The sequence below is a fragment of the Aquarana catesbeiana genome, unplaced genomic scaffold, assembly GCF_042186555.1.
Source record: "Aquarana catesbeiana isolate 2022-GZ unplaced genomic scaffold, ASM4218655v1 unanchor237, whole genome shotgun sequence".
Taxonomy (NCBI): Eukaryota; Metazoa; Chordata; class Amphibia; order Anura; family Ranidae; genus Aquarana; species Aquarana catesbeiana.
The window spans coordinates 1,705,998-1,778,086 of NW_027362665.1; the positions used below are offsets into that span (position 1 = coordinate 1,705,998).

At 48.0% G+C, this 72,089-nt stretch overlaps 2 protein-coding genes and 1 pseudogene across 3 annotated transcripts in view; 2 read left to right on the plus strand and 1 right to left on the minus strand.

The window, feature by feature from the left end:
* Window positions 1-4,937: 4,937 nt before the first annotated feature.
* On the minus strand, window positions 4,938-35,165 carry LOC141122016 (uncharacterized). 2 transcript variants are annotated; one of them, XM_073611811.1, is made up of 8 exons: window positions 34,987-35,155; window positions 20,657-20,713; window positions 20,447-20,570; window positions 20,233-20,330; window positions 19,920-20,141; window positions 19,634-19,840; window positions 19,134-19,275; window positions 4,938-11,490 (listed from the first exon to the last, which is right to left on the minus strand). In XM_073611811.1, the coding sequence occupies exons 3-8, from the start codon at window positions 20,529-20,531 to the stop codon at window positions 10,328-10,330; spliced, it is 1,917 nt and encodes a 638-aa protein (XP_073467912.1). In that variant the 5' UTR covers window positions 20,532-20,570; window positions 20,657-20,713; window positions 34,987-35,155; the 3' UTR covers window positions 4,938-10,327. The 2 variants fall into 2 exon arrangements, with proteins under 2 accessions (XP_073467912.1, XP_073467913.1); XM_073611812.1 differs by lacking the exon at window positions 19,920-20,141 and having other exon boundaries at window positions 34,987-35,165.
* A 13,551-nt stretch (window positions 35,166-48,716) lies between these two features.
* The window catches only part of LOC141122063 (uncharacterized), a 309,667-nt pseudogene continuing 286,294 nt past the window's right edge, over window positions 48,717-72,089 (plus strand).
* LOC141122054 (uncharacterized) overlaps window positions 52,203-72,089 on the plus strand; it is a 61,344-nt gene continuing 41,457 nt past the window's right edge. Inside the window, 2 exon segments of the mRNA XM_073611849.1 lie at window positions 52,203-53,115; window positions 53,117-53,685. Of these exon segments, the coding sequence (XP_073467950.1) occupies window positions 52,246-53,115; window positions 53,117-53,685 (1,439 nt within the window). The 5' untranslated portion in view covers window positions 52,203-52,245.

A 72,089-nucleotide genomic window follows, 5' to 3' on the forward strand; every position in this document is an offset into this window, starting at 1 on the left:
ACCTTAGTTTAGGAATATTATTTTTTATGTATTACTTATATGGTTTTTTGGATGTGTGCCCTTCACATACTTACACATACACACAACAGTAGTAATCCCACATTAGGCACTGGGTTGAGGTCTTCAGGCTGTGATATAGGAGCTGAGGCTTGGTGGTGATTGTATACCCAGGGTATAGTCCCTCTTATACCCTTGGTACAGCCCCCCGCCCCTTCCTATACATTAAGTGCCCTTAGTCAACAGGTAGCGCCACCTAACCCCTATCATTTGTTGGTTTTGGTATCTCTAGACCAATATGATCGCAGCTCATTCTTTTTAGTAATGCCCATGTTGTGTTTTAGGCCCAAAAAAGTTTTTGAACCTTGATAGGTCTCCAAAAATCTAGGGGAGTTGTTAAATTTGCTGTTTCCACCAGGTTGGGCAGTGAATGGGGGAAGTATGAGCACTGCAGAATCTGTGGGCTGCTAATCAGGACTTGCACAAGCACATCTGGAAGAACACTATGGGCTCTATGGTCGAATTCATGGTGGCTGTGGGATGCCACTAGTGCTAGCCACCTCACCAGCTTGGGCTGCATTTTTGGGACCCACCAGGTCACCACAAAATACTTCTGTCCTGGTATATAAAAGACTAGGATGTACTAGGCCGCTGTTACCAAAAAGGTAGTGCGGCACTAGTACTGGCATCCTGCTGCATATAAGACAAATCAAGTGTTCCTAGCACTTCAGATACCCGGGATTGGGTGGGCCTGACCTTAGCAGGGACCTCTCCTCCATCCTCTGAGCTCCCTGTCGGGGTGCCGCTGCTCTGTACAGGTTCGTATTCAGAGCCTGATTCTGTCAGTGAGGACTCCTCCTTCGCTCTCAGCTGTCATACTCAGAATCCTGTAGGCCTCTTCACTAGGGATGAGCTTCGTGTTCGAGTCGAACCCATGTTCGACTCAAACATCGGCTGTTCGGTCGTTCGCCGAATTGCGAACGATATGGACCGTTCACGCCAAATTCGTGTGGCGCGTCACGGACCATAATTCACTGCGGCATCCCAGTGCATTGCTTGCTGATGATTGGCCAAGCATGCACTATGACCCGCATGCTTGGCCAATCACAGCGCCGCCTGAACAGAGAGCCGTAATTGGCCAAAGCCAAGGAGGCTTTGGCCAATTATGGCTCAGGGGATTTAGTACACGCCCCACACTATATAAGGCCGCCTGCACAGCGGCCCTGTGTAGTGTGTGTTCCGGCGTTGAAAGAGATAGACAGAGAGAGAGACAGTGTCATTTGGTTTGAGTTAGATAGATTAGGCAGAACAGTCAGTCAGTTAGCTGCACTTACAGTGTATTGTGTATATATATGCATCCCAGGTGTTGCATATATATATATATACACTGTATTCTGTTTAGCTAGATCCGTTCCTGTTATCTTCTAGACTATTTACATTTAGTGCAGTGCGTCCTGCTCACAGTGTTCAGCTAGATCCGTTCCTGTTATCTTCTAGACTATTTACATTTAGTGCAGTGCGTCCTGCTCACAGTGTTCAGCTAGATCCGTTCCTGTTATCTTCTAGACTACATTTAGTGCAGTGCGTCCTGCTCACAGTGTTCAGCTAGATCCGTTCCTGTTATCTTCCTACTGACAGGCAGGCTTGTCTTGTTACAGTATTTACAGCTACCTAAAGAAAATTACTGGTGTTCTTTTGATCCTATTAGTACCACGGTCAGGCAGCTAGACTATTTACATTTAGTACAGTGCGTCCTGCTCACAGTGTTCAGCTAGATCAGTTCCTGTTATCTTCTAGACTATTTACATTTAGTGCAGTGCGTCCTGCTCACAGTGTTCAGCTAGATCCGTTCCTGTTATCTTCCTACTGACAGGCAGGCTTGTCTTGTTACAGTATATAAAGCTACCTGAAGAAAATTACTGGTGTTCTTTTGATCCTATTAGTACCACGGTCAGGCAGCTAGTCTATTTACATTTAGTGCAGTGCGTCCTGCTCACAGTGTTCAGCTAGATCCGTTCCTGTTACCTTCCTACTGACAGGCAGGCTTGTCTTGTTACAGTATATAAAGCTACCTGAAGAAAATTACTGGTGTTCTTCTGATCCTATTAGTACCACAGTCAGGCAGCTAGACTATTTACATTTAGTACAGTGCGTCCTGCTCACAGTGTTCAGCTAGCTCCGTTCCTGTTATCTTCCTACTGACAGGCAGGCTTGTCTTGTTACAGTATATAAAGCTACCTGAAGAAAATTACTGGTGTTCTTTTGATCCTATTAGTACCACGGTCTGGCAGCTAGACTATTTACATTTAGTGCAGGGCGTCCTGCTCACAGTGTTCAGCTAGATCCGTTCCTGTTATCTTCCTACTGACAGGCAGGCTTGTCTTGTTAAAGTATTTACAGCTACCTAAAGAAAATTACTGGTGTTCTTTTGATCCTATTAGTACCACGGTCAGGCAGCTAGACTATTTACAGTTAGTGCAGTGCGTCCTGCTCACAGTGTTCAGCTAAACCTACAAGTTAGTGGGGTGCGTCCACCTCACAGTGTTCAGCTAAAGCTACCTGTAGAAGGTTGGTTGTGTTCTCATACTACAGGCAGGCAGTTGATTTTGATATATATATCCCAGCTTAGTGCAGCTACAGGCCATTAGTATGTCTGGAAGGCCAAGAAGGAGAGGCAGACAGTCACAAGCCAATAAGAGAGGGCAAGCAGGCTCTGTGTCTAGTGCTGGTCGTGGAGACGGTGCATCCTCATCAGCACGTGGCCATGGGACACGCTTGGCCTTTTTTTCGGCAGCTGGCCGTGTTGAGCCGCAACATGCGGAAGACTTGGTCGAGTGGATGACCAAGCCGTCCTCATCCTCCTCATCCTCTCTCACCCATGCCTAGGGTGCTTTGTCTGGCAAAGCAGCGGCCTCTTCTCTCGGCTCAATGTCATCAGTGACTCCTTCCCTAGCTCCACCATGTCCTCCTGAGGAGTCCCTCGAACTGTTTGACCACAGTGTTGGGTACATGCTCCAGGAGGATGCCCAGCGTTTGGAAGGCTCTGATGATGATACTGAGCTCGATGAAGGCAGTAACATGAGCACGGACAGAGGGGGTGCCCAAGAAGGACAGCAATCTGGCAGTCATGCTCCCCCTGCTGCAGCATACTGCCAGGTTTGCTCCAGTGATGAGGAGGGAGGGGATGATGAGGTCACTGACTCAACGTGGGTGCCTGACAGGAGAGAGGAGGAGGAGGGGGCGGCACATCACCAACGAGGCAGGATGCCCTCCAGGGGCCAGCCTAAGGGCAGCACATTGACTGCATCACATGTGCAGGGCGCTGCAGTCTCTGCGCGTTATTCAAAAAGTTCTTTGGTGTGGGCCTTTTTTGAGACGAGTGCATCAGATCGCACCGCTGCTATTTGCAACATATGTCTCAAGCGTATCTCACGTGGCCAAAACATCTCCCGCTTGGGTACCACATGCTTGACCAGACATATGTTGACCTGCCATGCAGTTCGTTGGCAAGCGCATCTAAAAGACCCACACCAAAGAACAAAGAGGACCTCTCCTTGCTCCTCATCAGCTGAGATTTCCAACCCCACTAGACCTTCAGTCCTCTCTGAGACCTGCACTGAGAGGAATGAAGGTGTAGAATTAGGTGTGTCACAGCCAAGTACTTGTGGGCAATCTGCTTTTGGTACACCGACGTCAGATTGTACCAGGCAAATTTCCCTGCCCCAGCTGCTGCACCGCCGAAAGAAGTTTGCTCCCAGCCATCCACATGCCCAGCGGTTGAATGCTAGCTTGGCAAAATTGCTAGCACTTCAACTGCTGCCTTTTCAGTTGGTAGACTCTGCCCCCTTCCGTGAGTTTGTGGAATGTGCGGTTCCTCAGTGGCAGGTACCCAAACGCCACTTTTTCTTACGGAAGGCGATTCCGGCTCTCTACCGGCATGTGGAAGGCAATGTCCATGCCTCGCTGGACAGGGCGGTCAGCGGTAAGGTGCATATTACCGCTGACTCATGGTCCAGCAGGCATGGACAGGGACGTTACCTAAGTTTCACGGCGCATTGGGTGACTCTGCTGGCAGCTGGGAAGGATGCAGGACAAGGTGCAGTAGTGTTGGAGGTTGTTCCGCCACCACGCCTCCAAAATGCTAATGATTGTGACACACCTCTCTCCTCCACCCCCTCCTCTTCTTCTTCCTCCATGGCCTCTTCCTCGGAACCAGCGGTGCTCCGTAGTCGTTCAAGGGGCTACGCAAGTACACAGGCCAAAAGATGCCATGCGGTGCTTGAGCTGGTGTGCTTGGGGGACAGGAGCCACACTGGGGCAGAGGTTCTGTCAGCTCTGCAGGGGCAGGTTCAGAGGTGGTTGACGCCACGCCAACTTAAGGCAGGAATGGTGGTTTGCGACAATGGCACCAACCTCCTCTCTGCCCTCCGACAGGGACAAATGACCCATGTGCCCTGTTTGGCTCACGTCCTTAACTTGGTGGTGCAGCGGTTCTTGGGCAGGTACCCGGGCTTACAGGATGTCCTGAGGCAGGCCAGGAAAGTCTGTGTGCATTTCCGCTGGTCATATAATGCCAGTGCTCGGCTGACGGACCTCCAAAAGGAGTTTAACCTGCCCAAGAACCGCCTAATCTGTGACATGCCCACCAGGTGGAACTCAACGTTGGCCATGCTGCAGCGGCTGCACACGCAGCAGAGGGCCATCAATGAGTACCTGTGCGACAATGGCACCAGGACAGGGTCAGGGGAGCTTGTTTTTTTTTCCCCACGCCAGTGGGCCATGATCAGGGATGCATGCACTGTCCTGTCACCATTTGAGGAGGCCACGAGGATGGTGAGCAGTGACAGTGCATGCATCAGTGACACTGTCCCCCTTGTCCACCTGTTGGAGCACACGCTGCGTGGAATAATGGACAGGGCACTTGAGGCAGAACAGAGGCAGGAAGAGGAGGACTTCCTTAGCTCTCAAGGCCCCCTTTATCCAGACAGTGTTCCTGCGTGCCTGCCGATCACACAGGAAGAGGACGAGGAAGATTGTGTCAGTATGGAGGTGGAGCCTGGCACTCAGCATCAGCAGCAGTCTTTAAGGGATCAGTCCCAAGAAACACATGGACTTGTATGTGGCTGGGAGGAGGTGGCTGCGGACCATGTCATCCTTAGTGACCCAGAGGACTCCGGACCGAATGCCTCAGCAAACCTACGCTGCATGGCCTCCCTGATCCTGCAAAGCCTGCGTAAGGATCCTCGTATTCGTGGTATCAAGGAGAAGGACCAATACTGGCTGGCAACCCTCCTTGATCCACGTTACAAGGGTAAGGTTGCGGACCTTATCTTGCCATCGCAGAGGATGAAACATCTTCGGGAGGCCTTGCAGAAAGGTCTGTGCAACGCGTTCCCAGAGACTGGGAGGTTACAAACTCCTGTTTCTGGACAACGTGTTGCTGAGGCTTCGGTCAGTCAAAGAAGGAGTGGTGGAGAAGGTGGCCGTCTGACCGATGCGTTCAGACAATTTTTTGGTCCGCAGCCCCAAGGTATGATCGATTCCAGCAACCATCGCCAGCGTCTGTTTTACATGGTGCAGGAATACCTAGGGGCAAGATCAGACTTGGACACCTTTCCCACCGAAAATCCTCTGGGTTACTGGGTCTTGAGGATGGATCACTGGCCAGAGCTTGCACAGTATGCAATTGAGCTACTGGCCTGTCCTGCATCCAGCGTTCTTTCGGAACGCACATTCAGTGCTGCTGGAGGCGTGGTAACCGATCACAGGGTGCATCTGTCCACCGACTCGGTCGATCGACTGACCTTCATAAAAATGAATCAGTCTTGGATCACCACCAGCTACCAAGCACCTGATGCTGATGTAACCGAATAATTTTTTTTGAAATCTCAGATCCCTTCAAAGACTGCCTATGCTGATGCTGAGTGACTATCCCTGAGTAATTATCCTCTTCCTCCTCAATCATCACGCTAATAGCTTGTAAGAACATTTTTGGTTCTGGGCGCCACCACCAGTGCCTAAGGCACAATTTTTCAGCCCCTGTTTAACAGGGGCATGTAATTACAATTTTTGATGTAATACTTTGCAGCAGGGCTCGTTCCTGCATTCCAACTAGAGTGTCTGTGAGGGGTTGCAGTGTTGTGGCACCAGCACCAGTGCCCAAGGCCCAATTTTTCTGCTCCTGTCTAACAGGGGCGTGTAATTACAATTTTTGATGCAATACTTTGCAGCAGGGCTCATTCCTGCGTTCCAACTAGAGTGTCTGTGAGGGGTTGCAGTGTTGTGGCACCAGCACCAGTGCCTAAGGCCCAATTTTTCTGTCCCTGTCTAACAGGGGCGTGTAATTACAATTTTTGATGCAATACTTTGCAGCAGGGCTCGTTCCTGCGTTCCAACTAGAGTGTCTGTAAGGGGTTGCAGTGTTGTGGCACCAGCACCAGTGCCTAAGGCCTAATTTTTCAGCTCCTGTTCAACAGGGGCATGTAATTACAATTCTTGATCTAATATTTCACAGCAGGGTCCTGTGAGGGCTTACAGTGTTGTGGCCACAGCAACACCTAAGGCCCAAATTTCTGCTGAGTATATAGGGCAGGACCCTACTTTCAAACATCTAACTTACAAACAACTCCTACTTGCAAACGGAAGGAGACAACAGGAAGTGAGATGAAATCTACCCCTAGGAAGGGAAATTCTCTCCTGTAAGAGTTAATATGGGAAAAAAAATTCTCCTTTCCACTGATGCTTTCCAATCCTTGTTCCACAAAAAAATCCAAATTTTCAAAAAACATTTTTCATTGGGACAAAAAGTGAGGTGAAATCTTCTGAAGAGGAGGACAGACAGCAAAACAAATGTCACAGGGGTGATAACCCTTCCCTATGTTTTCCAAAAAGCTTAAAAAAGATTTTTTGGCTGGAGCTAAACACGTTAAAAATGTACCCGTTCAAAATTACAAACAGATTCTACTTAACAACAAACCTACAGTCCCTGTCTTGTTTGCACTGCCTGTATACTGCTGTTCAGAGTATATAGGGCCTGGTGGCCCCACACCTTTCCTTATTTTAATTTGGGTGCGGGGTTCCCCTTAATATCCATACAAGACCCAAAGGGCCTGGTAATGGACTGGGGGGTACCCATGTCGTTTGTCTCACTGATTTTCATCCATATTGCCAGGACCCGACATTACATTAAACCCGCAAGCAGTTTTAAATGAGATTTTTTCCTTTAAAAATGACATTTGGTGCAGGGACTGTTCTAAACATGGGAAACACGTGTCACTTTACAGGCATACTATAGACACCTTAAAGCAATATTTCACTTTTTTTTTCTACTTTAAGCATCATTAAAATCACTGCTCCCGAAAAAACGGCCGTTTTTAAAAGTTTTTTTTGCATTGATACATGTCCCCTGGGGTAGGACCCGGGTCCCCAAACCCTTTTTAGGACAATACCATGCAAATTAGCCTTTAAAATGAGCACTTTTGATTTCGAACGTTCGAGTCCCATAGACGTCAATGGGGTTCTAACGTTCGTGCGAACTTTCGGTCCGTTCGCAGGTTCTGGTGCGAACCGAACCGGGGGGTGTTCGGCTCATCCCTACTCTTCACTAGAGTACCTTTGTTGGGACATTTTGGCCACTAATTTCACAGATACCTAGTGTGACTCACAGGAAAAAGAGCTCCTGGCTGTCAGGGACTGCTTGAACAACTACAAATGTAGCAAGGTCTCCAGCCTCCTTCAGTCTAATGAGAACCTCCAGGGCCAGAGATAGCTGACATCCTTCTGTATGTGGTTGGTTGTGAGGCATAATGGGTGCAAGGTGGATCTTATTGGGTGCCAGACACTTCTTGAATGCAAAAGAGATGTTTATTTCTCTTACAAACTTTTTGGGGGAAAGAGGGTTAGGGACAGGACACCCTTACATAGTTGCAAGTTCAGTTAGCAGACTCAGAGACTTCAATAGGACAGCTGTGCAGGGAAAGGCATCCAGCAAGACGCCACATCTGCACGTGCAGGAATGCTATCTCCTATGGCAACAGTCTTTACCAGTTCCTAACACAAAGCATAACAGTTCTTTCACCTTCACTACAACTTCTCCTTGTAGTTCTGCAGCCCACTGAGCTCCCGGTCTCTCACTAGACCCTCTGATTCACTGACACTGAATCCCTTGAGCTTCTCCAATCTTCACGGTGGTATCTTCCTCAAGTGTCACCCCCGCATCTTTGCTGGGTCCCTAGCACTCCAGATACTTCTCAAGCTTCACCCTACTGGCCTTCTCGGTCCCTGGCTTGACACACAAGGCTGCTCTACAAGTGTCACCTCCGCTGGTTGGGTCCCTGACTTGATCACTGCCTGAAGTTTCCTGATTCTCCCCCATGCCCATTCAGTGAGAATACTGCTCTGGTTCTTGCTTCAGTTACTCACTGTGGTCCCTGGTAATAAAGTGGATGGTCCCTTAGTGGCGACAGCTTCCCCTCTTCCTCCGACCATGACAGGTTCTCAGGCCAGCAGAACCGTCACTTTTGGTAGGACTGCAAGCCACATTCCCAACCCTGCTCTGCTCTCTTGCTTCTGGATAGGCCCTCAGACAGCAGCCAGATGTGCCCGGGATAAGCCCAATCTCTGGCCTAGCAGCCCGGGACATACGACACATGTCCACCTAGACAGCCATCCAGGTGGCACAGAACATCAATCACCTCACTCCACAAGAATAAATAGGCTCTCCCAGCAGGCCAAGGGATTCAAGAAAACCCCTGCCCATTGGCTGAGATACCCCATATACCCATAACCTGACCTTGGATTTCCCTTCTCATATCTAGTACCACCAAGTAGCCTGCCACCTAGTGGTAGAAGAGAAAAGTGCAACAAGGCCAAACTTAGGGAGAAATCAATAGATCTCTATCAACCAGGATAACTACTCCTGGCAAGTAAATTTGGGAGGAGCTCCCTGCCTAAACTCGAGGGTGCTACACAAATAACTTACCTGCTAGTGCTAGAAGAAATCAGGCCTGATTCTGCTAACACTGCGGTTATGTGTGCAATGTATCAGAGGTGCCGGTGATCTACTGACACTGCACTTGTTGGGGGTCAGAAGGGCTGATCCTGCTAATGCTGCGTTATTAGGGACACTATACTAAGGGGGGGGCACTAATATAGTTCTGTTCATGATCAGGATATTGATCATACAGACACTATACTAAGGGGGGACACTAATATAGTTCTGTTCATGATCAGGATATTGATCCATACAGACACTATACTAAGGGGGGACACTAATATAGTTCTGTTCATGATCAGGATATTGATCATACAGACACTATACTACCAATGGCGGTGATCAGGATATTGATCCATACAGACACTATACTAAGGGGGGACATTTATATAATTCTGTTCATGATCAGGTTATTGATTAATACAGACACTATACTAGCAATGGTGGTGATCAGGATATTGATCCATAAAGACACTATACTAAGGGGGGACATTTATATAATTCTGTTCATGATCAGGTTATTGATTAATACACACACTATACTAGTAATGGTGGTGATCAGGATTCTATAGTGTGAGTGTGATAGTGTGTGGACAATCTAATGCTAGCTGACCCTGGTGCTATCTGATGTAACAAGTGACTCTAATACAGCGATTGGTGAAAAATACTGTACACTGACGGTGTACTAATGGCACTGGTTGGGTGACAGGGGTGATCAAAGGGTGAATGAGGGCAATCAATGGGGTTAAATATGCCAATCTAAGGTGTGTGGGTGTAAAGTGTGGTGATTATACTCACAGTGTGGTGTTCTCTTCTCTTCCTGAACCGAAAAGGACTCGGGAAGAGAAGAAATCACAAGATAGCCCCCCGTGTTTACAAAATAAAACACAGGAGTGATTTGTCATTGGCTGCAGGTGATCAGCAGGGTACGGGGCAAAATCATTGGCTGGAACCTGCTGACAAACTTATCCTACAGCCAATGACAGTGGAGGTTTCTGGGTGTGCACGTGCATGGGTGCGGACCTGGAAGAAAGCCATGACATAAAAGTACATTACCAGACCTGTATGAGCTGCCCATCCATTGTATTTTACAACACTTCATCCATGTCTTTGGTGATCTCTGATCTCCTTATCAACTGTTTCTTACATGATGAAGATCAGCCATGGAGTATATCTGAGGTGTATATCAGGGTGTGCTTCTTCCCCACATGAGAGCTGTGATGTCCAGCAACATTCATATAGAAGACATTTCCCGCACTCAAGGCACTAATACACCTCAAGAGTTGTGTGGGATCCCTGATGTACAGGAAGACAGGACTTCAGTGAGGAACAATTCCCTCACTCGGGACAGGAATACGGCTTCTCCCCCGTGTGAGATCTCTGATGTGTATAAAGACTGGACTTCTGTGAAAAACATTTCCCGCACTCAGGACAGGAATACGGCTTCTCCCCCTTGTGAGATCTCTGATGTGTGTAAAAATGAGAATTCCGTGAAAAACATTTCCCACACTCAGGACAGGAATACGGCTTCTCCCCCATGTGAGATTTCTGATGTGTGTAAAGATTGGACTTCATTGAAAAACATTTCCCGCACTCAGGACAGGAATATGGCTTCTCCCCCATGTGAGATTTCTGATGTGTGTAAAGATTGGACTTCTCTGAAAAACATTTCCCGCACTCAGGACAGGAAAACGGTTTCTCCCCCGTGTGAGATCTCTGATGTCTGTAAAGATCGGACTTCTGTGAAAAACATTTCCCGCACTCAGGACAGGAAAACGGCTTCTCCCCGATGTGAGATCTCTGATGTGTGTTAAGATGGGACTTCCGTGAAAAACATTTCCCGCACTCAGGACAGGAATACGGCTTCTCCCCTGTGTGAGATCTCTGATGTGTGTCAAGATGAGACTTCCGTGAAAAACATTTCCCACACTCAGGACAGGAATACGGCTTCTCCCCCGTGTGAGATCTCTGATGTTTGGAAAGGATGGACTTGTGTGAAAAACATTTCCCACACTCAGGACAGGAATACGGCTTCTCTCCTGTGTGAGATCTTATATGCACATAAAGACCAGATTTAAAATGGAAACACTTCCCACACTCAGGACAGGAATACGGCTTCTCCCCCGTGTGAGATCTCTGATGTTTGGAAAGAATGGACTTCTGTGAAAAACATTTTCCGCACTCAGGACAGGAATATGGCTTCTCCCCTGTGTGAGATCTTATATGCCTATTAAGTTTGGATTTAAACTGGAAACACTTCTCGCACTCAGTACAGGAAAAGCTCTTCTCTGTTGGAAGGACGGCACCGTCCCTCACAGTCTGAGGTTCCTCAGGATAAGAGGAATACGATGGTCCATCTACACTGTGTGGTGCCGGATGGACATTTGAGGTAGTCGGGTTTTCTCCTGGACTATACTGTGTGATGTCCTCATCTTCTACTTTACAGTCTGGAGACAAAGTGAGACAATCCTCTGAGGTTTTCCTCATCTCCCGTCCATCTACTAAAATAGAAATAAAAAGATTATTACTAGACATGAGCTGATTGGTTCCTGCTGTGCTCCAATCAGATCATCAGATATAAAATGTCATGTGACAGAATCCACTGAGCCCTGGGAGGGGGCTCTGGGTTGGCCTCCTACACACAGACTATGGCCCAGCAGAGAACGGGAGATTTGGGAGGCTATTTGCCGTCTCCCACCACCTGGGGAAGATGCCACCTCCAGACATTTGTGTCCGTGGTCGCCGGTTCATTAGAACCACTTTTATTCCACAAACAATGTACTTTTAGCTGATAAAGACATATACAAGATGGCGGCATTCCCAAAGCATGGGGCTACGAGACTTGGGGACAAAATGACAATGGGATAATGTAATGAAGGTCCCTATATCAGCTGCATCCCATCCCCCCCTCTTGTTATTGGTGTAATTATGTTGGGTCATGGCCTGTAGACAAAGGTCTGGAGACACATCTCAGGAGGGGATGTGTAAGGAGGGGCTGCCTGCTTATCAGAATCTCTTTATGTGTTTCAACTCTAGTTTCTGTTTCAATGTACAAGTGTTGAGTTCCCATTGGTTCTTCCTTGTCCCCTCCCCCTCTATGACAAGGCTAAAGGGAGTGTCCCCAACTGTGTATAAAGGTGGATGTTTTGTATTTAATAAACAGTTTTATGCTTTGCATGTTTAACCCTCAACACCTGTGTGGTTTGTCTCGTGATTGGGGGGTTAAGGGCTGGTTATGGTGAGTCTGCAGGCTGCGGGTGTGTTTGGAGGACAGGGGGCACAGGTCTGGTGGAGGTTCCCATATGGGGTATCCGAGATCCGTCACAGACCAGCTGGTAGAAAATGGGTGCAAAAGAAGTCAGGACTATGTAAAGTACAACATATTGTATAAGATACAACAGATAGGACTGTATAGTATCAGAATGATGTAATGTACAATATAGAGTATATAGTGCAGGGGTCAGGAGTATGTAATGTACAACATAGAGTATATAGTGCAGGGGTCAGGAGTATGTAATGTACAACATAGAGTATATAGTGCAGGGGTCAGGAGTATGTAACGTACAACATAGAGTATATAGTGTGCACAGTCTCTGACTTCCCATGTCCGCAGACTCTGACCTCCCATGTCCACAGTCTCTGACCTCCCATGTCCGCAGACTCTGACCTCCCATGTACCATGTCCACAGTCTCTGACCCCCCATGTCTGTAGTCTCTTACCTCCCATGTCTGCAGTCTGACCTCCCATGCCCGCAGTCTCTGACCTCCCATGTCCGCAGACTCCGACCTCCCATGTGCCATGTCCACAGTCCCTAACCTCCCGTGTCTGCAGTCTCTGACCTCCCATGTTCGCAGTCTCTGATCTCCCGTGTCCACAGACTCCGACCTCCCATGTGCCATGTCCACAGTCTCTAACCTCCCGTGTCTGCAGTCTCTAACCTCCCATGTTCGCAGTCTCTGACCTCCCATGTTCTCAGTCTCTGACCTCCCATGTTCTCAGTCTCTGACCTCCCATGTCCACAGTCTCTGACCTCCCATGTCCACAGACTCTGACCTCCCATGTGCCATGTCCACAGTCTCTAACCTCCCATGTCCACAGTCTCTGACCTCCCATGCCCACAGTCTCTGACCTCCCATGCCCACAGTCTCTGACCTCCCATGCCCACAGTCTCTGACCTCCCATGCCCACAGTCTCTGACCTCCCATGCCCACAGTCTCTGACCTCCCATGCCCACAGTCTCTGACCTCCCATGTCCACAGTCTCTGACCTCCCATTGACCATGTCCACAGTCTCTGACCTCCCAAGCTCACAGACCCTGACCTCCCATGTCCACAGACTCTGACCTCCCGTGTCCACAGTCTCTGACCTCCCATGTCTGCAGACTCTGACCTCCCATGTGCCATGTCCACAGTCTCTGACCTCCCATTGACAATGTCCACAGTCTCTGACCTCCCACTGACCATGTCCACAGTCTCTGACCTCCCATGTCCACAGACTCTGACCTCCCATGTGCCATGTCCACAGTCTCTAACCTCCCATGTCCGCAGTCTCTGATCTCCCATGTCCACAGACTCTGACCTCCCATGTGCCATGTCTACAGTCTCTGACCTCCCATGTCCGCAGACTCTGACCTCCCATGTCCACAGTCTCTGACCTCCCATGCTCACCGACTCTGACCTCCCATGTCCACAGTCTCTGACCTCCCATGCTCACCGACTCTGACCTCCCATGTCCACAGTCTCTGACCTCCCATGTCCGCAGTCTCTGACCTCCCATGTGCCATGTCCACAGTCTCTGACCTCCCGTGTCCACAGTCTCTGACCTCCCATGTCCACAGACTCTGACCTCCCATGTCCACAGACTCTGACCTCCCATGTCCACAGACTCTGACCTCCCATGTCCGCAGACTCTGACCTCCCATGTCCGCAGTCTCTGACCTCCCATGTCCGCAGTCTCTGACCCCCCATGCCCGCAGTCTCTGACCCCCCATGGCCGCAGTCTCTGACCTCCCATGGCCGCAGTCTCTGACCTCCCATGTCCGCAGTCTCTGACCTCCCATGTCCGCAGTCTCTGACCTCCCATGTGCCATGTCCACAGTCTCTGACCTCCCATGTCCACAGTCTCTGACCTCCCATGTCCACAGTCTCTGACCTCCCATGTCCACAGTCTCTGTCCTCCCATGTCCACAGTTTCTGTCCTCCCATGTCCACAGTCTCTGGCCTCCCATGTCCGCAGACTCCGACCTCCCATGTGCCATGTCCACAGTCTCTAACCTCCCATGTCTGCAGTCTCTGACCTCCCATGTTCACAGTCTCTGACCTCCCATTGACCATGTCCACAGTCTCTGACCTCCCATGCTCACAGACTCTGACCTCCCATGTGCTATGTCCACAGTCTCTGACCCCCAATGTCCACAGTCTCTGACCTCCCGTGTCCACAGTCTCTGACCTCCCGTGTCCACAGTCTCTGACCTCCCGTGTCCACAGTCTCTGACCTCCCGTGTCCACAGTCTCTGACCTCCCGTGTCCACAGTCTCTGACCTCCCGTGTCCACAGTCTCTGACCTCCCATGTGCCATGTCCACAGTCTCTAACCTCCCGTGTCTACAGTCTCTGACCTCCCATTGGCCATGTCCGCAGACTCTGACCTCCCATGTCCACAGTCTCTGCCCTCCCATGTCCACAGTCTCTGCCCTCCCATGCCCGCAGTCTCTGACCTCCCATGCCCGCAGTCTCTGACCTCCCATGCCCGCAGTCTCTGACCTCCCATGTCCACAGTCTCTGCCCTCCCATGCCCGCAGTCTCTGACCTCCCATGCCCGCAGTCTCTGACCTCCCATGCCCGCAGTCTCTGACCTCCCGTGTGCCATGTCCACAGTCTCTGACCTCCCATGTCCGCAGACTCTGACCTCCCATGTCCGCAGACTCTGACCTCCCATGTCCGCAGACTCTGACCTCCCATGTCCGCAGACTCTGACCTCCCATGTCCGCAGACTCTGACCTCCCATGTCCGCAGTCTCTGACATCCCATGTCCGCAGTCTCTGACCTCCCATGTCCGCAGACTCTGACCTCCCATGTCCGCAGTCTCTGACATCCCATGTCCGCAGTCTCTGACATCCCATGTCCGCAGTCTCTGACCTCCCATGTCCGCAGTTTCTGTCCTCCCATGTCCGCAGTTTCTGTCCTCCCATGTCCGCAGTTTCTGTCCTCCCATGTCCACAGTCTCTGGCCTCCCATGTCCACAGTCTCTGACCTCCCATGTCCGCAGTCTCTGACCTCCCATGTCCGCAGTCTCTGACCTCCCATGTCCGCAGTCTCTGACCTCCCATGTCCGCAGTTTCTGTCCTCCCATGTCCACAGTCTCTGGCCTCCCATGTCCGCAGACTCCGACCTCCCATGTGCCATGTCCACAGTCTCTAACCTCCCATGTCTGCAGTCTCTGACCTCCCATGTTCACAGTCTCTGACCTCCCATGTCCACAGTCTCTGACCTCCCATGTCCACAGTCTCTGACCTCCCATGTCCACAGTCTCTGACCTCCCATGCTCACAGACTCTGACCTCCCATGTCCACAGACTCTGACCTCCCATGTGCCATGTCCACAGTCTCTGACCTCCCATGTCTGCAGACTCTGACCTCCCATGTGCCATGTCCGCAGACTCTGACCTCCCATGTGCCATGTCCGCAGACTCTGACCTCCCATGTGCCATGTCCGCAGACTCTGACCTCCCATGCTCACAGACTCTGACCTCCCATTGACCATGTCCACAGTCTCTAACCTCCCGTGTCTGCAGTCTCTGACCTCCCATTGACCATGTCCAAAGACTCTGACCTCCCATTGACCATGTCCACAGTCTCTGACCTCCCATGCTCACAGACTCTGACCTCCCATGTGCTATGTCCACAGTCTCTGACCCCCCGTGTCCACAGTCTCTGACCTCCCGTGTCCACAGTCTCTGACCTCCCGTGTCCACAGTCTCTGACCTCCCGTGTCCACAGTCTCTGACCTCCCGTGTCCACAGTCTCTGACCTCCCGTGTCCACAGTCTCTGACCTCCCGTGTCCACAGTCTCTGACCTCCCGTGTCCACAGTCTCTGACCCCCCGTGTCCACAGTCTCTGACCCCCCGTGTCCACAGTCTCTGACCTCCCGTGTCCACAGACTCTGACCTCCCGTGTCCACAGACTCTGACCTCCCATGTCCACAGTCTCTGACCTCCCATTGGCCATGTCCGCAGACTCTGACCTCCCACTGGCCATGCCCGCAGTCTCTGACCTCCCATGTCCGCAGTCTCTGACCTCCCATGCCCGCAGTCTCTGACCTCCCATGCCCGCAGTCTCTGACCTCCCATGTCCGCAGTCTCTGGACTGTGATGTAAGGGGGAGTTCTCTGGACTCTTGTGTAAGGAGGGGGCTGTGGTGACCAGAGACTCCCTTTATATCACCGTTTCCCTTTACACCAGAGTCAGCCATCAGACTTTACATCAGCCTTTACATCAGATTCCACAGAGTTCTCCTTTACATCAGATTCCACAGAGTTCTCCTTTACATCAGATTCCACAGAGTTCTCCTTTACATCAGATTCCACAGAGTTCTCCTTTACATCAGATTCCACAGAGTTCTCCTTTACATCAGATTCCACAGAGTTCTCCTTTACATCAGATTCCACAGAGTTCTCCTTTACATCAGATTCCACAGAGTTCTCCTTTACATCAGATTCCACAGTGTTCTCCTTTACATCAGATTCCACAGAGTTCTCCTTTACATCAGATTCCACAGAGTTCCCCCTTTACATCAGATTCCACAGAGTTCTCCTTTCCATCAGATTCCACAGAGTTCTCCTTTACATCAGATTCCACAGAGTTCTCCTTTACATAAGATTCCACAGTGTTCTCCTTTACATCAGATTCCACAGAGTTCCCCCTTTACATCAGATTCCACAGAGTTCCCCCTTTACATCAGATTCCACAGAGTTCTCCTTTACATCAGATTCCACAGAGTTCCCCCTTTACATCAGATTCCACAGAGTTCTCCTTTCCATCAGATTCCACAGAGTTCTCCTTTCCATCAGATTTCACAGAGTTCTCCTTTCCATCACATTCCACAGAGTTCTCCTTTCCATCACATTCCACAGAGTTCTCCTTTACATCACATTCCACAGAGTTCTCCTTTACATCACATTCCACAGAGTTCTCCTTTACATCAGATTCCACAGAGATCTCCTTTACATCAGCTTCCACAGAGTTCTCCTTTACATCAGATTCCACAGAGTTCTCCTTTACATCAGATTCCACAGAGTTCTCCTTTACATCAGATTCCACAGAGTTCTCCTTTACATCAGATTCCACAGAGTTCTCCTTTACATCAGATTCCAGAGTTCTCCTTTACATCAGATTCCACAGAGCTCTCCTTTACATCAGATTCCACAGAGTTCTCCTTTACATCAGGGTCCACAGAGTCCACCCTCACACTGTAAAGGAGAACCCTGTGTTGGGTTATATTAACCTGACCTTCATGTAAATGGAGAAATATGTTTTTTGCTTTTTGTTATAACTTAACCACTTGCTGACTGGCTGCAGTACATACACTGCGGCCGGTTGGCTCTACTGCGTGAAACGACATACCTGTACATTATTCTGTGCAATATCCAGCAGGGGCACTTGCGCTGAGTGGCCACAGGGGGAGCCAGTCATTGGGTCTGGCGGAAGCAATGTCCTCTGGCCACCCATGATCCTTCCCCAGAGGGACAGAATGGCGGTCTGCCAATGTAAACAAGGCAGATCGCCATTCTGTCAGGTATGAACAACGTGATCTAGTGTTCCTGCTAAGCAGAACACAGATCTGTGTTCCCCCAGTCAGTCCACCCCCCCCCCCCCCACAGTTAGCAAGTACCTCCTAGGGACACATTTAACCCTTTGATCCCCCTTGATGTTAACCTCTTCCCTGCCAATGTTATTAGTACAGTGACAGTGCATATTTTTAGCACTGATTACTGTATTGGTGTCAATGGTCCCCAAAAAAGTGTCAGTTAGGTGTCTGATTTGTCCGCTGCAATGTCGCAGTCCCACTAAAAATCACTGATAGCCCCCCTGCTATGTATCCTGGGCTCTGCTTGCCCATAGTGGGTGCTGCCGGGTAGAAGGGAGGGAGAAGAACGGACACAGGTCTGCTCTCCTCCCCTTCTTGTTTCTGACCTGGAAGGGACTTTGACAGTTTCCCCAACCATGAAGGCCGGGAAAGAATGTAATGCAATGAGATGTACACTCCATTATATTCATGAATGAATGCAAGGCAACATTGATGATGTAACGTCAGGCAAATAAAGTGTATGCCATATGGGGGTGGGGGGTTTGCATTGTGGAGGGGAGGGAGGTAGCAGGAGGATGGTTGAGGGGGCACCAAAATGCACCTTCACCTAAGTAGACAAAAATCCTTGCATCGACCCTGGTCAGGAGTATATAATGTACAATATTAATTATATAGTGTAAGGGTCAGGAGTATGTAATATACAATATAGAGTATATAGTGCAGGGGTCAGGAGTATATAATGTACAACATAGAGTATATAGTGCAGGGGTCAGGAGTATGTAATGTACAATATAAATTATACAGTGTAAGGGTCAGGACTCATAATATTGGTATTCAGTAATCAGTGGAAGATTAAATGTGTACATGAGACAAGTTGCAGAGGTCCCACACCGCTGCCTCCCATCTCCTGAGACTGCACTCAGTGACTTGGGTCTGAGACTATACAGACATATCCCTCCACCCGGCACAGCCAGCAGACAACAGAACAAGTAATCCTGGGGGGATTGTTCTGTCAGACATCTTGCCATACCCGGGTATGGGGCAGAAGACTCAAACCACATACCCCAGTTGCCTAGATCTAGTAACATCTATGGTGAAAATGAACATTTTGCTGCCAGCTGAATCCCAGAAACTCCATAAATCCAGTCTAGATACATAAATTGTGTCTGCAGCACAGAGAAGGAAGATTATCGGAGAGAAATACAGGAATACAGGACGGGGAACACAGCTCAGGAAAGTGACCAGGGGATTACAGGCTGATATCACCCAGTCCCCGCCCTACTCTGGACCAATCAGTGAGCAGTATGGGTGGAGGAATGTATTTAGTGTTAATGACCCACCTGTGCTGATCTCTGTAGGAGTGTCCTCCTCTATAAATGTCCCCGTTATTCCATCCTCCTCCATAGACTGCTGATCATCCCTCACATATCTCTCTTCTTCTTCTGATTTAACCTCAAATTCTATATCGATTGGATCTCCACTCTAAAGCCAGAAAATGAGAGAGAATATCTGTAAGATATAAGATTTATTATTGTGACATCACATAAGAAATCTACACATTGGTGTTGATTTACTAAAGACAAATCCACTGCGCACTACATCTGCACATGGACGTGCAGTCACTGTAGATCTGAAGGGGAGATCCGAAATAAGGGGAAGCTCTGCTGATTTATATCATCCAATCATATACAAGAAAAAAATGCTGTTCTTTTTATTTTCCTTCTATGTTCCCCTTTAGATCTACAGTGACTGCACCTCCAAGTGCACAGTGGATTTGGCTTTAGTAAATAAACCCTCCTGTCTCCTCAAGTCCATGTTCTAGATGCTCCATCCCACCAACCTTGTAACAGTGAGGGATGGTGTGATCTTCCTGTGTGGAATCCCGGGAATACAGAGGACGGGGACATCTCTCTGGTGGGTTCCTGGTATTAGGTGGCTCCATCATATCCTTGTGTCCTTCTGAAAACTCCTCCATCACTCCATACTCCTCATCCTCCTCTTTATATTCTTCTTTAACATCAATATTATCATCCCCGAGATTTCCACTCTGAATATATAATAAAACATTCATTGTAACAAACATGCTGTGTATAAATCAGAACTACCAATAATTGTCAATCATCTACCTGATGATGGTGAGGGATGGTGTGATCTTCCTGTGTGGAATCCCGGGAATACAGAAGACGGGGACATCTCTCTGGTGGGTTCCTGTAGCTGGATGACTCCACCATGGTGTCCTGGTACAGATCTTTGTGTTCTTTTAGAGACTCCTCCATCACCCCATCCTCATCATCCTCCTCTTTTATCTCTTCTTTAACCTCAACTTTAGAATCTCTCAGGTTTCCACTCTGAATATATATAATAAAAATGACATCAATGGTAACAATGCAGATAATGTACAGATCCTAATGATACTATCAGTGATTGTTCCTCATCTACCTGATGATGGTGAGGGATGGTGTGATCTTCCTGTGTGGAATCCCGGGAATACAGAGGACGGGGACATCTCTCTGGTGGGTTCCCATTACTGGATCCATCTGTAGGAAACACACACACTGACTGAATACATTGTTTCTATGTGTTTATCAGATGATGGGGGATCTAGGTGGACCCTCCGTACTGCTCTTTCCTTTACAATAAAGTCTCCTCTTACCCGGTGATGTGAGGGGCGGCTGATTGTCCATCATGACGTCCTTGTAGAGATCCTTGTGTCCTTCTAAATACTCCCACTCCTCCATGGAGAAATAGACAGTGACATCCTGACACCTTATAGGAACCTGACACACACAATGATACAGTCACCATCCAGACACATCCCTTGTCTGTTACTGGATAATGTCCCAGAATTCCCGGCACCGCTCACCTCTCCTCCATGATCTCTCTGGTGACTTCTAGAATCTCTAGAAGGAAATCTCTAGATCTGAACACAAATAGTAAAATCAAATGATATTCCCAGAATCCTCCTCACCTCTCCATTCAGGTTTTCAGTTTATTAAAGCCCCACTTCAGACTGAGATATAATTTACCCCCACAGGACCCCCACACTATGCAGGTTAAAGTATTGTCTTAAGCAATTCTGGTGTTGTTACATACAACATGGGACAAACAGTCCTACTTTGCTAGTGAGGATGCAAAGGGTCCGCCCACATCCTAGGAGCATCAGAAAAGAGCCAGATGGGACATTGGAAGGAGGAGCTGTGAGGTCAGTGTGATGTCATAGGACATATAGACTCTGGATGGAGGAACATTGGGAGGAGGAGCTGTGAGGTCAGTGTGATGTCATAGGACATATAGACTCTGGATGGAGAGACATTGGGAGGAGGAGCTGCGAGGTCAGTGTGATGTCATAGGACATATAGACTCTGGATGGAGGGACATTGGGAGGAGGAGCTGTGAGGTCAGTGTGATGTCATAGGACATATAGACTCTGGATGGAGAGACATTGGGAGGAGGAGCTGCGAGGTCAGTGTGATGTCATAGGACATATAGACTCTGGATGGAGGGACATTGGGAGGAGGAGCTGTGAGGTCAGTGTGATGTCATAGGACATATAGACTCTGGATGGAAAGACATTTGAAAGATGAGGGCAGGCACCAAGACTTTATAGGCACAATAAGGATACTTATATCATTAAAAGTCTAATTTTTATTTCAAAAATATATACTAAAAACGGGGAAAGACAAAAATAGGATTAAAACTGAATATAATATACATCGTTTACAGAATATGCACTCCATACACAGTAAATCGGGAGACAACGGAACTACAGGATCAGTAAGAGACACAAGCAACTTATTGATCTATATAGTTACAGTACATATCGTTGAATCGAACGCCATGTGATGGTGGTAGTCAAGATTCTGTATAAACTCATAAGCTCGACATGTTGCGCGCCTTAGCGCTTCTTCAGGAGCATGCAATACGACAACTGTAATGAATAATAAACTATTAACAGCGTTTCCAAAATATTTTTGTATGTGTATAATAAGAACATTTCCATATAGGTCAGCGGATAATGTATGGGGGCCGTTTGGGGAGAACACCAGGGGAGCATCAGTGCTGCAGACATGTCAGGCCGGGAAAGGGCAATGTGGGGACGGATGTAACATAATACAGATATATAGTATAAAATAGGGAGGGTATATAAATATGATATAGCATATACTAGGTAAGGTAAAAAAGGGGGAAGGGGGTATCAGAAAGGGGAACAATGCAGGGAAAGAAGGAAAAGCAGGGGGAGGCAGGGGAGGAGGGGGGGAGGGAAAGGGGGGGGTCTGGGGGAAAGGGGGGAGGGGGGGGGAAAAGGGGGGAAAGTGGGGGGGGGAAAAATGGGGGGGGGGAAAGGAGGGACAGGGGGAAGGGGGGGGGAAGGGGAGGGGGGGAAAGGGGACGGGAATGAACGGGAGAGGGAGAGAATGGGGGGGGGGGGGGAGGGGGAGACAGGGAGGGAGGGGAGGGGAGGGGGGAGGGGAAGGGGAAAAGGGGGGAGGAAAGGAGGGGAGGGAAGGAAAAGAAAGGGGGGGAAAGGGGGAGGGGGGGGAGGGGGGGGGGGAAGGAACGGGGGGAGGGGGAAGGAAAGGAAACATGGAAGGGAGGGAAAGGGGGGGGGGGGGAGAAAAAGGAGGTTGTATATATTAATATAATATTAACAGGTGGACTATGAAGTGTGTATATAGTTGTTAATATATATATATATGTAAATATCTAGTAAACAGTATATATATATATATGATTCCCAGTGCAAGATAGTGGAAATCACATGCCCATTGAGGGATAGCTTATTGAAGTGAAATACAATAAAACTTACCCTGGTCAATGTAGAAACTATAATTTAAGAAAGGGGGAGGATGGAAAACAAAACCTCAGCCGTTTCCCTAATAAACAAAGGTGGTTCCCAGCAATTAGGTGGAACAAGGGAAAAAGAGTTATCGGTCACAGACTGACTTATAGGTTTCATCAAGGTATATGAACATAATAGTACCCTAGGGTGCTGTGCGGTTCTATCCCCAGTCTTGCTGAGTCTGTTGAGGTAGATAAAGAAAGGTGATGAAGTAAGATAACATCTAAATTGGGTGAGGCTGAGAAAGGGAATACTAGCAGTATACGCTTACCTAATTGTAGAACTTGTAAATATAGCGGTAGGTGGTGGAGCGTTAGACCGCCATCACACCACAGATAGTGGTTTTTGCAGAGTGTACAGCGAGAGACGCCATGACGGCGTCTCTTGTACACCCGCCCCGCCTGTGGTCACCAATCGGCATAGCCGACGTGACGTCATCCAGGCCGGCCGCTGGCGCGTACTGCGCATGTCCCGATTCCCGGCGCAGATCAGAAGAACCGAAAGAGCGTCGGGGAGGGGGACGGCAGTCGCGTCCAGGTATCCAGGCAACCAGAGGGGGCCTTTCCCTCCCCCCCTCCTCCCCTGCCTCCCCCTGCTTTCCCTTCTTTCCCTGCATTGTTCCCCTTTCTGATACCCCCTTCCCCCTTTTTTACCTTACCTAGTATATGCTATATCATATTTATATACCCTCCCTATTTTATACTATATATCTGTATTATGTTACATCCGTCCCCACATTGCCCTTTCCCGGCCTGACATGTCTGCAGCACTGATGCTCCCCTGGTGTTCTCCCCAAACGGCCCCCATACATTATCCGCTGACCTATATGGAAATGTTCTTATTATACACATACAAAAATATTTTGGAAACGCTGTTAATAGTTTATTATTCATTACAGTTGTCGTATTGCATGCTCCTGAAGAAGCGCTAAGGCGCGCAACATGTCGAGCTTATGAGTTTATACAGAATCTTGACTACCACCATCACATGGCGTTCGATTCAACGATATGTACTGTAACTATATAGATCAATAAGTTGCTTGTGTCTCTTACTGATCCTGTAGTTCCGTTGTCTCCCGATTTACTGTGTATGGAGTGCATATTCTGTAAACGATGTATATTATATTCAGTTTTAATCCTATTTTTGTCTTTCCCCGTTTTTAGTATATATTTTTGAAATAAAAATTAGACTTTTAATGCTATAAGTATCCTTATTGTGCCTATAAAGTCTTGGTGCCTGCCCACACTTTCACGTTCTCTAAACAATTTATATTAGACGTGGCACACATATGTATCCTGTATCCGCATGACCACTATGCGATGATACATTCCCAATTGATCCTATTTATTATGGGTGGAAGCACCCGGGCATTTTCTAGTGGCTATTATACCCCTTTTTTTCTATAAGATTACCTAATGTACGGCCAATCTACCTCAAGGTCATAACCTTTGAGTTACCCTTTCCCCTTCTTTCCCCCCCCCCTTTTTTTTCCAGTATTCTTATATGTTTTTTCCTCTTCTCTTTTTTTATACGGCTAGCAATAATTGAACATCAATTGTATGTATATTTGTATGTATTATGGAATTCATTGGGAATGGCTGGCTGGGCTATATGACAGTGATTCAAACAAATTGTAACACAGACACTGAACAAGAAATTGGTATAAACCAATATATGGCCAAACTTAAACGCGTTCTTAAAAAGAAAGCCAACCTGCACTGGCATATTGAATTCCTCCAGAAATATGTACGGGAAACCATTAACCCTTTAGGTCTCAGGATCCAACTCTATCCCTCCTTTCAAGTAACTTCTGCAGAATTTAGACTTAAATGGGAAAACATACTGACCCAATGCAGTATGGAACTTATGAAACTGCTGATACTTCACTATCAGACAGAATTAAACACATTAGATCAGGAGATCCTTCTACTACAAACATCTAATGAAACCATTAGGGAACATACCCTCTTTTCCAAACGAGTTCAAGAAACAAAAGATTACATAACAAAGATCACTAAAGACATCATTTATAAAAAACAAAACAAACTATCCAAAGATCGATTAGCCTTCTCTGAAGGCTTCGCATATCACTGGCAGAATACCATGCTACGTAAGGGTTCTAGAAATCATCATCGGGTCACGAAAACTAACAACTACGGGACTACGGATGAGGATACTGAATCAGATTCCTCACTCAGATCTACATCTTCTGCCCCGAGACATAACCAACATTATTCCCGCAATAATACCACAGCACAAAAAAAGAGATTATGGTGGGGACTCACACACACCCTCTTCTAAACGCCCCCTAAAGTGGACATGAGATTTCCAACACATTCACAAACTAAAGGACACACACCACATCCCAATGGGAAACCACCAACACAACCCAAGTATTTAGGAGCTACTGCCCTACAAGCAATACAGTTATTGAATAATCAATCACAAACACCTAACTTGACACAATCTAGCACTTTAGGCCCTATGGATATGGGCACAAATCCCCCTAGTACCCCTCTACCATTGACACAGCGAACACCTAACATTAGACAGAGTACACTAGATGCACATATCCAAATTCCACAGACACAGTCAAATTTTCAAATCCCCACGAACACGATAATGCCGACATGACTCCAGGCATGGAAATCATTAACTTAACACCTTACTTTTTTGAGAGGGAGACACTTGAGGTCCTTAAGCTTGGACTAAGCTTCTGTCCCTCAACGAACATTGACAAGTATGAGACAATAAAAGATGTCTATCTTTTCTCACGTAATCTAACATACAAATTTCTTTTTGACAAAGATGTAATACAGTCTAAACAAGACAAGGCGATATCAGAACAAGTCAAACATTTCTCTATGGAAGATTTTCGAGCCCTCCGAGACCTTATACTCTTATTGGAGGAAAATGAACCCTCCAATTCCACACAAGAGATAAAAGCACCTACTGTACATACAACCAATATCAAAAAATTTAAACCTAAATCACAACGGTTCCCAGAATTAACCTCAAATGCCCATATCTGGGCCTTCCTTATTGGAACCATCAAAGATATAAAAGAGATGACTATGCCAATAACCTCAGGAAATCTTTCCTACTCACAAAGACAAGCCATTCTAGCCCTAAAAAATCAACCAGATCTAGAAATAAAACCTGCGGACAAAGGAGGGAACATTGTCCTGATGACCAAAACATACTATGAAACTATGGTTACCAAAATCCTAGCGGACAAACATTGCTATCGCCTGCTACCTGAGACACAGATTCTAGCATTTAAGCAAGAATACCTGGAGACCATTGGCAAAGCCTTTCAAAAGGGCCTAATTGACCAAGATATTTACAACTATCTCAATGTCAGAAACCCCAAAGAGGCTACTTTTTACGCCCTACCAAAAATACATAAGCACCCTACATTGCCCCCTGGCCGACCAATCGTCTCCGGTATTGGCTCTCTGTCTGAACATGCCAGCCGTTTTATAGATTCTATATTAATGCCACATGTATTAAGCCTTCCATCTTATACACGTGACACATTGGATCTACTGAAACAAATAGAAGGTCTGCCTGTCCCTCCCGATGCCCTCCTCGTGACTCTGGATGTTGAGTCCTTGTACTCTAGCATCCCGCACGAGCAGGGCATCGGGATGGTACGCACCTTTCTAAGGGAACAAGATCATTATAGTTGGGAATTTTGTGAATTCATACTCGAACTACTCCATTTTGTATTGACCCGTAACTACTTTTGCTTCAAAGATTCCCACTTCCTCCAGGTACAGGGCGTGGCCATGGGCACTTGTTGTGCGCCGGCCTACGCCAACTTGTACCTGGGGGAGTGGGAACGTGACATCTTCTCACATGAGGACTTGTTTATATACACCGACCATATTCTCATATGGCGGAGGTATATAGACGATATTTTCCTAGTATGGACAGGAACTCGCAAGCTGCTGGATGATTTCATCCAGACAATTAACTACAACTCAATGAATCTTAAGTTTACTATTTCAACTCATGTAAACCAAATAACTTTTCTAGATCTAACTATTTTCAAGGATCAAGATAATTGTCTAGCAACCACCCTGTTTAGAAAAGAAACGGCAGGAAACACCCTATTACATGCGGGCAGTGCCCACCCTAGATCGCTTATTAAGAGTATTCCTTATGCACAATATCTCAGATTACGTCGTAACTGTACACATCTGGAGGAATTTAAAGCTCAAGCCCTAGCACTCCGCCAGAGATTATTATCAAGAGGCTATAAGAAAACCATACTACGCAGTGCATATAACAAAGCCATCCGCCAATCAAGGAATTCTTTACTTTTTAAACAGAAAAATGTTTTGACCAACACTCCAGTGAGATTTATTACCAAATTCTCCCAACAACATCACAAACTTAGGGATATATTGAACAAACATTGGCCGATCCTTCAGGAGGACCCTATTTTAAACAAATATATCAGCCCCTCCCCACAGATCACATTCAAACGTACTAGGTCTTTAGGTGACCAACTAACTTCAAGTCACTTTTCTGTTACACCCCAAATTAAACATTCTAAATTAGGTATGACTCAATGTGGCAAATGTTCCTTCTGCCCATGGGTGAAAGAAGAAAATTCCTTTATACTACCTAATGGAGAAAAGTTTATACCCAAGTTTCACGCAGACTGTGATACAAAAGGTGTGGTATACTTAATGACGTGCCAATGCGGCGCATTCTGTGTTGGGAAGACCATTAGACATCTACGTTGTAGAATTAGGGATCACATTTATTACTCCGGGGAAGGAAAAATGATAACGGCAGTCAGCAGGCACCTTGACCTCTATCACAAATTTAATACCTCCCTTGTCTCATTTATTGCATTAACCGTTATTCCACCGGATCCCAGGGGTGGTGAGTGGGACAAAAAAGTATGCCAACAAGAAACACTATGGATTGAGCGCTTGGGGGCTACTGTCCCCCCTGGAATTAATGAGGCCCAGTCATACAAACCATTTCTCTAAATTATAATACATTCAATGCTATGTACAAAAAAGATACATGCATACTAAATTGTTTCCATCTATTTATTGAAATCAGACTGCTTGAGAGCCCGATCCATCGGCTCTGGTTATTATTTTTGAATTCCCTATATGCCTCTGGTTATCTATCAGGGTAATACACACCAACTTATATACTACTCAAAAGAATCTATAGTAAAACATAATGTACTGTTATATACTGTATACTCTGTTTTTGCTGCCTATTTTTCATTTTCCCCAACTCAATTGTTACCATGATCCTTAGATGCCGGTCTTAATATTCATATCTATGTGAATATAAATCTTTTTTCTTACAGTATTTGGTTATCTGTATATGTTTATATTTATTTTCATCTCCTCTACAGAGGCACTATGGGGGCTGATTTTACACCATGGGTATATCTCCCTTCTGCATCACTCAGGTAGGACCTTCAGGGGCAATGTGCGGCCGCCCAGCGCCACATCTGCACCGTTTCTAGTCTGCAGATGTCGGCGCATCTGGTATTCCGTGACTGCCATGTTGGCGTGGGCGGGCCGTTGCTGTCCTCCTCTCCCCCTTTCCCCTTTGTGGACGGACACCCATCGGCGGCCTTGTGTGGAGGGGTGGGGGGGTGATGGCGAGGGACCTCCCCGCATCCCTAATTGGTTGGGATGTTCGGGATGTCGTTGCCCCTTTCCTTCCCCTCTTCCCCTCCTTGTGCTGCTGTATGCTCTGTCCGCTGGGGGATGATGAGTTAACACGGCAGGCCCGGCCCCCTCTGGTTGCCTGGATACCTGGACGCGACTGCCGTCCCCCTCCCCGACGCTCTTTCGGTTCTTCTGATCTGCGCCGGGAATCGGGACATGCGCAGTACGCGCCAGCGGCTGGCCTGGATGACGTCACGTCGGCTATGCCGATTGGTGACCACAGGCGGGGCGGGTGTACAAGAGACGCCGTCATGGCGTCTCTCGCTGTACACTCTGCAAAAACCACTATCTGTGGTGTGATGGCGGTCTAACGCTCCACCACCTACCGCTATATTTACAAGTTCTACAATTAGGTAAGCGTATACTGCTAGTATTCCCTTTCTCAGCCTCACCCAATTTAGATGTTATCTTACTTCATCACCTTTCTTTATCTACCTCAACAGACTCAGCAAGACTGGGGATAGAACCGCACAGCACCCTAGGGTACTATTAAGTTCATATACCTTGATGAAACCTATAAGTCAGTCTGTGACCGATAACTCTTTTTCCCTTGTTCCACCTAATTGCTGGGAACCACCTTTGTTTATTAGGGAAACGGCTGAGGTTTTGTTTTCCATCCTCCCCCTTTCTTAAATTATAGTTTCTACATTGACCAGGGTAAGTTTTATTGTATTTCACTTCAATAAGCTATCCCTCAATGGGCATGTGATTTCCACTATCTTGCACTGGGAATCATATATATATACTGTTTACTAGATATTTACATATATATATATATATATATATTAACAACTATATACACACTTCATAGTCCACCTGTTAATATTATATTAATATATACAACCTCCTTTTTCTCCCCCCCCCCCTTTCCCTCCCTTCCATGTTTCCTTTCCTTCCCCCTCCCCCCGTCCCCTCCCCCCCCCCCTTCCCCCTGTCCCTCCTTCCCCCCCCCCCATTTTTTCCCCCCCTTCCCCCCCCCCTCCCCCCTTTCCCCCAGACCCCCCCCTTTCCCTCCCCCCCTCCTCCCCTGCCTCCCCCTGCTTTCCCTTCTTTCCCTGCATTGTTCCCCTTTCTGATACCCCCTTCCCCCTTTTTTACCTTACCTAGTATATATAGTTACATAGTTACATAGTAGGTGAGGTTGAAAAAAGACACAAGTCCATCAAGTCCAACCTATGTGTGTGATTATGTGTCAGTATTGCATTGTATATCCCTGTATGTTGTGGTCATTCAGGTGCTTATCTAATAGTTTCTTGAAGCTATCAATGCTCCCCGCTGAGACCACCGCCTGTGGAAGGGAATTCCACATCCTTGCCGCTCTTACAGTAAAGAACCCTCTACGTAGTTTAAGATTAAACCTCTTTTCTTCTAATTTTAATGAGTGGCCACGAGTCTTGGTAAACTCTCTTCTGCGAAAAAGTTTTATCCCTATTGAGGGGTCACCAGTCCGGTATTTGTAAATTGAAATCATATCCCCTCTCAAGCGTCTCTTCTCCAGAGAGAATAAGTTCAGTGCTCGCAACCTTTCCTCATAACTAAGATCCTCCAGACCCTTTATTAGCTTTGTTGCCCTTCTTTGAACTCGCTCCATTTCCAGTACATCCTTCCTGAGGACTGGTGCCCAGAACTGGACCGCATACTCTAGGTGCGGCCGGACCAGAGTCTTGTAGAGCGGGAGAATTATCGTTTTATCTCTGGAGTTGATCCCCCTTTTAATGCATGCCAATATTCTGTTTGCTTTGTTAGCAGCAGCTTGGCATTGCCTGCCATTGCTGAGCCTATCATCCACTAGGACCCCCAGGTCCTTTTCCATCCTAGATTCCCCCAGAGGTTCTCCCCCCAGCGTATAGAATGCATTCATATTTTTGCCACCCAAATGCATTATTTTACATTTTTCTACATTGAACCTCATTTGCCATGTAGTCGCCCACCCCATTAATTTGTTCAGGTCTTTTTGCAAGGTTTCCACGTCCTGCGGAGAAGTTATTGCCCTGCTTAGCTTAGTATCGTCTGCAAATACAGAGATTGAACTGTTTATCCCATCCTCCAGATCGTTTATGAACAAATTAAATAGGATTGGTCCCAGCACAGAACCCTGGGGCACCCCACTACCCACCCCTGACCATTCTGAGTACTCCCCATTTATCACCACCCTCTGAACTCGCCCTTGTAGCCAGTTTTCAATCCATGTACTCACCCTATGGTCCATGCCAACAGACCTTATTTTGTACAGTAAACGTTTATGGGGAACTGTGTCAAATGCTTTTGCAAAATCCAGATACACCACGTCTATAGGCCTTCCTTTATCTAGATGGCAACTCACCTCCTCATAGAAGGTTAATAGATTGGTTTGGCAAGAACGATTCTTCATGAATCCATGCTGATTACTGCTAATGATATCGTACGTATTACTAAAATCCTGTATATAGTCCCTTATCATCCCCTCCAAGAGTTTACATACTATCGATGTTAGGCTAACTGGTCTGTAATTCCCAGGGATGTATTTTGGGCCCTTTTTAAATATAGGTGCTACATTGGCTTTTCTCCAATCAGCTGGTACCATTCCAGTCAGTAGACTATCTGTAAAAATTAGGAACAACGGTCTGGCAATCACTTGACTGAGTTCCCTAAGTACCCTCAGATGCAAGCCATCTGGTCCCGGTGATTTATTAATGTTAAGTTTCTCAAGTCTAATTTTAATTCCGTCCTCTGTTAACCATGTAGGTGCTTCCTGTGTTGTGTCATGAGGATAAACACTGCAGTTTTGGTTACTGAAGCCCCCCGATTCACTCGTGAAGACTGAGGAGAAGAATAAATTCAATACCTTCGCCATCTCCCCATCCTTTGTAACCAGATGTCCTTCCTCATTCTTTATGGGGCCAATATGGTCTGTCCTCCCTTTTTTACTGTTTACATACTTAAAGAATTTCTTGGGATTTTTTTTGCTCTCCTCCGCTATGTGTCTTTCATGTTCTATCTTAGCTGTCCTAATTGCACGCTTACATTTCTTATTGCATTCTTTATAAAGTCTGAATGCTGAGGATGATCCCTCAACCTTGTATTTTTTGAAGGCCTTCTCCTTTGCTTTTATATGCATTTTTACATTGGAGTTAAGCCATCCAGGACTTTTGTTCGCTCTTTTAAATTTATTACCCAATGGGATACATTGGCTAATGCCCTTATTTAATATGCTCTTAAAGCAAACCCATCTCTCCTCCGTATTCTTTGTTTCTAATATTTTATCCCAGTTTATGCCTTTTAGCAAGGTTTGTAGTTTAGGGAAGTTGGCTCTTTTGAAATTCAGTGTCTTTGTATTCCCTTTATGTTTCCTATTTGTGTGATTTATACTGAAACTAATTGACCTGTGATCACTGTTACCTAAATTGCCCCGCATTTCCACATCCGTGATCAGGTCTGTATTGTTGGTAATCAGTAGATACAGTAATGTTTTATTTCTAGTTGGTGCGTCTACCATCTGACCCATAAAATTGTCCTGCAAGACATTAAGGAACTGGCGAGCCTTAAATGAATGCGCGGTTCCCTCCGCCCAGTCTATGTCTGGATAATTAAAATCCCCCATTATGATAACACTTCCCATTCTTGCTGCTAATCCAATTTGTGATAGGAGATCCGTCTCCACTTCCTCCCTCAGGTTTGGGGGCCTATAGCATACTCCCAGTATTATTTTCCCCTTAGCTTTATCCCTTTGGAGCTCTACCCATAAGGATTCCACCTCCTCTCTAGCTCCCTCAGTGATGTCATCTCTCACATTCACTTGTACATTATTCTTGATATATAGGCATACCCCTCCCCCTTTTTTACCCTCTCTATCCTTGCGGTATAGGGTATACCCTTGAATGTTTGCCAGCCAATCATGAGAGCTGTTGAACCAGGTCTCTGAAATTCCCACAAAATCCAAATCCTCCTCGTACAACAGTATCTCTAGTTCACCCATCTTGTCCGCCATGCTCCTGGCATTGGTGAACATGCCACATAGTTTAGACCGGTCGCATATTGTCCTCGTATTGGGTGTTTCGAGATTGCAACTAGGACTTGCTACTATACTCACCTTGTGTTTTTGTGCTTTGGTTAACCTACCACTAATGCCCCCAATACTAGCCTCTGGAATATCTTCCGCGCTGGCTATCTCTGCCTCTGGACCCTCCCCCCATCGCCTAGTTTAAAAACCCCTCTAACTTTTTGGCCATCTTCCTTCCCAGCAGATCTGCACCCTCCTCATTTAGGTGCAGTCCGTCCCTTCTATAGTACCGGTTACCAACTGAGAAGTCGGCCCAGTCCTCCAGGAACCCAAACCCCTCCTTACTACACCAGCTCTTCAGCCACTTGTTTACTTCCCTAATCTCCCTCTGCCTTTCTGGTATGGCTCGATGTACCGGTAGTATTCCTGAGAATACTACCTTGGAGGTCCTTTTCCTCAATTTAGCTCCTAAGTCCCTAAAATCGTTCTTTAGGACACTCCATCTGCCTCTGACTTTGTCATTGGTGCCAACGTGCACCATGACAGCTGGGTCTTCCCCAGCCCCTCCCAGTAATCTGTCCACAAGATCCGTGATGTGCCGAACCCGAGCGCCCGGTAGACAACATACTGTTCGGCGCTTCAGGTCTTGGTTACAGATTGCCCTCTCTGTCCTTCTAAGAATTGAGTCCCCTACCACCAGAATCTGTCTTTCCTTTCCCTTTGCTGCCCCCCCACTCTCACTGGAGGAGTTCTTCCCCCGGCAGCTAGGAGAGTCCCTCATCTCCAGCAGTGCTGGTCCCTGACTGGTTTCACCAATGACACTCAAAGGGGCGTACTTATTGGGATGCTCCAGTCCTGGATCGGCCTCCCTGGCTTTTCCCCCTCTACCCCTCCTGACTGTCACCCATATGCTATATCATATCTATATACCTTCCCTATTTTATACTATATATCTGTATTATGTTACATCCGTCCCCACATTGCCCTTTCCCGGCCTGACATGTCTGCAGCACTGATGCTCCCCTGGTGTTCTCCCCATACATTATCCGCTGACCTATATGGAAATGTTCTTATTATACACATACAAAAATATTTTGGAAACGCTGTTAATAGTTTATTATTCATTACAGTTGTCGTATTGCATGCTCCTGAAGAAGCGCTAAGGCGCGCAACATGTCGAGCTTATGAGTTTATACAGAATCTTGACTACCACCATCACATGGCGTTCGATTCAACGATATGTACTGGAACTATATAGATCAATAAGTTGCTTGTGTCTCTTACTGATCCTGTAGTTCCGTTGTCTCCCGATTTACTGTGTATGGAGTGCATATTCTGTAAACGATGTATATTATATTCAGTTTTAATCCTATTTTTGTCTTTCCCCGTTTTTAGTATATATTTTTGAAATAAAAATTAGACTTTTAATGCTATAAGTATCCTTATTGTGCCTATAAAGTCTTGGTGCCTGCCCACACTTTCACGTTCTCTAAATAATTTATATTAGACGTGGCACACATATGTATCCTGTATCCGCATGACCACTATGCGATGATACATTCCCAATTGATCCTATTTGAAAGATGAGATTTGAGGGGTCCTCTACATTAGGGTTCCTTTGCAAACTAAATCATTGTTCCTGGGTGCGTCCTACCTCTCCTAAACTGAAGAGTGAACTTTGACATTTACCATACAGAAATCTGTCAGGAATCTGTGAAAGTAAGCTCTCATGTGATCAGGTGACGTGCGGAGGAACGGAGTGTAAATAGCAGACAATTTTCTCCAGAGCTCCTAATGGTGGGGATGGATTTTGCTGAGTGTTGGTGCCAAGTTTCCACCCCCCAGGGTCACTGCAGGTGTGGAGAAAAGCTGTGTAAGAGGATATGGAGGAGAGATGAGGAGGAGATCCAGGAATCAGGATAAAGGTCAGGACAAGCAACAGATGAGCGCATCCAAGAGATGAAGCCGGGGTCACTACACAGAAAATCAATCCAAGGAAACAACAGGCAGGACGAGGAATAGCAAGAAGGAGCTCAGAGACAAATGAGAATATTGCTCAGCCAATGGGAGATGATCTCAGCATGACTTACATAATGAAGGAGATGAGGGGGAGGGGAGGAAGTCACTTATGGTGACCATAGAGACATGGAAATTCAGCTGGTTCAGCAGGGATCGGTCACATTTCCATCCATGTGTGGTCACTGCCGGATAAAAGTCACTCGATCAGCGGCTGCAGCCAATAGCTTCATCACTGATCTGTGTATTCTGAGAGCGGAGGAGCGCCCCCCATTGTCAGAATACAATAGTGCAGCAGGGAGGATTCCCCCATCCCCCTCTAATGTGTGGATGGGGGAATCTCTTCAGATTTTTCACTCAGCCGTAGGGTTGCCACCTCATCCCTTTAAAACTTTAAACACATATGAATTACACGGGTTCTGAGGCTAATTTAATGCACATAAGGCACCAAGTGAGTTTAATTACCAACATAATCAGCCACAGAACCTGTGTAATTCATATGTGTTCAGGTTTAAAGGGATGAGGTGACAACCTGACTCATCCCGCTGGCTGAACAATAAAACTGAACCATGTATGACCATCTTTGGAAGGAAGATATATTCATCATCAACTGATCCCCCTGAAGGGGTTAATCTACATATTACCTCCTCTGCCGCCAAATCCAGCAACGTCTTCTCTCTACGTCCTTCCAAATGGAATGTCCTGTGTACCTGACATCACTTCCTGTCTTTACCTGACATCACTTCCTGTCTGTATTCCATAGAGACTTCCTATCTGGGTAGAAGTGAGATCACCACCTTGTGGAGCTCAGAGGAACTGCAGCCCTGAAAAAAACATCTGGTAGTGTGAACACGGCCTTGTGCTGTGTGTATGTACTGTATATCCTTCTCCTTTCTCTCCTCCCTGAGTGTGTATGAAGAGGCGGAGCTCTGAGTGTGTATGAAGAGGCGGAGCACTGAGTGTGTATGAAGAGGCGGAGCTCCTGAGTGTGTATGAAGTAGTGGAGCTCCGAGTGTATATGAAGAGGCGGAGCTCCGAGTGTGTATGAAGAGGCGGAGCTCTGAGTGTGTATGAAGAGGCAGAGCTCTGAGTGTGTATGAAGAGGCAGAGCTCTGAGTGTGTATGAAGAGGCGGAGCTCTGAGTGTGTATGAGAAGGCGGAGCTCTGAGTGTGTATGAAGAGGAGGAGCTCTGAGTGTGTATGAAGAGGCGGAGCTCTGAGTGTGTATGAAGAGGTGGAGCTCTGAGTGTGTATGAAGAGGCGGAGCTCTGAGTGTGTATGAAGAGGTGGAGCTCTGAGTGTGTATGAAGAGGCGGAGCTCTGAGTGTGTATGAAGAGGTGGAGCTCTGAGTGTGTATGAAGGGGTGGAGCTCCGAGTGTGTATGAAGAGGCGGAGCTCCGAGTGTGTATGAAGAGGCGGAGCTCTGAGTGTGTATGAAAAGGTGGAGCTCTGAGTGTGTATGAAGAGGCGGAGCTCTGAGTGTGTATGAAGAGGCTGAGCTCTGAGTGTGTATGAAGAGGCGGAACTCCTGAGTGTGTATGAAGAGGCTGAGCTCTGAGTGTGTATGAGAAGGCGGAGCTATGAGTGTGTATGAAGAGGAGGAGCTCTGAGTGTGTATGAAGAGGCGGAGCTCTGAGTGTGTATGAAGAGGAGGAGCTCCTGAGTGTGTATGAAGAGGCGGAGCTCTGAGTGTGTATGAAGAGGTGGAGCTCTGAGTGTGTATGTAGAGGCGGAGCTCTGAGTGTGTATGAAGAGGCGGAGCTCTGAGTGTGTATGAAGAGGAGGAGCTCTGAGTGTGTATGAAGAGGCGGAGCTCCTGAGTGTGTATGAAGAGGCAGAACTCTGAGTGTGTATAAAGAGGCAGGGCTCCTGAGTGTGTATAAAGAGGTGGAGCTCTGAGTGTGTATGAAGAGGCGGAGCTCTGAGTGTGTATGAAGAGGCAGAGCTCCTGAGTGTGTATAAAGAGGTGGAGCTCTGAGTGTGTATGAAGAGGCGGAGCTCTGTGTGTATGAAGAGGCGGAGCTCCTGAGTGTGTATGAGGAGGCAGAGCTCTGAGTGTTTATGAAGAGGCGGAGCTCTGAGTGTGTATATAGAGGCGGGGCTCTGAGTGTGTATGAAGAGGCGGAGCTCCTGAGTGTGTATGAGGAGGCGGAGTTCTGAGTGTTTATGAAGAGGCGGAGCTCTGAGTGTGTATATAGAGGCGGGGCTCTGAGTGTGTATGAAGAGGCGGAGCTCTGAGTGTGTATGAAGAGGCGGAGCTCCTGAGTGTGTATGAAGAGGCAGAACTCTGAGTGTGTATAAAGAGGCAGGGCTCTGAGTGTGTATGAAGAGGCAGAGCTCCTGAGTGTGTATGAAGAGGTGGAGCTCTGAGTGTGTATGAAGAGGCGGAGCTCTGTGTGTATGAAGAGGCGGAGCTCCTGAGTGTGTATGAGGAGGCGGAGCTTTGAGTGTGTATATAGAGGCGGGGCTCTGAGTGTGTATGAAGAGGCGGAGCTCCTGAGTGTGTATGAAGAGGCGGAGCTCTGAGTGTGTATGAAGAGGCAGAGCTCTGAGTGTGTATGAAGAGGCGGAGCTCTGAGTGTGTATGAAGAGGCGGAGCTCCTGAGTGTGTATGAAGAGGCGGAGCTCTGAGTGTGTATGAAGAGGCGGAGCTCTGAGTGTGTATGAAGAGGTGGAGCTCTGAATGTGTATGAAGAGGCAGATCTCTGAGTGTTTATGAAGAGGCGGAGCTCTGAGTGTGTATGTAGAGGCGGAGCTCTGAGTGTGTATGAAGAGGCGGAGCTCTGAGTGTGTATGAAGAGGCGGAGCTATGAGTGTGTATAAAGAGGCGGAGCTCCTGCTGGAACAGCGGTCGGAGGAGGAGTCTAGGAGGGAGATGACAGAAAGCTCAGCAGACTCTCAGGAGTGAGCGAGGAGGATCCAGTTCCTTTGCCATCGGAGGTGAGGAGAGTGTGAAGGATGTTGGTGACTCTGGTAGATGAAAAGCTGGGAGTCATATTGCTCTGGTGAGTGGGGAAGCACTACTAAGGGGGCGCCCTCACCATCACGTGTGTAAGAGGTGGAAGAAGGCGTGGCTACACTACAGCTGCCACAGTTTGGAGCACCGAGAACTTTACACCTTATCAACTTTTCATTGATTGGTGATTATTTTATTTAGAAAAATTAAAGTTAATTGAAATAGATGCAAAGTGGAAGCAGTGGACTTACAGAGAACAGCATCTTGAGCACAAAGCACTTTATGTTGTATATGAATTTGCACATGGATCAGTTTACATCATTTCTTGATAAACACCATAAGATCAGTACAATTAAGAGCGAGGAGGGAGGGATTATTGCGGTGCCAAAAAAAAAAACAAGTTAGTACAATATACATAAAAAATATATTATCTTTATTACAGTTCATTAAAAAAGGAATTCATATAAAACATACATATAGGGGGAGCATAGTACAGTAATACATCGATCAAAGTGTGATGTGGTGGTATATTACAACAGCAATTCAGTGAATCCCTACTAGTTTCGCCAAGACATTGGCTTCATCAGGGGAATAAAGCATGACAATGCGGCTGTTGCTCTGAAAAGGGAAAGTCATAGATAGCCAGAAAATATAAAGACAATGCTGTGAGACATCACTGGATAACTATGGGTCAGGGTAAAACATGTCCAGTCCCCTCCCATGTAATCCATCCACCAGACAAAGGCACCGTATGGTGGAAATAATCCATACAGTAATCACCCAAACATACCCTGGAAGTCCAATGGGGCAGGACGAGCACGCTCCGCCATCAAGGGCGCATCTACCCCAAACTGCCAATGTATGACTGCAGGGGGCCAAAAGGAGAGCCTAAAGGGCATGAGAATACGCACGGCTATAAAAGCTCAGTTAAAGTTTAAAAAGGAGAGGAAGCAAAAATCTCTCAGTACCTACCAAATACAGGTTTTAATATTGTATATGAGGGGCGCTGCAGAGACCAATACTATAAGATGTAAGCCAGGAAAGGCAGGTATACTGATGGTTTGATGTGATTAACTAAGAAAGGGGAAAAGGTTTTTCATTTAGCCAGGGAACAGAAAAGTATAGAATTGTAATGAATAGAAGGCATATGTCACTAAATGCAAAAAGAGCCACTATGTAAGGTTTAAAGCTTACCCCGGATTTCGTAATCAATTAGAAACAGTCCAGGGCTAGTGCAGGTGGAACGAATGGTGGATAATAATGAGAGGTTGTTCACACTGCTATTGTGCCAAAGCCTGGTTTGTGGAGCAAATAATATCCCAATGAGAGATAATATGGAATAGGTCCATGCTAAAAGGCAATGCAGCAAGTTAGCAAGGATTGCCAGAATAAAGAAAAGAGATTACCTTTGGAAAGATAGTTACAAACATACAGCGCCCCAGTAAATCAGCAATAAAGGACTGGTGTGCTCTGCCTTTAAAGCCCCCCCACCTGATTGGCGACGTGAATTCGAGGGGGACCAGGGAAAGAGGGAAAGATGGAAAAGGATGGAATATCGAGGGCGAAGTCGGAGGAATGGATAAGGAGAGAGAGCAGACAGTGAGCGGCCAAGTTATGCTCCACAGACAAGGCAACTCACCCAAACGGACAGTCATCCAGCGATTTAAACTCACAACAATGTAAAAAAAAAAATTTATGTGATGTTAATAAAACAAAAATTGTTTATATACAAAATTAAAGACCCAGTGCTTAGATACAAAGGGGAAGAAAAAACAGGGTCTGACAATCAAGATCAATATCAAGTGTAATGCATCTAGTCTGATCATATATAAATCTTTAGTAATCAATAGTACATAACTAGGGATGAGCTTCGTGTTCGAGTCGAACATTGGCTGTTCAGTCGTTCGCCGAATTCCGAACGTTATGGGCCGTTCGCGCCAAATTCGTGTGGCGCGTCACGGCCCACAATTCACTGCGGCATCGCAGTGCATTGCTGGCTGATGATTGGCCAAGCATGCACTATGACCCGCATGCTTGGCCAATCACAGCGCCGTCGGTAGAGAGAGCTGTAATTGGCCAAAGCCAGGGTGGCTTTGGCCAATTATGGCTCAGGGGGTTTAGAACACGCCCCACACTATATAAGGCCGCCTGCACGGCGGCCCTGTGTAGTGTGTTCCGGCATTGAAAGAGAGATAGATAGACAGAGAGAGAGACAGTGTCATTTGATTTGAGTTAGATAGATTAGGCAGGACAATCAGTGAGTTAGCTGCACTTACAGTGTATTGTGTATATATATGCATCCCAGGTGTTGCATATATATATATATATATATATATATATATATATATATATATATATCAGTATTTACAGCTACCTGAAGAAAATTGCTGGTGTTCTTTTGATCCTATTAGTACCACAGTCAGGCAGCTAGACTATTTACAGTTAGTGCAGTGCGTCCTGCTCACAGTGTTCAGCTAAAACTACAAGTTAGTGTAGTGAGACCTCTGCACCATGTTCAACTAAACCTACAAGTTTAGTTTTTTACGAGCTCTGCACAGTGTTCAGCTAAAGCTACCTGTAGAAGGTTGGTGGTGTTCTCATACTACAGGCAGGCAGTTGATTTTGCTAGCTGCAGTAAAGGTTCATATATATATATATATATCCCAGCTTAGTGCAGTTACAGGCCATTAGTATGTCTGGAAGGCCAACAAGGAGAGGCAGACAGTCACAAGCCAATAAAAGAGGGCAAGCAGGCTCTGTGTCTAGTGCTGGTCGTGGAGACGGTGCATCCCCATCAGCACGTGGCCGTGGGACACGCTTGGCCTGTTTTTTTGGCAGCTGGCCGTGTTGAGCCGCAACATGCGGAAAACTTGGTCGAGTGGATGACCAAGCCATCCTCATCCTCTCTCACCCATGCTCAGGGTACTTTGTCTGGCAAAGCAGCGGCCTCTTCTCTCAGCTCAATGTCATCAGTGACTCCTTCCCTAGCCCCACCATGTCCTCCTGAGGAGTCCCTCGAACTGTTTGACCACAGTGTTGGGTACATGCTCCAGTAGGATGCCCAGTGTTTGGAAGGCTCTGATGATGATACTGAGCTCGATGAAGGCAGTAACACGAGCACGGACAGAGGGGGTGCCCAAGAAGGACAGCAATCTGGCAGTCACGCTCCCCCTGCTGCAGCATACTGCCAGGTTTGCTCCAGTGATGAGGAGGGAGGGGATGATGAGGTCACTAACTCAACGTGGGTGCCTGATAGGAGAGAGGAGGAGGAGGAGGAGGAGGAGGAGGAGGAGGCGGCACATCACCAACGAGGCAGGATGCCCTCCAGGGGCCAGCCTAAGGGCAGCACACTGACTGCATCACACCCCAAAGCTCCACATGTGCAGGGCGCTGCAGTCTCTGCGCGTTATTCAAAAAGTTCTTTGGTGTGGGCCTTTTTTGAGACGAGTGCATCAGATCGCACCACTGCTATTTGCAACATATGTCTCAAGCGTATCTCGCGTGGCCAAAACATCTCCCGCTTGGGTACCACATGCTTGACCAGACATATGTTGACCTGCAATGCAGTTCGTTGGCAAGCATATCTAAAAGACCCACACCAAAGAACAAAGAGGACCTCTCCTTGCTCCTCATCAGCTGAGATCTCCAACCCCACTATACCTTCAGTCCTCTCTGAGACCTGCACTGAGAGCAATGAAGGTGTAGAATTAGGTGTGTCACAGCCAAGTACTTGCGGGCAATCTGCTATCGGTACACCGACATCAGATTGTACCAGGCAAATTTCCCTGCCCCAGCTGCTGCACCGCCGAAAGAAGTTTGCTCCCAGCCATCCACATGCCCAGCGGTTGAATGCTAGCTTGGCAAAATTGCTAGCACTTCAACTGCTGCCTTTTCAGTTGGTAGACTCTGCCCCCTTCTGTGAGTTTGTGGAATGTGCAGTTCCTCAGTGGCAGGTACCCAAACGCCACTTTTTCTCACAGAAGGTGATTCTGGCTCTCTACCGACATGTGGAAGGCAATGTCCATGCCTCGCTGGACAGGGCGGTCAGCGGTAAGGTGCATATTACCGCTGACTCATGGTCCAGCAGGCATGGACAGGGACGTTACCTAAGTTTCACGGCGCATTGGGTGACTCTGCTGGCAGCTGGGAAGGATGCAGGACAAGGTGCAGTAGTGTTGGAGGTTGTTCCGCCACTACGCCTCCAAAATGCCACTACTAATGATTGTGACACACCTCTCTCCTCCACCCCCTCCTCTTCTTCTTCCTCCTGTGCTTTGTCCTCTGAACCAGCGGTGCTCCGTAGGCGTTCAAGGGGCTACGCAAGTATGCAGGCCAAAAGATGCCATGCGGTGCTTGAGCTGGTGTGCTTGGGGGACAGGAGCCACACTGGGGCAGAGGTTCTGTCAGCTCTGCAGGGGCAGGTTCAGAGGTGGTTGATGCCACGCCAACTTAAGGCAGGTATGGTGGTTTGCGACAATGGCACCAACCTCCTCTCTGCCCTCCGACAGGAACAAATGACCCATGTGCCCTGTTTGGCTCACGTTCTTAACTTGGTGGTGCAGCAGTTCTTGGGCAGGTACCCAGGCTTACAGGATGTCCTGAGGCAGGCCAGGAAAGTCTGTGTGCATTTCCGCCAGTCATATAATGCCAGTGCTTGGCTGGCGGACCTCCAAAAGGAGTTTAACCTGCCCAAGAACCGCCTAATCTGTGACATGCCCACCAGGTGGAACTCAACATTGGCCATGCTGCAGCGGCTGCACACGCAGCAGAGGGCCATCAATGAGTACCTGTGCAACTATGGCACCAGGACAGGGTCAGGGGAGCTTGTTTTTTTTCCCCCACGCCAGTGGGCCATGATCAGGGCATGCACGCACTGCATGCACTGTCCTGTCACCATTTGAGGAGGCCACGAGGATGGTAAGCAGTGACAGTGCATGCATCAGTGACACTGTCCCCCTTGTCCACCTGTTGGAGCACACGCTGCGTGGAATAATGGACAGGGCACTTGAGGCAGAACAGAGGCAGGAAGAGGAGGACTTCCTTAGCTCTCAAGGCCCCCTTTATCCAGACAGTGTTCCTGCGTGCCCGCCGATCACACAGGAAGAGGAGGAGGAGGAGGAAGATTGTGTCAGTATGGAGGTGGATAACATAACTGTGCACACAAAATATGATATATAAATAATATACTGTGTGAATCAATGTGAATCAATCCACAAAAATATAAAAAATATAATATAATAAAAATAAATATGTGTTTGTGGACACATATTTATTTTTATTATATTATATTTTTTATATTTTTGTGGATTGATTCACATTGATTCACACAGTATATTATTTATATATCATATTTTGTGTGCACAGTTATGTTATTCACTTCATTGGTTTGCGCACATTTTTTGTGAATTTTTGATCATACCACTTTATGCACATTTATGGAGAGGAGTGATGTTATGATTATATCATTTGGTTGATTGAATGTTTTATCACTCTTCACTTTATGACACTTTATGATTAGGGATTGTTTTAGCGCTGCTATTTTGAGTTTACTTGGGGCGAGTTTATGGTGAATCAATTTTTAATTATGCTTGTTATTATTTAAGCAGCAGCTCAGATTTAGTTTTTTTCCATCAGCGCAGCGTTTTCGGGTGTATGAGTGGGCGGATTTTTGTACACCTGATTTTTTACAGTATGGAGGTGGAGCCTGGCACTCAGCATCAGCAGCAGTCTTTAAGGGATCAATCCCAAGAAACACATGGACTTGTACGTGGCTGGGAGGAGGTGGCTGTGGACCATGTCGTCCTTAGTGACCCAGAGGACTCCGGACCGAATGCCTCAGCAAACCTATGCTGCATGGCCTCCCTGATCCTGCAAAGCCTGCGTAAGAATAATCGTATTCGTGGTATCAAGTAGAAGGACCAATACTGGCTGTCAACCCTCCTTGATCCACGTTACAAGGGTAAGGTTGCAGACCTTATCTTGCCATCGCAGAGGGAGCAGAGGATGAAACATCTTCGGGAGGCCTTGCAGAAAGGTCTGTGCAACGCGTTCCCAGAGACTGGGAGGTTACAAACTCCTGTTTCTGGACAACGTGTTGCTGAGGCTTCGGGCAGTCAAAGAAGGAGCGGTGGAGAAGGTGGCCGTCTGACCGATGCGTTCAGACAATTTTTTGGTCCGCAGCCCCAAGGTATGATCGGTTCCAGCAACCATCGCCAGCGTCTGTTTTACATGGTGCAGGAATACCTAGGGGCAAGATCTGACTTGGACACCTTTCCCACCGAAAATCCTCTGGGTTACTGGGTCTTGAGGATGGATCACTGGCCAGAGCTTGCACAGTATGCAATTGAGCTACTGGCCTGTCCTGCATCCAGCGTTCTTTCGGAATGCACATTCAGTGCTGCTGGAGGCTTTGGAACCGATCACAGGGTGCGTCTGTCCACCGACTCGGTCGATCGACTGACCTTCATAAAAATGAATCAGTCTTGGATCACCACCAGCTACCAAGCACCTGATGCTGATGTAACCGAATAATTTTTTTTTTAAATCTCAGATCCCTTCAAAGACTGCCTATGCTGATGCTGAGTGACTATCCCTGAGTAATTATCCTCTTCCTCCTCAATGATCACGCTGATAGCTTGTAAGAACATTTTTGGTTCTGGGCTCCACCACCAGTGCCTAAGGCACAATTTTTCAGCCCCTGTTTAACAGGGGCGTGTAATTACAATTTTTGATGCAATACTTTGCAGCAGGGCTCATTCCTGCGCTCCAACTAGAGTATCTGTGAGGGGTTGCAGTGTTGTGGCACCAGCACCAGTGCCTAAGGCGTAATTTTTCAGCCCCTGTTCAACAGGGGCGTGTAATTACAATTCTTGATCTAATATTTCACAGCAGGGCCCATTTCTGCGCCCACCAAGAGTGAGTGAGGACTTACAGCTTTGTGGCACTAGCACCACCACCACCACCAAAGGCCCAGTTTTTCTGCCCCTGTTCAACAGGGGCATGTAATTACAATTCTTAATCTAATATTTCACAGCAGGGCCCTGTGAGGGCTTACAGTGTTGTGGCCACAGCAACACCTAAGGCTCAAATTTCTGCTGAGTATATAGGGCAGGCCCCTACTTTCAAACATCCAACTTACAAACGACTCCTACTTGCAAACGGATGGAGACAACAGGAAGTGAGATGAAATCTACCCCTAGGAAGGGAAATTCTCTCCTGTAAGAGTTAATATGGGAAAAACTTTTCTCCTTTCCACTGATGCTTTATCACCAATCCTTGTTTCACAAAAAAAACCCAAATTTTCAAAAAACATTTGTCATTGGGACAAAAAGTGAGGTGAAATCTTCTGAAGAGGAGGACAGACAGCAAAACAAATGTCACAGGGGTGATAACCCTTCCCTATGTTTTCCAAAAAGCTTAACATAGATTTTTTGGCTGGAGCTAAACACGTTAAAAATGTACCCGTTCAAAATGACAAACAGATTCTACTTAACAACAAACCTACAGTCCCTGTCTTGTTTGCACCGCCTGTATACTGCTGTTCAGAGTATATAGGGCCTGGTGGCCCCACACCTTTCCTTATTTTAATTTGGGGGCGGGGTTCCCCTTAATATCCATACAAGACCCAAAGGGCCTGGTAATGGACTGGGGGGTACCCATGCCGTTTGTCTCACTGATTTTCATCCATATTGCCAGGACCGGACATTACATTAAACCCGCAAGCAGTTTTAAATGACTTTTATTCCTTTAAAAATGACATTTGGTGCAGGGACTGTTCTAAACACAGGAAACATGCGCCACTTTACAGGCATACTATAGACACCCCCCAGGTACGATATTTAAAGGAATATTTCACTTTTTTTTTTTTTTTACTTTAAGCATCATTAAAATCACTGCTCCTGAAAAAATGGCCTTTTTTTGCATTGATACATGTCCCCTGGGGTAGGACCCGGGTCCCCAAACCCTTTTTAGGACAATACCATGCAAATTAGCCTTTAAAATGAGCACTTTTGATTTCGAACGTTCGAGTCCCATAGACGTCAATGGGGTTCTAACGTTCGTGCGAATTTTCGGTCCGTTCGCAGGTTCTGGTGCGAACCGAACTGGGGGGTGTTCGGCAAATCCCTAGTGGGTAGTTATAATGTTCTGGTGGGTGGTTATAATGTTCTGGTGGGTGGGTATAATGTTCTGTTGGGTATAATGTTCTGGTGGGTGGGTATAATGTTCTGTTGGGTATAATGTTCTGGTGGGTGGATATAATGTTTTGGTGGGTGGGTATCATGTTCTGGTGGGAGTTGTATAATGTTCTGGTGGATGGGTATAATGTTCTGGTGGGTGGGTATAATGTTCTGGTGGGTGGGTATAATGTTCTGGTGGGTGGATATAATGTTCTGGTGGGTGGGTATAATGTTCTGGTGGGTGGGTATAATGTTCTGGTGGGTGGGTATAATGTTCTGGTGGATGGGTATAATGTTCTGGTGGGAGTTGTATAATGTTCTGGTGGATGGGTATAATGTTCTGGTGGGTGGGTATAATGTTCTGGTGGGAGTTGTATAATGTTCTGCTGGGTGGATATAATGTTCTGGTGGGTATAATGTTCTGGTGGGTGGATATAATGTTCTGGTGGGTATAATGTTCTGGTGGGTGGATATAATGTTTTGGTGGGTGGGTATCATGTTCTGGTGGGAGTTGTATAATGTTCTGGTGGATGGGTATAATGTTCTGGTGGGTGGGTATAATGTTCTGGTGGGTGGGTATAATGTTCTGGTGGGTGGATATAATGTTCTGGTGGGTGGGTATAATGTTCTGGTGGGTGGGTATAATGTTCTGGTGGGTGGGTATAATGTTCTGGTGGATGGGTATAATGTTCTGGTGGGAGTTGTATAATGTTCTGGTGGATGGGTATAATGTTCTGGTGGGTGGGTATAATGTTCTGGTGGGAGTTGTATAATGTTCTGCTGGGTGGATATAATGTTCTGGTGGGTATAATGTTCTGGTGGGTGGATATAATGTTCTGGTGGGTGGGTATAATATTCTGGTGGGTGGGTATAATGTTCTGGTGGGAGTTGTATAATGTTCTGGTGGGTGGGTATAATGTTCTGGTGGGTGTGTATAATGTTTTGGTGGGTGGATATAATGTTCTGGTGGGTGGATATAATGTTCTGGTGGGTGGGTAGAATGTTCTGGTGGGTGGGTAGAATGTTCTGGTGGGAGTTGTACAATGTTCTGGTGGGTAGGTATAATGTTCTGGTGGGTGTGTATAATGTTCTGGTGGGTGGGTAGAATGTTCTGGTGGGTGGGTATAATGTTCTGGTGGGAGTTGTATAATGTTCTGGTGGATGGGTATAATGTTCTGGTGGGAGTTGTATAATGTTCTGGTTGGTGGGTATAATGTTCTGGTGGGGGTTGTATAATGTTCTGGTGGGTGTTGTATAATGTTCTGGTGGGTGGATATAATGTTTTGGTGGGTGGGTATAATGTTCTGGTGGGTGGGTATAATATTCTGGTGAGTGGGTATAACGTTCTGGTGGGTGGGTATAATGTTCTGGTGGGAGTTGTATAATGTTCTGGTGGGTGGGTATAATGTTCTGGTGGGAGTTGTATAATGTTCTGGTGGGTGGGTATAATGTTCTGGTGGGTGTGTATAATGTTCTGGTGGGAGTTGTATAATGTTCTGGTGGGTGGGTATAATGTTCTGGTGGGTGGGTATAATATTCTGGTGAGTGGGTATAACGTTCTGGTGGGTGGGTATAATGTTCTGGTGGGAATTGTATAATATTCTGGTGGGTGTGTATAATCTTCTGGTGGGAGTTGTATAATATTCTGGTGGGTGGGTATAATGTTCTGGTGGTCAGTTATGATGTTCTGGTGGATGGGTATAATATTCTGGTGGGTATGTATAATGTTCTGGTGGGAGTTGTATAATGTTCTGGTGGGTGTGTATAATATTCTGGTGGGTGTGTATAATGTTCTGGTGGGTGTGTATAATGTTCTGGTGGGTGTGTATAATGTTCTGGTGGGTGTGTATAATATTCTGGTGGGTGGGTATAATGTTCTGGTGGGAGTTGTATAATATTCTGGTGGGTGGGTATAATGTTCTGGTGGGTGTGTATAATGTTCTGGTGGGTGTGTATAATGTTCTGGTGGGTGTGTATAATATTCTGGTGGGTGGGTATAATGTTCTGGTGGGAGTTGTATAATATTCTGGTGGGTGTGTATAATGTTCTGGTGGGTAGTACATGAATACACAACTTAGTAAGAAAAATAAAATGAAATAAAGGAAAAAATTATTCCACCATTATTTTATTCTCAGCAGGAGAAATAGATGCTAATAGGCTGCAGGAGATCTGCTGAAAAAAGGGGGGTGGGTGGCAATAAGCTGCAGGAGATCTGCTTCTCTTCAACCCCCTGCTTTTATCTTATCAGATCTCCTGCAGCCTATTAGCACCCATTTCCCCACTAAAGAATAAAATGGTGGTAGCTCCAATTTTTTATGTCACACAATATTAGTGAAATGGTTTAGGAACCACAAAATGTCAGTAAAAAACTCAGTAAAGGTAATTTTGGGGCCACAGACACAATCTGAAGTTGTGTACAAATCAATGAAACCCCCGACACTCCCAGCTGAGAACAATGAAGGAGTTTACTATTCAAATCCTCCAAGCAGTGTTCTGTCTGGGAAGGTCAGGGAGTCAATATTCTCCCAGCTGAGAACAATGAAGGAGTTTACTATTCAAATCCTCATCATCTAGTTTTCCCACTCACTATCTCCCCAGCTGGGAGAGACAAGACTTCTTATAGAGTGTCAGCTTCTCGCATCATCCAGCATCAGGAAATGGGTGATAAATACAATGACCCCTCCTCTTATATCCATAAATCCCGCCCACTTATCAGCAAAGTAAAAGATGTGACAACATCTGTGATAAATCATTGATGCATTTCACCTCATCGATAAACCATAAAGTGACATCAAAGTCCCTCCAATGTCTCCTTTATACTTCAAAAAAATGACATCACCACCAATAAATGTCTCCAACACCTCCAGAACTTCATCCTCCAAATCTCAGTATATGCTTCAGCAAACTGTGTGTAGAGGACTACAAAACACCTCCTTTCGCAAACACCAATCCCGTGCTCAGATTGTGCGCTCATCAGATCTCCAGCATTCTCTTAATAAGTGACTCCACAATAGCTTTGGAGGAACCCTGGCTGAGAAAGGATGGACTAGGCAGTAATATATTTCTATCCCCCTTGGTGGGAGTGGAGATGACCCATCTATAAGGATATACAGTACATACACACACAGCACAAGGCCGTGTTCACACTACCAGACGTTTCTCAGGACTGCAGTTCCTCTGAACTCCACAAGGTGGTGATCTCACTTCTACCCAGACAGGAAGTCTCTATGGAATACAGGAAGTGATGTCAGGTACACACAGGAAGTTCGGGGTGAGAGGTGAGTCGGGAGGAAGTAGAGAGAAGACGTTGCTGGAAGTGGCAGCAGAGGAGGTAATAAGATCTTATTTTCTATTTACACCCAGTAACCCCCCCGTCATGTCCGTCCTCTTCCTCCATAGTCACTGTGACGTCTTTTATCTCCAGCAGATGATGATACACACATATATAGTGTGGAAACCTAGATTAACCCCTTCAGGGGCAGAACATTTCCCCACTTACAGGGCCGGAACATTCTCTATTTTTGGAGATGTGTCACCTTTCCCACCGATCACCTTCTCACCTCATCAGTCTATACTAACGGGTTATATGATTTTTATTAGTGAAGTCCGAGAATTGGAGAATGCTATGACATCACACTGACCTCACAGCTCCTCCTCCCAATGTCTCTCCATCTGACACTTTTATTTTTATTTAATAGTTTTAGGATGTGGGCGGACCCTTTGCATCCTCACAAGCAAAACAGCACTGTTGTAATGACACCAGAATTCTTTTACCTGCATAGTGTGGGGGTCATGTGTGTGTAAATTATACCTCAGTCTGAAGTGAGGCTTTAATAAAATGGAGACCTGAATGGAGATGTGAGGAGGATTCTGGGAAAGTCATTTGATTTTACTATTTGTGTTCAGATCTCGAGTTTTCCTCCTGTGAAGTCTGGAGATCATATGACCATCACATTGCCTCCACCTCCCTCCCTGATAGAATAGAGAAATACAAAGAAGATTTTAGAAGTCACCAGAGAGATCATGGAGGAGAGGTGAGGAGGATTCTGGGAATTCTGGGACATTATCCAGTAACAGACAAGGGATGTGTCTGGATGGTGACTGTATCATTGTGTGTGTCAGGTTCCTATAAGGTGTCAGGATGTCACTATCTATTTCTCCATGGAGGAGTGGGAGTATTTAGAAGGACACAAGGATCTCTACAAGGACGTCATGATGGACAATCAGCCGCCCCTCACATCACCGGGTAAGAGGAGACTTTATTGTAAAGGAGAGAGCAGTACGGAGGCTCCACCTAGATCCCCCACCATCTGATAAACACATAGAAATAATGTATTCAGTCAGTGTGTGTGTTTCCTACAGATGGATCCAGTAATGGGAACCCACCAGAGAGATGTCCCCGTCCTCTGTATTCCCGGGATTCCACACAGGAAGATCACACCATCCCCCACCATCATCAGGTAGATGAATGACAATTATTGGTAGTTCTGATTTATACACAGCATGTTTGTTACAATGAATGTTTTATTATATATTCAGAGTGGAAACCTCGGGGATGATAATATTGATGTTAAAGAAGAGTATAAAGAGGAGGATGAGGAGTATGGAGAGATGGAGGAGTTTTCAGAAATACACAAGAATATGATGGAGCCACCAAATACCAGGAACCCACCAGAGAGATGTCCCCGTCCTCTGTATTCCCGGGATTCCACACAGGAAGATCACACCATCCCTCACCATCATCAGGTAGATGAGGAACAATCACTGATAGTATCATTAGGATCTGTACATTATCTGCATTGTTACCATTGATGTCATTTTTATTATATATTCAGAGTGGAAACCTGAGAGATTCTAAAGTTGAGGTTAAAGAAGAGATAAAAGAGGAGGATGATGAGGATGGGGTGATGGAGGAGTCAGAGTCTCTAAAAGAACACAAAGATCTGTACCAGGACACCATGGTGGAGTCATCCAGCTACAGAAACCCACCAGAGAGATGTCCCTGTCCTCTGTATTCCCGGGACTCCACACAGGAAGATCACACCATCCCTCACCATCATCAGGTAGATGATTGACAATTATTGGTAGTTCTGATTTATACACAGCATGTTTGTTACAATGAATGTTTTATTATATATTCAGAGTGGAGACCTCGGGGATGATAATATTGATGTTAAAGAAGAGTATAAAGAGGAGGATGAGGAGTATGGAGTGATGGAGGAGTTTTCAGAAGGACACAAGGATATGATGGAGCCACCTAATACCAGGAACCCACCAGAGAGATGTCCCCGTCCTCTGTATTCCCGGGATTCCACACAGGAAGATCACACCATCCCTCACTGTTACAAGGTTGGTGGGATGGATCATCTAGAACATGGACTCCTAGACATGATGTGTGGATTTTTTATGTGATGTCACAATAATAAATCTTATATTTTATAGATGATAATTTCTCTCATTTTCTGGCTTTAGAGTGGAGATCCAATCGATATAGAATTTGAGGTTAAATCAGAAGAAGAAGAGAGGTATGTGAGGGATGATCAGCAGTCTATGGAGGAGGATGGAATAACGGGGACATTTATAGAGGAGGACACTCCTACAGAGATCAGCACAGGTGGGTCATTAACACTAAATACATTCCTCCACCCATACTGCTCACTGATTGGTCCAGAGTAGGGCGGGGACTGGGTGATAATCTTCATTCTCTATGCTGAAAACACAATTTATGTATCTAGACTGGATTGATGGAGGTTCTCGGTTTCAACTGGCAGCAAAATGTTGATTTTCATTAAAAATCTTGCTCTACCTAGGCACCTTGGGTATGTGCTTTGGGTTTTCTGCATCATGCTAGGGTCTAGCATGATGTCTGACAGAACAATTCTCCCAGGATTACTTGCTCTGTTGTCTGCTGGCTGTGCCGGGTGGGGGGATATGTCTGTATAGTCTCAGACCCAAGTCACTGAGTGCAGTCTCAGGAGATGGGAGGCAGCGGTGTGGGACCTCTGCAACTTGTCTCATGTAAACATTTCATCTTCCACTGATTACTGAATACCAATATTATGAGTCCTGACCCTTACACTGTATAATTTATATTGTACATTACATAATTCTGATACTATATAGTTCTAACTTTTGTTTATTGTATAATAAGTTGTATATTACATAGTCCTGACTTCTTTTGCACCCATTTCCTATCAGCTGGACATTTTATATCTGATGATGTGATTGGAGGACAGACTTTTACATGTTGATAATAATGTGATAATATCCTCAAACTTTGGAACCTTAAACAGAAAGTGATAATGAGGGAGGAGTCAATAACCCAATGATGGTGGTTTTCAGGATCAGTCCAGTCTTCATCTTGGTTGTTCTCCCCCCATCCTCACTCTCTGACCTCTGGTGGGGCTCAGCCCCGCTGTTATTCATGACTAAATCATGGACTAAATAAGGAAGTGCAGGACTTCTTGTGTTGGGAAGATGGCAATGAGTGATAGAGGGGGAGGGGACACTCGTCCTATAATCCCCTCATCACTGTCACTCCTATAAATGACAGTTCTCGTTGTTTCCTCGCTCTCTGACTAAGGTCCATGAATAAAGAAATGAACTGGTAGGAGATCAGAGGACCCATTTACTAGTTACCTTGAGGGGGGAATTGTAAGATCCTCAGAGACAAAGCTGCCTGATGTGGGCGGAGTCCTGGTTTAGGGGAACCAATCTGCTCATGTCTAGTAATAATCTTTTTATTTCTATTTTAGTAGATGGACGGGAGATGAGGAAAACCTCAGAGGATTGTCTCACTTTGTCTCCAGACTGTAAAGTAGAAGATGAGGACATCACACAGTATAGTCCAGGAGAAAACCCGACTACCTCAAATGTCCATCCGGCACCACACAGTGTAGATGGACCATCGTATTCCTCTTATCCTGAGGAACCTCAGACTGTGAGGGACGGTGCCGTCCTTCCAACAGAGAAGAGCTTTTCCTGTACTGAGTGCGGGAAGTGTTTCCCTTCTAAATCCCATCTTATTGTGCATATAAGATCTCACACAGGAGAGAAGCCGTATTCCTGTCCTGAGTGTGGGAAATGTTTTTCACAGAAGTCCAATCTTGACACATATCAGAGATCTCATGCGGGGGAGAAGCCATATTCCTGTCCTGAGTGTGGGAAATGTTTTTCAGACAAGTCCAATATTTACAGACATCAGAGATCTCACACAGGGGAGAAGCCGTATTCCTGTCCTGAGTGCGGAAAATGCTTTGTACTAAAGTCACAGCTTTCCACACATCAGAGTTCTCATAATGGGAATAGTCCAGGGGAAAACCCGGCTACCTCAAATGTCCATCCTGCACCACACAGTGTAGATGGAACATCATATTCCTCTTATCCTGAGGAACCTCAGACTGTGAGGGACGGTGCCGTCCTTCCAACAGAGAAGAGCTTTTCCTGTACTGGGTGCGGGAAGTGTTTCCATTCAAAATCCAATCTTAATGTGCATAAAAGATCTCACACAGGGGAGAATCCATATTCCTGTCCTGAGTGCGGGAAATGTTTTTCAAGGAAATCCAGGCTTTCCATACATCAGAGATCTCACACAGGGGAGAAGCCATATTCTTGTCCTGAGTGCGGGAAATGTTTTTTTATACAAGTCCTATCTTAATGCACATCAGAGGTCTCACACAGGAGAGAAGCCGTATTCCTGTCCTGAGTGCGGGAAATGTTTTTCAGATAATTCCCGCCTTAACAAACATCAGAGATCTCACACAGGAGAGAAGCTGTATTCCTGTCCTGAGTGCGGGAAATGTGTTTCAGATAAGTCCAGCCTTAACAAACATCAGAGATCTCACACAGGAGAGAAGCCGTATTCTTGTCCTGAGTGCGGGAAATGTTTTTCACAGAAGCCCCATCTTTACACACATCAGAGATCTCACACAGGGGAGAAGCCATATTCCTGTCCTGAGTGCGGGAAATGTTTTTCACGGATGTCTGTTCTTTACAAACATCAGAGATCCCACACAGGAGAGAAACCTTATGTATGTCCTGAGTGTGGGAAATGTTTTTCAAGGAAGTCGCTTCTTTACAGACATGAGAGATCTCACACCGGAGAGAAGCCGTATTCCTGTCCTGAGTGTGGGAAATGTTTTTCAGACAAGTCCTATCTTAACACACATCAGAAATTTCACATAGGGAAGAAGCCACTTTCCTGTCCTGAGTGAGGGAAATGTTCCTCACTGAAGTCCTGTCTTCCTGTACATCAGGGATCCCACACAACCCTCGAGGTGTATTAGTGCCTTGAGTGTGGGAAATGTCTTCTATATGAATGTTGCTGGACATCACAGCTCTCATGTGGGGAAGAAGCACACCCTGATATACACCTCAGATATACTCCATGGCTGATCTTCATCATGTAAGAAACAGTTGATAAGGAGATCAGAGATCACCAAAGACATGGATGAAGTGTTGTACCGTGTTGGTCATTAATAGCGGTAGAAAAATAAAAATGGAGTCAATACCTTTCATTGGCTGAGTACATTTTGTGGTGTAAGATTTCACAAACTGTTGAATCAATGTAATCGGCGTTCATCAAGCTGTGATGAGTTTTGCCCATATTTTATTTCCTATGATGATTGGCTCCACCTAGTGGCCATAATGTTGTATTGCACTATTTTTACCTATGGAGGTATTTCAGAAAAAATACTACATTATGGGCACTAGGTGGCGGTGACAATTGTAAAAAAACAATTTGTTAATTATCCTCTTCAGCTCCAGAAGGTTTTACCCCCTTCATGACCAAAGAATTTATTGTTATTCAGCACTGCACTACTTTAGCTGGTGAGATATAGTTGGACCATTAACGGATCTTTTTAATCAATCACTTCTAACAGAAGAAGTTCCCCATGATTGGCGGACACCTAATATCGTAGCTATCCACAAGAAGGGCAGCGAGGTAGAGTCTGGCAATTACAAGCCAGTGAGTTTAACATCTGTTGTAGTCAGGGGTGGGCAGGAGAAGTGTCTGCCCTGGGTGCATTTTTACACTGCAGGGATGAGGGTGCCACCATTCTGACTATGTGGCTGACAGGAGTAGTGACAGCGGCATCAACACTCCTGTCAGTCAAGTGCTGGGAGTAGCAGGGAGAGCAGTAGAGATCCAGGAGGCTGTGCTCTCTCTCTACCACTGCTGGCTTCTGAATACAGGAGGGGAAATCACAGGAATACAAGAGCTGTACTGGAAGGAGGGGTGAGCACAGCCGCCACAGTCTAGTGCTGGAGCATGAGAGGAGGAGAGAGACTAGAAGGGGTGGGGCGGAGTTCTCTCTCCCTTTAGCTCCTCCCTCCTGTCAGTGTCTGTACACAGCTGCCAGCTTCTATTTACATGAGAGATCGGGTCTGTGTGGCATTTGCTTACTCCCCCCACCTACATCCTTCTGTTGTTTTACCCCCGGCCCCACCCACCATTTCCGCACCGGCAGCAGAATTTGCAGCGAATTCCCAATCTATTATTATTATTATTGTACAGGATTTTATAGCGCCAGCAGTTTGTGCAGCCCTTTACAATATAAAGGGCAATAATACAAGAGGGTTAGGAGGGCCCTGCTCCTGGGAGCTTACAATCCAATAGGGAGGGGCTGGTGAAACAAAAGGTAGTTACTGTGAGGGATGAACTGATGAGAGAAGTAGAGGATTTGGTTGTGAGGTGGAGGCAGGATAGGCCTCCCTGAACAGATACATTTTCAGGGATTGTCTAAAAGTGGACAGAGTAGGAGATATCCGGACAGATTTGGGTAGTGAGTTCCAGGGGATGGGAGAGGCTCTGGAGATACGTATGGGAGGAGGAGACAAGGGAGCTAGCGACAAGGAGGTCTTGGAAGGAGAGGACAGCACAGTTTGGGTGATATTTGGAGATTTAGCTCCGGGAAGAGTTGTAAATGGCTTTGCATGTTATTGTTAGTGTATTGAATTATATTTGCTGGGCAATGGGAAGCCAGTAGACAGATTACCAGAGAGGGGTGGAGGATACTGAATGAAGGCCAGTAGACAGATTACCAGAGAGGGGTGGAGGATACTGAATGAAGGCTAGTGGAGGGATTGGCAGAGAGGGTTGAAGGATACTGAATGAAGGCCAGTGGAGGGATTGGTAGAGAGGGGTGGAGGATACAGAATGAAGGCCAGTGGAGGGATTGGCAGAGAGGGGTAGAGGATACTGAATGAAGGCCAGTGGAGGGATTGGGAGAGAGGGGTGGAGGACACTGAATGAAGGCCAGTGGAGGGATTGGCAGAGAGGGGTGAAGGATATTGAATGAAGGCCAGTGGAGGGATTGGCAGAGAGGGGTAGAGGATACTGAATGGAGGCCAGTGGAGGGATTGGCAGAGAGGGGTGGAGGACACTGAATGAAGGCCAGTGGAGGGATTGGCAGAGAGGGGTGGAGGACACTGAATGAAGGCCAGTGGAGAGATTGGCAGAGGGGGGGGGGGGACACTGAATGAAGGCCAGTAGACAGATTACCAGAGAGGGGTGGAGGATACTGAATGAAGGCTAGTGGAGGGATTGGCAGAGAGGGTTGAAGGATACTGAATGAAGGCCAGTGGAGGGATTGGTAGAGAGGGGTGGAGGATACAGAATGAAGGCCAGTGGAGGGATTGGCAGAGAGGGGTAGAGGATACTGAATGAAGGCCAGTGGAGGGATTGGGAGAGAGGGGTGGAGGACACTGAATGAAGGCCAGTGGAGGGATTGGCAGAGAGGGGTGAAGGATATTGAATGAAGGCCAGTGGAGGGATTGGCAGAGAGGGGTGAAGGATATTGAATGAAGCCCAGTGGAGGGATTGGCAGAGAGAGGGGTGAAGGATATTGAATGAAGGCCAGTGGAGGGATTGGCAGAGAGGGGTAGAGGATACTGAATGGAGGCCAGTGGAGGGATTGGCAGAGAGGGGTGGAGGACACTGAATGAAGGCCAGTGGAGAGATTGGCAGAGGGGGGGGGGACACTGAATGAAGGCCAGTGGAGGGATTGGTAGAGAGGGGTGGAGGATACTGAATGAAGGCCAGTGGAGGGATTGGCAGAGAGGGGTGGCAGACACTGAATGAAGGCCAGTGGAGAGATTGGCAGAGAAGGGTGGAGGACACTGATTGGAGGCCAGTGGAGGGATTGGCAGAGAGGGGTGGAGGACACTGAATGAAGGCCAGTGGAGAGATTGGCAGAGGGGGGGGGGACACTGAATGAAGGCCAGTGGAGGGATTGGTAGAGAGGGGTGGAGGATACTGAATGAAGGCCAGTGGAGGGATTGGTAGAGAGGGGTGGAGGATACTGAATGAAGGCCAGTGGAGGGAGTGGCAGAGAGGGGTGGAGGACACTGAATGAAGGCCAGTGGAGGGATTGGTAGAGAGGGGTGGCGGACACTGAATGAAGGCCAGTGGAGAGATTGGCACAGAGGGGTGGAGGACACTGAATGGAGGCCAGTGGAGGGATTGGCAGAGAGGGGTGGAGGACACTGAATGAAGGCCAGTGGAGAGATTGGCAGAGAGGGGTGGAGGACACTGAATGAAGGCCAGTGGAGGGATTGGTAGAGAGGGGTGGAGGACACTGAATGAAGGCCAGTGGAGGGATTGGTAGAGAGGGGTGGAGGACACTGAATGGAGACCAGTGGAGGGATTGGTAGAGAGGGGTGGAGGACACGGAATGGAGACCAGTGGAGGGATTGGTAGAGAGGGGTGGAGGACACTGAATGGAGCCCAGTGGAGGGATTGGTAGAGAGGGGTGGAAGATACTGAATGAAGGCCAGTGGAGGGATTGGTAGAGAGTGGTGGAGGACACTGAATGAAGGCCAGTGGAGGGATTGGTAGAGAGGGGTGGAAGATACTGAATGAAGGCCAGTGGAGGGATTGGTAGAGAGTGGTGGAGGACACTGAATGAAGGCCAGTGGAGGGAGTGGCAGAGAGGAGTGGTGGACACTGAACGGTTGGTAAGGTGGATGAGTCTGGCATTCATGATAGACTGAAGAGGGGATAGCTTGCGGAGAGGTAGGCCAATTAGAAGGGAGTTACAATAGTCAAAATGTATTCTCAGCATTTCCTTGGTAAAAATAATCAAAATCAGTGTATTTAGTTAATATTTAGTCTGTGTGAAAGTTATAGAGTCTACAAACTATGGGATGTATATTTATAAATAAATCAATCCAGATGTCATGACGGCTGATCTCATTTCTTGAGGCCCTAAAAATGCCAGGACAGTACAAATACCCCCAAATGACCCCTTTTTGGAGAGTAGACAGTCCAAGGTATTTAGCAAAAGGCATGTCATTTTTTGTCATAAATAAATATGAAGAAAACTATTTTTTTTTGTTTACTTTTTTTTAAATTACTGTCACCAGAGCAGTACAACGTGATAATACTGGTGTGGTGGTGATCCTGATATTGACTTGTGGCAGTATTGAATATATATATATATATATATATATATATATATATATATATATATATATATATATATATATATAATAAATTATTATTTTTTTTTTTTACATTTTTGTTTACATGGTGACACATGCCGTGATAACATATTGACCCTGTTCTACTCTGGGGAGGTGATCAGGTTTTTATTTTAATGATCACCGTTATAAGCAACCATTTTTTTTAATGAATGATACTAGGTGTACTACTGTGATAGCAGTGATTGGTCACAGCTATCACATGGTACAGATGTGATAGGCCCTGTCTGTACCATGTGATCACTGTGACCAACCACAGAGATATTCACAATAGTACACAATAAATGGCACTGAATGAAAGTCATTCACTGAGTATTGTACAATTGTCATGTGATCGCTGTGATTGGTCACAACGATCACATGGTACTGGGGCCAGCCCGGTACAATAATCTGTCATTCGGTGGAGCTGCAGCATGGCTACTAGACTTTGAGGACTTCATATGATGTCCACCCAGGATGGGAGAGCTCCCACTCGGCCATCATTCTGCTATAGGCCTGACGGGAAGCAGTTAATCCCAATCTAATTCTCCCTGGAGGCCTGGGGACACGGTACAAGTTTTATATATAATGTGTGGACATTTCTACCAATGATAAATGACAGGCTAAATCCACCTGAAGACTTTCTCCACACCTGGAGTGTGCCGAGTTCTTGGATAACGTCTACACAGTGTTTACAGATTGTCTTTATCACCCCAACGAGCTCCAGTTCATGGATGTAATCATTATGTTTGGATGATCTCACCAGTCAGGAGACTTTCCTGTCATCCTACATGATCCCTTCTGAGGATTCTTCTATCCTTCCAAACAAATGTATGAAATCCTCGATGAGTCCTCCTTCTATGTGATCTAGAAGATCTGGAATCACAATGTCTTTATGGATGAAGTGGATGACCCAGTTTATAAATGATTTATTGCTTTACAGCTTTTTTCACTCCAGGATTAATTATTTTATATATATATATAAGCATTCAAGGAATTGCTATTACTTTGAGAGATCTCCACCACCATTCCTATGTGAACATGACATTCTTGCAATTTATGTTTAACATCTTCATTATGAGTTTATCTATCTATCTATCTATCTATCTATCTATCTATCTATCTATCTATCTATCTATCTATCTATCTATCTATCTATATATATAGATATATCTATATCTATAGATATATATATATGCATTTGGATGTATTTTTGCATTTTCTTCATCAAAAGGATCATTTTTGGGGGGTATCTGTTTTATTAGCTATACATTTGTTGTTAACTTGTGTTCTGTATCTTTAAGACGTTTCTGTATGTAAAAATATCTTTGTTAAACAATTGGTTGCATAAGAACTGTATCTATTTTTTTCTTACTTTTTTGTGTTATATTTGAACTTCTGTGGTAGCCCTGTAAGGTATTTTACAGGAGTGGTTACTATGAGACATTTCTTGGGGCTGCAGCTCCTCTGAATTCCACAAGGTGGTGATCTCAATCATATCCAGACAGGAAGTTTCTATAAAAATACAGACAGGAAGTGATGTCAGATACAGACAGGAAGTGATGTCAGATACAGACAGGAAGTGATGTCAGGTACAGACAGGAAGTGATATAGAACAAAGACAAGAAGTTCCATGTGGAAGGAAATAGAAGACATTACTGGAAGTGGCAGTAGAGGAGGTAATAAGATCTTATTTTCTATTTACACCCAGTAACCCCCCGTCATGTCCGTCCTCTTCCTCCATAGTCACTGTGATGTCTTTTATCTCCAGCAGATGATGATACACACATATATAGTGTGGAAATGTAGAATAACCCCGTATATTACAATGAGGGAATTTCTGGTCTGTACCACGAGGGGAGTTATTGATGTCAGTAAATGTCGGGTCCAGACATTGTATGTGGGGGGAATGAAATGATAATTAAAGGTTGGGATTAGGGAAGATTTCTGTAAGATTTTACACAGGAATGATCAGCGCCCCTCCAGAGACACTATGATGAGTCTCACAATAGGGGTCTGAAAGGGACTGGATTTTGGGGGGATGAGATCCTGAACTCGGAGTGTGGGGGAGGGGGCAGCAATTTTATCAATAAGACGTCCATATGGAAATGGATTTTTCAGTTCAGTACAATTACTCCGGCTGGACTGAATACTGATATTGAGCTGTTTGCTTTTGAATAATATGTTTTATACATTTTTAATTGTATTTTATATCATTTTAAAAGTTATTGATTATCATAAATGAAGTTTTGTATGAATTTAGTGATATATGATGATATAGGAGATTTTCGGGGCTATAACTGGTTAAGGAATCTGGGTGGGGTAGGAGAGCTTTTTAGGACCTCTTCACTAACCAATAGCCCTCCTGAACAAAGACGGTGTTTTCCAATCGGAACACGTTGGAGGTCACCAGGTTAGGAGAGGCGCCCTCATCCCACCCTTTGTCATCACTTGGGAACTTCAATAGCTGTATTGTGCCATGTTTGGGGTCACAGAGAATAAAGCTCCTCGCTGGGCGCTGCAGGAAGTGATCGGTGGGGGTGAGCCCGATGCTTGCAATCGGTGGGGGTGAGCCCTGTGCGTGCAATCGGTGGGGGTGAGCCCTGTGCGTGCAATCTGTGGGGGTGAGCCCTGTGCGTGCAATCGGAGGGGGTGAGCCCTGTGCGTGCAATCGGTGGGGGATGAGCCCTGTGCGTGCAATCTGTGGGGGTGAGCCCTGTGCGTGCAATCGGAGGGGGTGAGCCCTGTGCGTGCAATCTGTGGGGGTGAGCCCTGTGCGTGCAATCGGAGGGGGTGAGCCCTGTGCGTGCAATCGGTGGGGGATGAGCCCTGTGCGTGCAATCGGTGGGGGATGAGCCCTGTGCGTGCAATCGGAGGGGGTGAGCCCTGTGCGTGCAATCGGTGGGGGTGAGCCCTGTGCGTGCAATCGGTGGGGGTGAGTCCTGTGCGTGCAATCGGAGGGGGTGAGCCCTGTGCGTGCAATCGGTGGGGGATGAGCCCTGTGCGTGGAATCGGTGGGGGATGAGCCCTGTGCGTGGAATCGGTGGGGGTGAGCCCTGTGCGTGGAATCGGTGGGGGTGAGCCCTGTGCGTGCAATCGGTGGGGGTGAGCCCTGTGCGTGCAATCGGAGGGGGTGAGCAGGGCTGGTGCAAAGATTTTTGACATGCTAGGCAAAACCTAATTTTGCTGCCCCCCCCACCCCCAAATTGGCTCCGATTCTCACTGAGATTTTTGCAGCACCTCTCCACCTTTTTCTTCAGTTGTGGTCCACAGGCCCGCTCCTGGACCAGGGATCAACCGATATCGTTTTTTCGGTACCGATTATTCCGCCACCTCTTCTCTTCTGTGGATAACCAATATTTTTTGACAATTTGTACAATATAAAAGAATTGACTTTACAGTATGTAAAAAAATAAAAAATAATAAATTTGAAATGTTTACATTTAAATTTTTTTTTTGTTTTTTTATCACTGTTATTGCTGTCACAATGTAAACATCCCTTGTAACAGTAATAGGCATGTGACAGGTACTCTTTATGGAGAGATCGGGGGGCTATAAGACCCCAAGCCCCTCCTCTGGGGTTCAACGCACTTCAAAGTATTCAAAACATCAAGATCTGCATATTTTATGCTTTATTTTTTAAAACTGGCGCCTTTAAGATGCCAGTAATCCGGGAAGTGATGTCATGAAATTGTTTCCAGATTACTAGATCCGAGACACGAGTGAAGCATCGGCTTTGTTCTGGTCTTCGGCCATCCGGCGGATGTGGCGGCTGGTTGCTCGGGCCTCCCGGTGGGACGGAAGAGCACAGGGCGAGCGGTGGAAGGCGGACGGAGGAGGGGAATGTCCCCTCCCACTGCTTGTAATAACAACTGAGCAGCATCGGTCGTTATTACAATAAAGCCGACCGTCCGCTCTAAAGAACAGTACGGGGGGGGGGGGGGGATGCCTGCAGCTGCATCACCCGGTAAAACCCCTTGAAGCAATATCGGTAATATCGGTCAGTTTTTTGTAGATACTTCTAAAAGGAATGAATATCGGCCGCACCGATAATCGGTTGATCCCTACTCTTCACCCGGCCTGAATACAAATAGTGGTGGCACCGGCTCACATCAGTTCCTCTCTGTACCCCCCCACATCAGTTCCTCTCTGTACCCCCCACATCAGTTCCTCTCTGTACCCCCCCCCACATCAGTTCCTCTCTGTACCCCCCACATCAGTTCCTCTCTGTACCCCCCACATCAGTTCCTCTCTGTACCCCCCCCCACATCAGTTCCTCTCTGTACCCCCCACATCAGTTCCTCTCTGTACCCCCCACACATCAGTTCATCTCTGTACCCCCCCACACATCAGTTCCTCTCTGTACCCCCCACACATCAGTTCATCTCTGTACCCCCCCACACATCAGTTCCTCTCTGTACCCCCCACACATCAGTTCATCTCTGTACCCCCCCACACATCAGTTCCTCTCTGTACCCCCCCACACATCAGTTCCTCTCTGTACCCCCCCACACATCAGTTCCTCTCTGTACCCCCCCACACATCAGTTCCTCTCTGTACCCCCCCACACATCAGTTCCTCTCTGTACCCCCCCACACATCAGTTCCTCTCTGTACCCCCCCACACATCAGTTCCTCTCTGTACCCCCCCACACATCAGTTCCTCTCTGTACCCCCCCACATCAGTTCCTCTCTGTACCCCCCACATCAGTTCCTCTCTGTACCCCCCCACATCAGTTCCTCTCTGTACCCCCCCACATCAGTTCCTCTCTGTACCCCCCACACATCAGTTCCTCTCTGTACCCCCCCACATCAGTTCCTCTCTGTACCCCCCCACATCAGTTCCTCTCTGTACCCCCCCACACATCAGTTCCTCTCTGTACCCCCCCACACATCAGTTCCTCTCTGTACCCCCCCACACATCAGTTCCTCTCTGTACCCCCCCCCCACATCAGTTCCTCTCTGTACCCCCCCACATCAGTTCCTCTCTGTACCCCCCCCACACATCAGTTCCTCTCTGTACCCCCCCACACATCAGTTCCTCTCTGTACCCCCCCACATCAGTTCCTCTCTGTACCCCCCCACATCAGTTCCTCTCTGTAACCCCCACATCAGTTCCTCTCTGTACCCCCCCACATCAGTTCCTCTCTGTACCCCCCACATCAGTTCCTCTCTGTAACCCCCACACATCAGTTCCTCTCTGTACCCCCCTACATCAGTTCCTCTCTGTACCCCCCCACATCAGTTCCTCTCTGTACCCCCCCACATCAGTTCCTCTCTGTACCCCCCCACACATCAGTTCCTCTCTGTACCCCCCACATCAGTTCCTCTCTGTACCCCCACACATCAGTTCCTCTCTGTACCCCCACACATCAGTTCCTCTCTGTACCCCCCCACATCAGTTCCTCTCTGTACCCCCCACATCAGTTCCTCTCTGTACCCCCCACATCAGTTCCTCTCTGTACCCCCCACATCAGTTCCTCTCTGTACCCCCCACACATCAGTTCCTCTCTATACCCCCCCACATCAGTTCCTCTCTGTACCCCCACATCAGTTCCTCTCTGTACCCCCCCCCCACATCAGTTCCTCTCTGTACCCCCCCCGCACATCAGTTCCTCTCTGTAACCCCCACACATCAGTTCCTCTCTGTAACCCCCCATATCAGTTCCTCTCTGTACCCCCCCACATCAGTTCCTCTCTGTAACCCCCCATATCAGTTCCTCTCTGTACCCCCCCACACATCAGTTCCTCTCTGTAACCCCCCACATCAGTTCCTCTCTGTACCCCCCACACATCAGTTCCTCTCTGTACCCCCCACATTAGTTCCTCTCTGTAACCCCCCCCACACATCGGTTCCTCTCTGTACCCCCCACACATCAGTTCCTCTCTGTAACCCCCCCCACACATCAGTTCCTCTCTGTAACCCCCCCCTATCAGTTCCTCTCTGTACCCCCCACACATCAGTTCCTCTCTGTACCCCCCCCCATCAGTTCCTCTCTGTACCCCCCCCCCACACCAGTTCCTCTCTGTACCCCCCTCACATCAGTTCCTCTCTGTACCCCCCACATCAGTTCCTCTCTGTACCCCCCCACATCAGTTCCTCTCTGTACCCCCCACACATCAGTTCCTCTCTGTACCCCCCCACATCAGTTCCTCTCTGTACCCCCCCACATCAGTTCCTCTCTGTACCCCCCACATCAGTTCCTCTCTGTACCCCCCCCACATCAGTTCCTCTCTGTACCCCCCCCACATCAGTTCCTCTCTGTACCCCCCCACATCAGTTCCTCTCTGTACCCCCCCACATCAGTTCCTCTCTGTACCCCCCCACATCAGTTCCTCTCTGTACCCCCCCACATCAGTTCCTCTCTGTACCCCCCCCACATCAGTTCCTCTCTGTACCCCCCACACATCAGTTCCTCTCTGTACCCCCCACACATCAGTTCCTCTCTGTACCCCCCACACATCAGTTCCTCTCTGTACCCCCCCACACATCAGTTCCTCTCTGTACCCCCCCACACATCAGTTCCTCTCTGTACCCCCCACACATCAGTTCCTCTCTGTACCCCCCACACATCAGTTCCTCTCTGTACCCCCCCCCCCACACATCAGTTCCTCTCTGTACCCCCCCCCATCAGTTCCTCTCTGTACCCCCCCCCCACACCAGTTCCTCTCTGTACCCCCCTCACATCAGTTCCTCTCTGTACCCCCCACATCAGTTCCTCTCTGTACCCCCCCACATCAGTTCCTCTCTGTACCCCCCCCCCACATCAGTTCCTCTCTGTACCCCCCTCACATCAGTTCCTCTCTGTACCCCCCACATCAGTTCCTCTCTGTACCCCCCCACATCAGTTCCTCTCTGTACCCCCCCACATCTGTTCCTCTCTGTACCCCCCACATCAGTTCCTCTCTGTACCCCCCACATCAGTTCCTCTCTGTACCCCCCACACATCAGTTCCTCTCTGTAACCCCCACATCAGTTCCTCTCTGTACCCCCCACATCAGTTCCTCTCTGTACCCCCCACATCTGTTCCTCTCTGTACCCCCCCACATCAGTTCCTCTCTGTACCCCCCACATCAGTTCCTCTCTGTACCCCCCACACATCAGTTCCTCTCTGTACCCCCCACATCAGTTCCTCTCTGTACCCCCCCACATCAGTTCCTCTCTGTACCCCCCACATCAGTTCCTCTCTGTACCCCCCCCCACATCAGTTCCTCTCTGTACCCCCCCCACATCAGTTCCTCTCTGTACCCCCCCACATCAGTTCCTCTCTGTACCCCCCCACATCAGTTCCTCTCTGTACCCCCCCACATCAGTTCCTCTCTGTACCCCCCCACATCAGTTCCTCTCTGTACCCCCCCCACATCAGTTCCTCTCTGTACCCCCCACACATCAGTTCCTCTCTGTACCCCCCACACATCAGTTCCTCTCTGTACCCCCCACACATCAGTTCCTCTCTGTACCCCCCCACACATCAGTTCCTCTCTGTACCCCCCCACACATCAGTTCCTCTCTGTACCCCCCACACATCAGTTCCTCTCTGTACCCCCCCCCCCACACATCAGTTCCTCTCTGTACCCCCCCACATCAGTTCCTCTCTGTACCCCCCACACATCAGTTCCTCTCTGTACCCCCCCCCCCACATCAGTTCCTCTCTGTACCCCCCCACATCAGTTCCTCTCTGTACCCCCCCCCCACATCAGTTCCTCTCTGTACCCCCCACACATCAGTTCCTCTCTGTACCCCCCACACATCTGTTCATCTCTGTACCCCCCCACACATCAGTTCCTCTCTGTACCCCCCCACACATCAGTTCCTCTCTGTACCCCCCCCCACATCAGTTCCTCTCTGTACCCCCCAGCACATCAGTTCCTCTCTGTACCCCCCCACATCAGTTCCTCTCTGTACCCCCCCACATCAGTTCCTCTCTGTAACCCCCACATCAGTTCCTCTCTGTACCCCCCCACATCAGTTCCTCTCTGTACCCCCCACATCAGTTCCTCTCTGTAACCCCCCACATCAGTTCCTCTCTGTACCCCCCACATCAGTTCCTCTCTGTACCCCCCACACATCAGTTCCTCTCTGTACCCCCCACACATCAGTTCCTCTCTGTACCCCCCACACATCAGTTCCTCTCTGTACCCCCCACACATCAGTTCCTCTCTGTACCCCCCCACACATCAGTTCCTCTCTGTACCCCCCCACACATCAGTTCCTCTCTGTACCCCCCACACATCAGTTCCTCTCTGTACCCCCCCCCCACACATCAGTTCCTCTCTGTACCCCCCCACATCAGTTCCTCTCTGTACCCCCCACATCAGTTCCTCTCTGTACTCCCCCCACATCGGTTCCTCTCTGTACTCCCCCCACATCGGTTCCTCTCTGTACCCCCCACACATCAATTTCTCTCTGTACCCCCCCCACATCAGTTCCTCTCTGTACCCCCCCCCCACACATCAGTTCCTCTCTGTACCCTCCCACATCAGTTCCTCTCTGTACCCCCCACATCAGTTCCTCTCTGTACTCCCCCCACATCACTTCCTATCTGGACCCCCCTCACATCGGTTCCTCTCTGTACCCCCCCACACATCAGTTCCTATCTGTACCCCCCTCACATCGGTTCCTCGCTGTACCCCCCCATCGGTTCCTCTCTGTACCCCCCCCCACATCAGTTCCTCTCTGTACCCCCCCACATCAGTTCCTCTCTGTACCCCCCACACATCAGTTCCTCTCTGTACCCCCCCACATCAGTTCCTATCTGTACCCCCCCACATCAGTTCCTCTCTGTACCCCCCACACATCAGTTCCTCTCTGTACCCCCCCACATCAGTTCCTCTCTGTACCCCCCACACATCAGTTCTTCTCTGTACCCCCCCCACATCAGTTCTTCTCTGTACCCCCCCACATCAGTTCCTCTCTGTAACCCCCCACATCAGTTCCTCTCTGTACCCCCCACACATCAGTTCTTCTCTGTACCCCCCACATCAGTTCCTCTCTGTACCCCCCCACACATCAGTTCCTCTCTGTACCCCCCCACACATCAGTTCCTCTCTGTACCCCCCACACATCAGTTCCTCTCTGTACCCCTCCCCCACACATCAGTTCCTCTCTGTACCCCCCCACATCAGTTCCTCTCTGTACCCCCCACATCAGTTCCTCTCTGTACTCCCCCCACATCGGTTCCTCTCTGTACTCCCCCCACATCGGTTCCTCTCTGTACCCCCCACACATCAATTTCTCTCTGTACCCCCCCCCACATCAGTTCCTCTCTGTACCCCCCCCCCCACATCAGTTCCTCTCTGTACCCCCCCCACATCAGTTCCTCTCTGTACCCCCCACACATCAGTTCCTCTCTGTACCCCCCCACATCAGTTCTTCTCTGTACCCCCCCCACACATCAGTTCCTCTCTGTACCCTCCCACATCAGTTCCTCTCTGTACCCCCCACATCAGTTCCTCTCTGTACTCCCCCCACATCACTTCCTATCTGGACCCCCCTCACATCGGTTCCTCTCTGTACCCCCCCACACATCAGTTCCTATCTGTACCCCCCTCACATCGGTTCCTCGCTGTACCCCCCCATCGGTTCCTCTCTGTACCCCCCCCCCCACATCAGTTCCTCTCTGTACACCCCCACATCAGTTCCTCTCTGTACCCCCCCACACATCAGTTCCTCTCTGTACCCCCCCACATCAGTTCCTATCTGTACCCCCCCACATCAGTTCCTCTCTGTACCCCCCACACATCAGTTCCTCTCTGTACCCCCCCACATCAGTTCCTCTCTGTACCCCCCACACATCAGTTCTTCTCTGTACCCCCCCCCCACATCAGTTCCTCTCTGTACCCCCCCACACATCAGTTCCTCTCTGTACCCTGCACATCAGTTCCTCTCTGTACCCCCCACATCAGTTCCTCTCTGTACCCCCCACATCAGTTCCTCTCTGTACCCCCCACATCAGTTCCTCTCTGTACCCCCCACACATCAGTTCCTCTCTGTACCCCCCACATTAGTTCCTCTCTGTAACCCCCCCCCACACATCGGTTCCTCTCTGTACCCCCCACACATCAGTTCCTCTCTGTAACCCCCCCCACACATCAGTTCCTCTCTGTAACCCCCCCCTATCAGTTCCTCTCTGTACCCCCCACACATCAGTTCCTCTCTGTACCCCCCCCCATCAGTTCCTCTCTGTACCCCCCCCCCCACACCAGTTCCTCTCTGTACCCCCCTCACATCAGTTCCTCTCTGTACCCCCCACATCAGTTCCTCTCTGTACCCCCCCACATCAGTTCCTCTCTGTACCCCCCCCCACATCAGTTCCTCTCTGTACCCCCCTCACATCAGTTCCTCTCTGTACCCCCCACATCAGTTCCTCTCTGTACCCCCCCCACATCAGTTCCTCTCTGTACCCCCCCACATCTGTTCCTCTCTGTACCCCCCCACATCAGTTCCTCTCTGTAACCCCCACATCAGTTCCTCTCTGTACCCCCCACATCAGTTCCTCTCTGTACCCCCCCACATCAGTTCCTCTCTGTACCCCCCACATCAGTTCCTCTCTGTACCCCCCCACATCAGTTCCTCTCTGTACCCCACCCCACATCAGTTCCTATCTGTACCCCCCCACATCAGTTCCTCTCTGTACCCCCCCGCACATCAGTTCCTCTCTGTACCCCCCACACATCAGTTCCTCTCTGTACCCCCCACACATCAGTTCCTCTCTGTACCCCCCCACATCAGTTCCTCTCTGTACCCCCCCACATCAGTTCCTCTCTGTACCCCCCCCCCACATCAGTTCCTCTCTGTACCCCCCACATCAGTTCCTCTCTGTACTCCCCCCACATCGGTTCCTCTCTGTACTCCCCCCACATCGGTTCCTCTCTGTACCCCCCACACATCAATTTCTCTCTGTACCCCCCCCCCCACATCAGTTCCTCTCTGTACCCCCCCCCCACACATCAGTTCCTCTCTGTACCCTCCCACATCAGTTCCTCTCTGTACCCCCCTCACATCGGTTCCTCTCTGTACCCCCCCACACATCAGTTCCTATCTGTACCCCCCTCACATCGGTTCCTCGCTGTACCCCCCCCATCGGTTCCTCTCTGTACCCCCCCCCCACATCAGTTCCTCTCTGTACCCCCCCACATCAGTTCCTCTCTGTACCCCCCCACACATCAGTTCCTCTCTGTACCCCCCCACATCAGTTCCTATCTGTACCCCCCCACATCAGTTCCTCTCTGTACCCCCCACACATCAGTTCCTCTCTGTACCCCCCCACATCAGTTCCTCTCTGTACCCCCCACACATCAGTTCTTCTCTGTACCCCCCCCACATCAGTTCCTCTCTGTACCCCCCCACATCAGTTCCTCTCTGTACCCCCCCACATCAGTTCCTCTCTGTACCCCCCACACATCAGTTCCTCTCTGTACCCCCCCACATCAGTTCCTCTCTGTACCCCCCCCACATCAGTTCTTCTCTGTACCCCCCACATCAGTTCCTCTCTGTACCCCCCACATCAGTTCCTCTCTGTACCCCCTACATCAGTTCCTCTCTGTACCCCCACACATCAGTTCCTCTCTGTACCCCCCACATCAGTTCCTCTCTGTAACCCCCACACATCAGTTCCTCTCTGTACCCCCCTACATCAGTTCCTCTCTGTACCCCCACACATCAGTTCCTCTCTGTACCCCCCACATCAGTTCCTCTCTGTACCCCCCCCCACATCAGTTCCTCTCTGTACCCCCCACATCAGTTCCTCTCTGTACCCCCCCACATCAGTTCCTCTCTGTACCCCCCACATCAGTTCCTCTCTGTACCCCCCACATCAGTTCCTCTCTGTACCCCCCACACATCAGTTCCTCTCTATACCCCCCCACATCAGTTCCTCTCTGTACCCCCCACATCAGTTCCTCTCTGTACCCCCACACATCAGTTCCTCTCTGTACCCCCACACATCAGTTCCTCTCTGTACCCCCCCACATCAGTTCCTCTCTGTACCCCCCACATCAGTTCCTCTCTGTACCCCCCACATCAGTTCCTCTCTGTACCCCCCACACATCAGTTCCTCTCTATACCCCCCCACATCAGTTCCTCTCTGTACCCCCCACATCAGTTCCTCTATGTACCCCCCACATCAGTTCCTCTCTGTACCCCCCCGCACATCAGTTCCTCTCTGTAACCCCCACACATCAGTTCCTCTCTGTACCCCCCCACACATCAGTTCCTCTCTGTACCCCCCTCACATCAGTTCCTCTCTGTACCCCCCACATCAGTTCCTCTCTGTACCCCCCCACATCAGTTCCTCTCTGTACCCCCCCACATCTGTTCCTCTCTGTACCCCCCCACATCAGTTCCTCTCTGTACCCCCCCACATCAGTTCCTCTCTGTAACCCCCACATCAGTTCCTCTCTGTACCCCCCACATCAGTTCCTCTCTGTACCCCCCACATCAGTTCCTCTCTGTACCCCCCCACATCAGTTCCTCTCTGTACCCCCCCCCACATCAGTTCCTCTCTGTACCCCCCTCACATCAGTTCCTCTCTGTACCCCCCACATCAGTTCCTCTCTGTACCCCCCCACATCAGTTCCTCTCTGTACCCCCCCACATCTGTTCCTCTCTGTACCCCCCCACATCAGTTCCTCTCTGTACCCCCCCACATCAGTTCCTCTCTGTACCCCCCACATCAGTTCCTCTCTGTACCCCCCACATCAGTTCCTCTCTGTACCCCCCCACATCAGTTCCTCTCTGTACCCCCCACATCAGTTCCTCTCTGTACCCCCCACATCTGTTCCTCTCTGTACCCCCCCACATCAGTTCCTCTCTGTACCCCCCACATCAGTTCCTCTCTGTACCCCCCACACATCAGTTCCTCTCTGTAACCCCCCATATCAGTTCCTCTCTGTACCCCCCCACACATCAGTTCCTCTCTGTACCCCGCACATCAGTTCCTCTCTGTAACCCCCCACATCAGTTCCTCTCTGTACCCCCCACACATCAGTTCCTCTCTGTACCCCCCACATTAGTTCCTCTCTGTAACCCCCCCCACACATCGGTTCCTCTCTGTACCCCCCACACATCAGTTCCTCTCTGTAACCCCCCCACACACATCAGTTCCTCTCTGTAACCCCCCCCTATCAGTTCCTCTCTGTACCCCCCACACATCAGTTCCTCTCTGTACCCCCCCCCATCAGTTCCTCTCTGTACCCCCCCCCCACACCAGTTCCTCTCTGTACCCCCCTCACATCAGTTCCTCTCTGTACCCCCCACATCAGTTCCTCTCTGTACCCCCCCACATCAGTTCCTCTCTGTACCCCCCCCCACATCAGTTCCTCTCTGTACCCCCCTCACATCAGTTCCTCTCTGTACCCCCCACATCAGTTCCTCTCTGTACCCCCCCACATCAGTTCCTCTCTGTACCCCCCCACATCTGTTCCTCTCTGTACCCCCCCACATCAGTTCCTCTCTGTACCCCCCACATCAGTTCCTCTCTGTACCCCCCCACATCAGTTCCTCTCTGTACCCCCCCACATCTGTTCCTCTCTGTACCCCCCCACATCAGTTCCTCTCTGTACCCCACACATCAGTTCCTCTCTGTAACCCCCACATCAGTTCCTCTCTGTACCCCCCACATCAGTTCCTCTCTGTACCCCCCACATCTGTTCCTCTCTGTACCCCCCCACATCAGTTCCTCTCTGTACCCCCCACATCAGTTCCTCTCTGTACCCCCCACACATCAGTTCCTCTCTGTACCCCCCACACATCAGTTCCTCTCTGTACCCCCCCACATCAGTTCCTCTCTGTACCCCCCCACATCAGTTCCTCTCTGTACCCCCCCACATCAGTTCCTCTCTGTACCCCCCCACATCAGTTCCTCTCTGTACCCCCCCACATCAGTTCCTCTCTGTACCCCCCCACATCAGTTCCTCTCTGTACCCCCCCCCCACATCAGTTCCTCTCTGTACCCCCCCCATCATTTCCTCTCTGTACCCCCCCACATCAGTTCCTCTCTGTACCCCCCCACATCAGTTCCTCTCTGTACCCCCCCACATCAGTTCCTCTCTGTACCCCCCACACATCAGTTCCTCTCTGTACCCCCCACACATCAGTTCCTCTCTGTACCCCCCACACATCAGTTCCTCTCTGTACCCCCCACACATCAGT

Excerpts from the sequence above, each read along its gene's own strand:
- LOC141122016 (XM_073611811.1), bottom strand. The coding sequence starts at position 20,531 with ATGGAGGAGTGGGAGTATTTAGAAGGACACAAGGATCTCTACAAGGAC. Across the intron at positions 20,331-20,446 it reads GCCGCCCCTCACATCACCGG|ATGGATCCAGTAATGGGAAC; the intron begins GTAAGAGGAGAC and ends TGTTTCCTACAG. Across the intron at positions 19,276-19,633 it reads CCATCCCTCACTGTTACAAG|AGTGGAGATCCAATCGATAT; the intron begins GTTGGTGGGATG and ends TTCTGGCTTTAG.